Raw genomic sequence first — 71588 nt, 5'->3', positions numbered from 1 at the left:
CGACCGACCGAGGTTCGAAGGCCGACTAGCAAAGGGCTCGAGGCCGCCTCGTGTCAAATAGAGCTAGGGGAGAAAACACAGATGAGCCCCAATAGCCCTTGCTCGATCCGCTCAAAAGCAGACGGGGTCATCTCGACCTTCTCATTCGATCCTGACCTCGAGCCATGCCCACAGAATCTCCATCGAGGGGAGGCCAGCGGGCCACCTGAGTCGGTCTCCGGAATGGCTCAGGCATCTGCCAGGAGGTGGATTAAGGACAGTGGAATGCCACATAAGGGCTATGCCGACCCCGTTATGAATGATGGACCCAGATTCCACTCGAACATACCTGTTATTAAGCTCACCGAGCACATCACTCAAGCCATCGAGGCAAGCGACGTTAGCTCAACCCCTCCGGTTGTGGAAACCGTGGATGGGGTAACGCACGAAACTAGACCGACCCCTCGGCCGTGCCCGACACTTGGGTTGGCGCTCCATCTCGCCTGACCCCTTGGCCGTGCCTAACACTTGGGTTGGCGCCCGACACTTGGGTTGGCGCTCTGTCTCACCTGACCCCTCGGCCGTGCCCGGCACTTGGGTTGGTGCCCGACGCTTGGGGTTGGCGCTATGTCTCGCTCGACCCCTAGGCCGCGCCCGACACTTGGGTTGGCGCTTTGTCTCGCCTGACACCTCGGTCGTGCATGACACTTTAGGTTTGTGCTCCGTCTTGTCCGACGGCGACCCATGATCTTACACCCACCGGGTGCGCTCATGAAATGAGTGTAAACAACCCCTTCATGACTTCACAGAAGTCCCAAAAGGGCTCGGGGGCTCCTATCGGGTTCATAAACCCAGGGTCCCCAATGGACCAGCTTCCCTACAAAAACTCAGCCTAGCAGATGGCATAGCGACAACGCGTGCCTCCCAGGGCAGCCCAGATACATAATGACAGGCTAGGAGAATGATCCGGTCCCTGACTGGAAGGCTTGGCCAAGGTGGGGACATAGTTTGACTCCAAAATCCTTTTCCGACCGGGGATATGCTGGACCTCTGCTCATGGCTCTTCTCCGACCAACACGGTCGGTGCCGACTAGGAACGACTGACCGGGGATGCCCACTCGGTGAGGGCCCGGGGATCAGGCAGAGCAAATAAGGTAAGGTGCTCAAGTCAAACCGCAATACCGAGGACCATACTCTACCATACCCTGTGCACCTATAGGACGGTGCTACCAGGCCAAGCCAGATGGGCACTATGCAACCTTCCAGGTGTGTCAGAACACAAACAGTATTGTAGGCGCCGATGTTTGCCATACCAGGCTAACACGGTAGAGCCTACCACATGCATCTGGACATAAACAATATTGTGGGTGTCGACGACCGTCTCATACCCGACAGCGTGGGCAACAAGACTAGGTAGCACATGTATACATTCTCGCCCTTTCTTTGACTTGTAAGGCCATCCCCTTTGACTATAAAAGGGGATGAGCTCTCTCCTAAAAAGCTCTCTCTGGCTCTCTAGCTCTCCTAAAAAAAGAGAAGCTAGACGATTTGAGCACTCATGGACCTAAGAACTCGAATAGCTCAATAGCTCTAGAACTCTAAAGCTACACAGAGCATACACTCCAATACTTAGCGCATGTTAGAGCCCCGTCACTCTCGGCCCTTCGATTCAGAGTCCGACCGGGCCTTTAACACCCCCCTTCTTATTCCTACTCGTTTGTAACCCCACAGCAAACTTCGAGCATCTGGGCTTAGGAATAAAGTCACCAACCGACTAAAACTGGATGTAGGGCATGTTGCCTAAACCAGTATAAATCCTGTGTTATTGAGTGCTAGGCCACATCCGATCACAACGCACGGCAAAACTACAAATATTTACTTGTTGGTTACTTTTTGCACCGACACCACTGCTCCTTAACTCGCCTCCCGACAGATGCCCATGTCGCTCTGGAGAGCGACTCAGGTGGCCCACTAGCCTCTCCTCGATGGAGACTCTGTGGGCTTGGCTCAACGTTAGGATCAAACGAGAAGGTTGAGATGTCCCTGTCCGCTTCTGAGTGGGGTCGGGCAAGGGCCGCTGGGGCTCATCTACGTTTTTCTCCCTTGGCTCTATTTGACGCGAGGCGGCCTCAAGCCCTTCACGGACCGGCCTTCGAACCTCGGTCAGTCGCCACTCATATCGAATGAGATGACTACCGCTTCATGACGTGATGTGAAGCGTTGTGATGCAGACTTTGCATATGCGATGCTTGGATGTATGGGATGAATGTATGGATGAATCTATGAATGCATTCATTAGAATGGATGAATGAATGCTCGTGCATTGGAAAAGTAAAGTGGCGGTTGGTAAAGTTACCTTGATGGCTCGAGTGATGGGTTCGGGGAGCTCTTACCAGATATGTCTGTGTGGGGTCCGGGTCCGTCGTTCGTAACAGAGTTGGCATAACCTGCATAGGGCATCCTCTTGCTCCTTACCCATCTCTCAGTAGCGGCCTGAGCCATCTGATCGACTTTGGGTGACCTGTTGGCCTCTCCTCGATGGAGATTCCATAGGTGGGCCCCTCCAAACCCTTCCTAGGAAGGTGGAGGCTAAAGCTCAGGGTGCGAACAACAAACTCTGATCACGCTGGTGTGCAAAAGCGCCGTAGCCGCTAGGGCGTAGGTTTCTTGCAGTTCGACCAGTCTTACTTAGAGTTTGTTTCTACACACCTTGCTTCTAGTTTTTTAACATGAGAAGGGGTCAGGCATAGAGAATGTCTACCGAATAGACACCCTTGCCAGCCCCCGAGTGAGGCCCAACCCCTTACCATTGCTGGGTCAGGGGCTCGATAGCGAAGTTAATGAGAGAAAACATGTGTAATTTAAGGGTGACCCGCTGGTGTAGGACTTGCCTCGATGGCACGAGCGACAGGTTCGGGAAGCTCTTACCGGATATGTTCGAGTGGAATTCGGGTCCGTCGTTCGTGATGGAGTCGGAATAACCCGCATGAGGCATCCTACTACTCCTTACCCATCTCTCAGCAGCGGCCAAGCCATCTAATCGACTTGTGTGACCCGCTGACATAGGACCTACCTGTGGAGATAGAGGATGAGATCATCCCCCTAAGAAATTAGTTAGGCAGATAAGCCAGGCGACGAACTTGTAATAAATGGACAAGCTCTTAAATTTTGTTATGGCCAAACAACTTTTTAGCCCTTCTCCCCTTTTTGTATAAAAAGGTTAGTGCGTTCCGACCCCTTCTGTCGTTAAGGCCGTAAAGCCTGGGGTGTGGGTGGACAAACTCTGATCACCCTAGTGAGCAAAGGCGCCATAGCCACTGGGCATAGGTTCCTCATAGTCTGACCAGTTTTACTCAGCGTTCGTTTTTGCAATCCTAGCTTCTAGGTCTCAACGTGAGAGAGGGTCGGGCATGGAGAAAGTTTGCCAGGTGGATATACTCTTAGACGCATACCGACTCTTTCCGTAGCTAAGGCCAAAAAGCCTAGGGTGTGGAAAAAACTCTAATCACGCTAGTGAGCAAAGACGTCATAGCCGCTGGGGTGTAGGTTTCTCGCTGTCCGACCAGTTTTACTCAGCGTTTGTTTTCTGCAAACCTCGCTTCTAGGTCTTAATGTGAGAAAGGGTCAGGCGTAGAGAATGTCTACCGGATAGATATGCTCTTATCAGCCCCTGAGTGAGGCCCGACCCCCTACCATTGCTGGGGTCAGGTGTCACTAAAGATCGGGGAGTTTGATAGCCAAACTGATAAGAGAAAGTGTGCGTATATTAAGGGTAAAAACGACATAGCTGCTCGATGTTCCAAGCATTGACGAAGACTACGCCGTCGATGGTCTTGAACTTGTAGGCGCCTGGTCGGAGCACCTCCATGACGACGTACGGTCCCTCCCATGGTGGAGAGAGCTTGTGGTGGTTCTTGTTGCTCTAGACGAGGTGAAGCACCAGGTCCCCGACGTTGAAGGCCTGACCCCACACTCGACGGCTGTGGTACTAGCGTAACACTTGCTAGTATTTGGCCGAGCAGAGGAGGGCGACGTCGCGTGCTTCGTCTAGCTAGTCCATGGCATCTTTGAGGGACGCCTCGGCTCCCTGTTGGTCATACACCCTGACCCTTGGCGCTCCATAGTCGAGGTCGGTCGGGAGGATAGCCTCGGAACCGTAGACCATGAAGAATGATGTGTAGCTGGTGGCCCAGCTGGGGTCATCCTCAGGCTCCAGAGCACCGTGGGAAGTTCCGTGACCCATCGTCCACCAAACTTGTTCAACCGGTTGAAGATCCTAGGCTTGAGGCCTTGTAGAACCATTTCGGTCATGCGCTCAACCTGCTCGTTAGTGCGGGGGTGCGCCATGGCGGCCCAATCAACATGGATGTGGTATTCATTGCAGAATCAGAGGAACTTCTTTCCAGTGAACTGCATGTCGTTGTCTGTGATATTGGAGTTAGAGACTCCAAAGCGATGGACGATGTCAAGGAAGAATAGCACGGCTTGCTCGGACTTGATCACGGAGATCGGTTGAGCCTCTACCCACTTCGTAAACTTGTCTATGGTGACAAGCAAGTGCGTATAGCCCTTGGGCGCCCTCTTTAGAGGTCCGACCAGATCGAGCCCCTAGACCGTGAACGGCCACGTGATGGGGATCGTCTAGAGTGCTTGGGCCTACAAGTGGGTCTGCCAAGCGTAGTATTGACACCCTTCGTAGGTGCGCATGATCTGTTCGGCATCAGCTACTGCGGTCGGCCAGTAGAAGCCTTATCGAAACGTGTTTCCGACCAGGGTTCTAGGTGTGGCATGGTGACCGTAGACCCCAATGTGGATATCGCACAGCAACCGCTTCCCTTATTCGATGGGGATGCAGCATTGCAGGATCCCGGTGTGGCTTGACCTATAGAGTTCGCCATCGATAACGACAAATGACTTGGCACGACATGCGAGCCACCGAGCCCTTGTTTTGTCTATCGGCAGCGCCTCACGGCCAGAGGGTCGGGCTCTATCGCTGAATCCTCCTCAAGCTCCATGACTTCGGGGTCAGATGGAGCCACCGGCCGGTCAGCCCTTAAGGCCAGGGTGGGCGGCCCAACACCAGCTAGTTCTGGCTCCTCATAGCGGACCGAGGGCTTCTGCTGATCGCTAGCGAAGACACCCGTTGGCACCAGCTCTTGGCCAGACGCCGTCTTTGCCAGTGCGTCGGCTGCCTCATTGAGATGCCTCGGGATGTGATTGAGCTTGAGACCGTTGAACTTGTCCTCCAACTGGCGGACTTCTCGGCAATATGCAGCCATATTGGCGTTCTAGCAGCTCGACTCCTTCATGACTTGGTCGACGACCAGCTGGGAGTCACCCCGAACATCGAGGCGTCAGATACCTAACTCGATGGCGATGCGTAGGCCATTGATGAGCACCTCATACTCAGCCACATTATTAGAGGAGGGGAAATAGAGGTGAACCATGTACCTCATGCGTACCCCGAGGGGCGAAATGAAGACCAGTCTCACGTCGGCACCTTTCTTCATCAGCGATCCATCAAAGTACATCATCTAGTACTCTTGGTCGACGACCGCTGGTGGCATTTGGACCTCGGTCCACTCTGAAATGAAGTCAACCAGCACTTGGGACTTGATGGCCGTCCGGGGGGCATACAAAATGCCTTGACCCATCAGTTCGAGTGCCCACTTCGTGATTCTTCCCATGGCATCCTGATTTTGGACGACCTCACCAAGAGGGAAGGAAGTCACAACCGTCACCGGATGTGACTCGAAGTAGTGACACAACTTCCTCTTAGTGATAAGGATGGCGTACAGGAGCTTTTAGATCTAGGGGTAGCGGGTCTTGGAGTCAGACAAGACCTCGATAATGAAGTACATGGGATGCTGCACTTTGAGGGTGTGTCCCTCTTCTTCTCGCTCTACCACCAGGGCAGCGCTGACCACTTGCGTGGTGGCCACAATATAGAGCAGAAGCGGTTCCCCTGTCGGTCAAGGAGACCAGGATCAGGGCCTTCGTCAAAAGCTGCTTGACCACGTCAAGTGCCTCCTAAGCCTCGGGCGTCCATTCGAAATGGTCGGCCCTCTTTAGGAGCTGATAGAGGGGGAGACCTCGTTCGCCCCTTTATGTTTTGAATCGGGCCCATCCTTGTGATGGCTGAGATCTTCTTTGGGTTGCCTTTGATGCCATGCTCGGATACGATAAAACCCAGCAGCATACCCCTTGGGACCCCAAAAACACACTTCTCGAGGTTGAGCTTAATGTCGTTTGCTCGGAGTTTTGCGAAGGTCTACTCAAGGTTGGCTATGACCTGGTCAGCCCATTTGGACTTGACCACGATGTCATCCACGTAGGCCTCAACGGTTCACCCGATGAGGTCCCTGAAACACTTGAGCATACAACGCCGGTACATAGCCCCTGTGTTTTTCAGACCAAACGACATTGTGACGTAGCAAAACGATCCAAATGGGGTGATGAAAGATGTCGCGAGCTGGTTGGACTCTTTGATCGCGATCTAATGGTACCCAGAGTACGCATCAAGGAAGCAAAGGGTTTCGCACCCTGAGGTCAAGTCGACTACTTGATCTATGCGTGGCAAAGGAAATGGATCCTTTGGACACGCTTTGTTAAGACCCGTGTAGTCAACACACATTCTCCATTTCCCACTCTTCTTTCATACAAGAATGGGATTGGCTAACCACTTGGGGTGGTATACTTCCCTAATGAATCCGGCCACCAAAAGCTTCACAATCTTCTCGCCGATGGCCCTGCGCTTCCCTTCGTCGAAGCGACGCAGGCGCTGCTTCACCAGCTTGGAGCCTTGCCTGATCTTCAAGGCATGCTCGGTGACTTCTCTCAGAATGCTAGGCATGTCTGAGGGTTTCCATGCAAAGATGTCTCTGTTGGCGCGGAGAAAGTCGACGAGCGTGCTTTCCTATTCGGAGGAAAGCGTGGTGCCAATGCGCACCACTTTGCTCTTGGAGCCGCTAGGGTCTATGAGGACCTCCTTGGCACCCTCCACTAGCTCTAAAGACTTGGCTGACCGCTTGGGGTCTGGTGCTTCTTCAGCGACCTCCTTAATGACGGCCGCAAGCTCCTTGGAGGCGACGATTGCCGTGGCATGTTCGCAGCACTCGACCTCACACTCGTAGACGCGCTGGAAGGAGGTGCCAATGGTGATGACCCCACATGGTCCTGGCATCTTCAGCTTTAGATAGGTGTAGATGGGGACGGCCATGAACTTCATGTAGCATGGACATCCCAGGATGGCGTGGTAGGTTCCATGGAATTCGACCACCTCGAAGATAAGGGTCTCCATCCTATAATTGGATGGATCCCTGAAGGTGACGGGTAGATCGATCTGCTCGATTTGCATGGCCTGCTTTCTAGGCACGATGCGTGGAAAGGCACCCCGGTTGGCTGGATGCGCGCTCGGTCGATGCCCATGGCATCGAGCGTTTCCACGTACATGATGTTGAGATCGTTGCCTCCATCCATCACTACCTTGGTGAGTCGCTTCATGCCGATGATCGGGTCGACCACGAGCGGGTATCGTCCCAACTGCGAGATGCATTCCAGGTGGTTGATCTGATCAAAGGTTATGGCAGACTCCGACTATTGAAGGAAGGTAGGCATGGCCGGCTCGGCTGTATAGACCTCACGGCGCGTAAGCTTCTGGCAATGCTTGGAGTCGTAGGTCACTGACCCTCCGAAGATCATGAGGCAGTCATCCAGTGTTGAAAAGTCATAGTCCTTCTCCTCGGCGTCTTTTGTGGTCGGGTTGGGGTCCCACCTGTGCTCCCCCTTGTTGGAGCCTCCATATAAGTGTCGAAAAGCCGTAGTCCTTCTCCCTGGCATCTTTTGTGGCCGGGTTGGGGTCCCCCCTGTGCTTCCCCTTGTTGGAGCCTCCGGATAAGAATCGCTTCATGAGGCCGCAGTCCTTGTATATGTGCTTGATGGGGAAAGCATGGTTCAGGCATGGCCCTTTGAGTAGCTTCTTGAAGTGGTTCGGGGTACCCTCTATAGGCTTCTGACCGCCCTTGCGGTCGGCGATGGCTACGAGCGAGCCCTCGCACCGCTACTTGTTCTTCTTCTAGCCGGGATGGTTGGAGGCGCCTTCGCCGGCATCCTCGTCCCGCTTCGGCTTGCCTTTGAGGCGGTCGAAGATCACTCCGATCGCCTCCTCGCCCGAGGCATGGCTGGTGGCGATGTCGAGGAGCTCCTTGGTGGTTCGTGGGCCCTTACGTCCCAGCTTATGGACCAGGGACTTACAGGTGGTCCTGGACAGGAAAGCTCCTATGATGTCGGCATCGGCGACGTCGGGTAGCTCGTTGCACTGCCGGGAGAAGCGTCGAATGTACCCACAAAGGGTTTCCCTGGCCTTCTATCGGCAGTTTTTGAGATCCCATGGGTTCCCAGGACGCTTGTATGTGCCCTCGAAGTTCCCCACGAAGATCTCTTTTAGGTCCACCCAACTTTGGATTCTATTGGGCGGAAGGTGTTCCAACCATGTTCGTGCCGAATCGGCCAGGAACAATGGAAGATTTGCGGATAATGAAATCATCATTATCCGCTCCACCGGCTTGGCAAGCAAGCCGATAATCCTCAAGCCACAGTCTGGGGTTCATTTCCCCAGAGTATTTCGGGATGTTGGTTGGTGGTTGGTACCATGGTGGGAAGACGGCGTTGAGGATGTGTCGGCTGAAGGCCTGAGGTCCCGGCAAGTCGGGGCTCGAGCTTTGGTCCTCACCGTTGTCGTAGCATCCACCACGACGAGGGTGATAGCCGTGGCAAGCTCCCTCCCTCACATCACCGTGGGTACGCCTGTGGGCATCGAGGGTGTCCCACACATCACGGTGGCAGCCGAGACGCTCATGCACTGGGACCGCGACGCGCGGCCTGCCGCCTTGTGGTGCCTGGTGGACTAACGTGTCCTTGTCGGGTCGCTCTAAGGGCGTGTGCTGGTTAGCGTTGAGCTCGCGTCGTTGGGACAGCGAGCTCTCGGCTTGCTGCACTGCCGCACGCTTGAGTAGCGTGTGAATCTCACGATGGGCCTGATGATCCTTGGGTGTCATGGGCCCCGTGAGCCCCCAGGGCATGGCCGCCGTAGCAGCGATGTTTTGGCTTGCCTAGGCAAAGTATGGGAGTGCTTCATCGTCCATGATGATCCTTCGGTTCAAGTCGCGGGCCATGGCACGCGCACGCCCACCGTCTTCGTGGCGCTCAACCTCTCGCTCGAGCTCCATGCGTTCCTACTCGAGCTGGAGTCGCGCTTCTTCGAGCTCTTAGTGTTGGGCCTTCAGCTGCTCCACCCATAGGTGGGGTGGGGCCCAGCATCCCCCTTGGCCTCGTCATCAAGGTTGTTCGTCGGGGTAGCCTCTTCTTCGTGGATGCTTTCGACGTGTCCCTCGGGGGTACCTGCCATGAAACACTCATGAGAGGGGTGATGGCTCCCCCTGCTGGAGTCAGAGCTGGAGGGTGACTTTGATTCTCCTATGAGGAGGTCGTGGAAAGTCTCCACGACATATTCGGTCTTGTCCACAAACTCGTCGTTCGCAGGGGATGGAGGCGTGTGTTGCGCCATAAGGTGGCCAACGGTCTTCGTGGCATTGCGGAGACCGGACGGGAGCGTTGTCGGGGCATTCTGGATGAGGTATTCTGGGGAGAGCGGCTCTCCTCTGTTGAGCTACGTCATGACATTAGCGAAGAAGAAGGTGAGGTGGCGCAGGTTCTCTCGAGATGGTCGGGGTCCTAGGAAGGCGCCGAGCTGGCGCTCTAACCTCCCGTAGTTGAAGCCAAAGAGCTGGTCGCTCCCGGGGGAGCGGGCCTCTGGTGCGTGCAGCTGCAGTTCCTCAAGCGCCTCGATGATCGCGTTGAGGTCGGTGGAGTGGAGAGGTTGGACGATGACGGGAGTCCGCACCAACTCTCCCTCCGTCGTGACGATGAAGTCTAGGCTCCCAAAGCGCACGTGCGTGTCCGGGACCCAGCTGATGTTGTGACTAGCCATCCGAGGCCTGGTGTGGATGTCGAGATGCGTAAAAGGCCCCTACTTGGCGCACCAACTGTCTGTGTTTCGAGTCACCACCGACGAGTAAATTTCTAATATTGCGCGTCTGGCTCGGATGGTGTGCTTAGAGGACACGAGGTTTATAATGGTTCGGGCAGAATGTCCCTACGTCTAGTTCGTTGCTACTGCTCATGTTACTAGCATGGAAAGTTTGTAGTAAGGGTTACAAACGGACGAGAGAGGGATGGGTCCTAAGTCTCTGGTGAAATGGGTGAACAGGTGCTGAGAGAGCTCGGTTGCTGCTCAGCCGTGTGTTTGGGGTTCGATGGCTTTGTTCGGACCTGGCTTGAATGGATCTGATCGGTTATTAGATGCCCTTCAATGGAGCGCCCTGCTTTCCCTTTTATAGGCCAGGGGAAAGCACGGGTTACAGCGGAGGGAAAGAGGAGAATGAGAGAGAGAGTCGAAGGCCTTCAGGATCGTCGGGTCCTTCTTCTCCTTCTTGTGGGTCCCGCAACACTATAGATGTCAATAGGGACAGCGCCATGTCGCGGTCTTGTCCGTCACTGGCGCCATGCGCAGGCGTCGTCTGCCGGTCATGTCGCTCCACTCCGTCCTGGTGGACGTTGTGGCGAACCGACGTACCAGTCAGTGTTCGTACGAGGGTTAGGCAGAACAGTACCAGTACGCCCGACGCTATTCTTGATGTGAATCCTCAGGCGTGGCCCGTCGTGGCCATGGGTTACATCGGGGCGTGCCGGTCTTTTCCTTGGCGTCAGAGTTTTGACCCAGGCCCATACGTTTGGACCCTAAGTGGTTGGCGGCGGTATGGGACCCCATAGGGCGAAGCGGAGCCTGCCCCCAGAGGTCAGGCGAGGCGTAGCCCGCGGCCTCGGGGTCGGGCGAGACGGAGCCCGCGGCCCCGAGGTCGGGCGAGGCAGAGACCGTGGCCCCGGGGTTGGACGAGGCAGAGCCCGCCTCTAGAGGTCGGGCGAGGCGGAGCCTGCGGCCTGGGGGTCGGGCGAGGCGGAGACCGCGGCCTCGGGGTCGGGTGAGGCGGAGCCGACCTCCAGAGGTCGGGCGAGGTGGAGCCCGTGGCCTCGGGGTCGGGCGAGGCGGAGTTTGCGTGCCTGAGGGTCGGTTGGAGCTGTAGTCGCGCTCTTGATTGCTCGGATGAATCAATGTTGATGGTCATTAGCTCCTCCTCTTCGGGTACCCTAGTATTGGTCTCTGACAAGGAGACGACACGAGATCCTGGTGTGGGAGTCGGGAGAAAGGGGGACCGACGCAGGAGTCGAGAGAAGGGGGCATAGGAATTTTCGACACGGATCGGGACCAGGGGAGACATGGGAGGTGGCTACTGACTAGGGGTAGAGAATTAGGGTTTGAAGAATATATATATTGAAAGCTAGTGGGCCACGTCAGGCTAGCCTCTAACAGGGCCGTGTCGAGCTAGCATGCCCTGCCGAGGGACCGGCCCAAGCACGACCCTTCCATCGAGCTGTCGTGTCCGTGCTGTGCGTGGGCCAGACCAAAATGGAGGGCCATGGGCCATACCCATGGGCTTTGGGCCATGTGGCCATCTATAGGCAACACCGGCGCTGCTAGGCGCTCGATTTCAATGGCCTTGACATCGCCGCACCAGCCTGGTACAGGCAGCTACTGCTACTCAGGACACCAACCAAACGTATCCTAGTCAACTTGCAGGCAAGGTTCAGGACACCAACCAAACTAATTCCAGTCAACTTGCAGGCAAGATTCAGATTAGACAAATTTACTCTAGGGCTTGAACCAAACAAGTCCTTGGGTTCCTTGGCACAATTTTTAGAATCCAAACCTGAAAGGTTTCTGCCACTTCCTGATGCAACTGATCTACAACATTTCAGTGACTACTAGATTGCAGCCTATTGATGTCTGACAAGAGGATTAAATACTACAGCTTTCAATTGTTACTGCTTGTTCAAATTTCTGATGGACAAAGCATGTTCTTATTTATTGTACAGAATTAGGATAGAAGGACAGAACACTATACTCATTTTCTCATCCACACTTTCTTATTTATTGGTGGGCTGCATCAGAGTTTGATAGTGTACATATTTGGATTTTTACTTCTACCAACTTCTTGATTAAAAAACTATCGAAAATATTCTTTACTTGGTGACGATCTATTTGGATGATTCTAGGCAACTCTCTTTAAATAATGTGAAAAATAAGTTTTCTAGATAGACTTCAAATTATATCATGGAGCTCTATTGCAATGGTACGTATCTAAAGACAAACCTCAAGTCTTGGAGACAAGGTCTTGTCACATATGAAGCCTTATATTCTACTATTTTAATTGAATTTTGAGACTCCAGATGGAATCAAACACCTAATGAGGAGCAGCCGTCCATCTATGATTAGATTATGTCTATTGTTGATACTAAACATGGGGGTTTGTTCTTTGTAGATCCACCTAGTGCCACCGGAAAGATTTACAAGGCTCTACTGCAACAATACACAACCAAAACAAGACTGACGTGGCAACAACTATATTTAGTGTTGCTGACTCAATATTGTCTGGTTGCAGCTGTCCACTCAGGCTTCAAGATTCCCCTTATCATTGACGATGTGGATTTTTGTAGCTTCGCAAAACTTCACAAAACAGAGTGGTCCTGCCAAGCTCCTCCAAATTGCATCTCTCACTATTTGGGACGAGACTACCATGACAAAGAGGCAAGCCGTCAAGACACTAGACAATAGCCTTTGCAATATATAATGGACCAACCCGAGCTTCCGTTCGGGGGATGACTATAGTGTTCGGTGGAGATTTCATGCAGGTTCTCACTATTGTTCCAAGGGGGGCCTAGGATTATTAGATAATCAGTGCCTGAGCCTCACTATAGATGTCGTACATTTAGAATTCCGTGCAACAATTAAAGGCCTTGTTTGGGAACGCTTTTATGAGAATCGATTTTAATCTGATAAGATTTTCGGATAAGTTGCGATCTAAAGAATCTGCTGTCTAAACACAATCGGAACTGTTTGCCAATCCTGATTATATAGCAATCGAGGGTATAAAATGACATGTGCCCTTCTTCTTTCTCGAATCACCCTCTGGCACCACTGACTTTCTCAGCCATCCCATGGCCTTACCGGACCGGAGCGGACGCATCTCCGACGAGAGCCGACGCATCCATCCACCAGCGAGATAGCGGACGGATCTCGAGGGCCGACGCATCCATCCATGAGGGGCTTCTCCGACCGAGGGGAGACCGAGGACCGACATGTCCTTCAACGCACTCGACTACGGCAGAGCGGAGTAGAGGAGCAGACAGGAGACCGGACCGGAGGGCAACGAGAGGAAAATCCCCCGTGGTGGAGAAAACGCCAGAGGGAGGTTGCGGTACGCAAAACGCCGCTACTAGTTCATTTGGGATTGTTTTCACCTCCCCGATTGTGAGAGAATCTAAAATAATCGAAGGTATTTGGGTGGAATTCTTCTCGCTTATTTTCACCTCAATTCGATTATAAGCGAAACAAACACGCCCAACATCGGTACGGAACATGAGGGAAAAAGAGGAACCCTTGGTGTAGAATACTTGTTGCGCAATGACGTTGACTGTAAGGAGGCCAATGAAAGGTGTCACGGGTTGATTAGACTTAGGAATAAAAATTTTGATCAAAGTATTTTTCATATCGGTATCATGGACCGAATTTTCTTTCCTCTGTAGCAATGTATGAACAATTTTGCTAGTATATATTACTAGTAGCAAACATATGTGTTGCAAACGGAACGTATATCTTGTTTCACGGCCACCTAAGTGATTTGTGGCTTGGAGATTTTCGTAACGGCTACATTATCTGTTTCAATACGTATTGGAATAGAACTATGTACCGTCGCTGCATAGACACGTTATTCTAACTCTAATGAGCACAGATTAAGAGTCCAGATCAAGTACGGTTAAGGAGAGACGTGAGGGCACTTTGATGAGAAGTAAAAAAGAATAGGTGGAAGAGTCACTTCGCACTTTAATATTAGGTATATAAGTACATACATATATATAGATACAGATAGGTATTGATATCAATAGATAGATGTAAGATATACTCCCTCCGTTCTAAATTATAAAATGTTTTTGACTTTTTTAAATACATTATTTTTGCTATGTATTTAGACATAGTGTATATCTAAATGCATAGCAGAAGCTATATATATATATATATATATATATATATATATATATATATATATATATATATATATATATATATCCCTTTGTCTCTATGGCGACGGACTATTAGGGCAACGAAAATATTTGCTACAGAGGCGGGGTTGCACATATGGATATGGATCACCTCTGGCACCACAATTTTCCGAGCACACAGGTCTGTTTGGATCAAATACCTTTAGCACCACCACACGGTGCGCCTCCGAGTCCATCTCGGCGGCCTCCTGATCCTCCACCCTGGTGCCACGTGCCGCCATCAGCAGCGGCAACCCCACGAGGGTGCCCATGGCGCTGCCGTTGCCGCTCACCGGCACCGCTGCCAGCTCCGCGGTGACGACGCTCATCACGGCAACGGCCACCACCACTGCCGCACTTGGCCACAGCAGGACGTGCGCCTTCGCCATCCCCAGCCGCTGCTTGGCTGTCCACTGTCCTAGCTACCCCTGATCAAACGGCTCTGCATGCATGCATGCCGGCCCTGCCGCCGGTGCCGGTGTGTGTCGACGACGATACCCAGGCAACGTACTTATATACTCCCTCCGTCGTCATAGAAAGAATATAATTATAGGATGTGTGTTGGTTAAGTTAGCTCAAATTTAACTAAATTTATAATAAATAGTATTAATATTTATCTCTAAATAAATTTATTATGAAAATATATTCTATGACTAATCTAATTATATTAATTTTGCATCATGAATGTTAGTATTTTTTTATATAATTTTAATTAAATTTTAAATTGTCTGACAAACGAGAATTACATTTTTTTTTTCAAAAACGGAGGGAATATATCGGTTCTATGTTCGGCTGAGTACGTGGTTGGTGCGTCTCTGTCGCGCGTGGGCGCGGCTCCAGTGGAAGGCATCATTGTCTTACACTCCACTTGCGGCAGCACGATCGACTGACCTCCGCTGGATCGGACGGGGGCCCCTGCTGGCGCTAGCTGCCCTCCATCATCACTTCCATCCTAGCTACTCCGTATACACACCGCCGTGGACTCGAAACTCGAGAGCAGTGTGTTGGTTGGCACGTCTTGATCTGATCACCCTTCTGTTGCGGGCATCGAGCGTACGTGCGCGCCCGCCACTTCACTACTTCAAATTAAGAATAATCAAAGCTATACTGCAGCAAACAGTGGCGAATCTAAAATTTTAGCTCAAAAATTTTCATATATAATTCGATAAATCAATTTTAGCAATTCGATAATAATTGTAAATTTTATAATGTGATTCGATAAATTTAAGGATTAGATTCAGACCATACACTAAATACAATATAAATAGTTCAAATATAGGCATAAAAGAGTACCAGAGACTTACAATGATACTTTTCTCACTGGTTTATTCGACGCTTACGAAGGGACATGAATGTCTTGACTATATCATTTTCATCAACTTTAAAAAAAAATCTCGCTCAACGAAAGTGACTAGACAATCATTCAAAAGGCTAAACAATAATTTTCGATAAAAACCTGAAGAGTAAAGATTAAATTACCGTAAATATTACAGACAAGACGTGCGAGAAATAGATGGCGATCCTCCAATTTAGAGCAGGGTGGAGGGCGGCAGCCGGCAGGCACCAGGGGCCAGGGCGGCACCGACTCGACTCACCCGGTCAGGGTGTCAGGCGCAGGCGATGTGTTCCTCCGTGGCTCCGTACTCAAATTAGAAAACTGAAATGTCGTGTACAGAGTCGGAAACTCAGAGCGCGCATACCGTATGAGTTCACTTGCCGAGTGGGCCGCGTTACATGGGCCTCCCATCCTAAAGCGATTGTGTCTAGGTATGCTTTTTCAATTTTTTTATAAATACAGCGTATACACTATATTATATAGTATATATATACTACTTGTCGTCGGTTTTGCACGAATGCCGGTGTGGCTCCGCCACTGGCGGCAAGGGATAATATGTTATTAATATTGTTAGTAGCAAGGGAGATAGAAGAAGAATGGAGGCCTTAGAAGCTTTAGAAAAGATCTCCCCACCTGTGATGAACCCAAAATCCTGACAAATTACTACAACATGGTACAAGAGCTGATGGTGATGACGGTTCTGGTGGAGTGAGAGCAGGGAAGCTCGAACCCTGCAGGAGGCGAATGGCGGCCGGGGTGGTACCTGCAGTGGCGAGGAAGCTTGACAACGACGGGTGGAGGCCTCATGAGCGAAGGTGGATGCTCGAGCACAATAGGCTCGATGGCAGCACAGGTAGTGAAAGGTTTGGTGGCGTTCTTTACTACTGCATAACACACAATCCCTGTCAGCTCATCACTGCCGGGAGTGCCGAAGCCGGCAATGATCCTACTTCATTGCTGGGTTGTAAGCCTAAGATCTAAACAATAATAATTGGGATCATGTTAACCTGATAATGAAGCTCACTCTCACTGTCGGTCTGAGCCATGGCTTGCTAGGTAAAACAACCTAGGGTAATTTTCAACCACCAACTCTCCAAGTTACATGAAAGTACGATTTTCAACCCAAAACTAGGTCATAGGTGTCCTCCAACCATCGAAACTAGACAACTTTGTTCCTCTAGCAGGTATTAAAGGTGGTTTTCTATTCGATAGTGATATGACGCGAGCGTCTGTTCGTCTGAACGTCACGCACCCGCACTCTGCCTTATCTAGCGCCACTCGTCAGTCCGCTTCTCAAAAAAAAAAGACAGCGCTGCTCCCTTCTCCAACGCAAGGCCGCTCGCCGTGGCCTTCTCCAGCACGGCGACGCTGCATCCGCCCCCATCCCGCGCTGTCGCGCCGCCCACTCCTCTCCCCACTGTGCGCCACTCCGCGCTCGCCTCCCCACTCCGCGTTGCACTGCGTGGCCGCCCGCCCCACTCTGCCATGGTACCGCCGCCATCCCCAGCGGCACCTCCATCCCGCGCCGCGGCCCACTCCGATGCGTCGCCGCCGCCATCTCCCGTGGCGCCCCCCATCTCTGTCTTTTGGTTCTTATTGTTGGAAAAAACCAAAAATATGTATTAAACTTTTTACTTGTAGCGCTAACCAAAAGACGAATTAATCTTTTATTTTGGGTCGTGCTCGTTGGAGACGGTCTTACACTCCACTTGCGGCAGCACGATCGACTGACCGGACGGGGGTCCCTGCTGGTGCTAGCTGCCCTCCATCATCACTTCCATCCTAGCTATACACACCGCCGTGGACTCGAAACTCGAGAGCAGTGTGTTGGTTGGCACGTCTTGATCTGATCACCCTTCTGTTGCGGGATCGAGTGTACGTGCGCGCCCGCCACTTCACTACTTCAAATTAAGAATAATCAAAGCAATGCTGCAGCAAGCGGCGGCGAATCTAGAATTTTAGCTCAAAATTTTTTATTTATAATTCGATAAATTAATTTTAGCAATTCGATAATAATTATAAATTTTATAATGTGATTCGATAACTTCAAGGATTAGATTCAGACTATCCACTAAATACAATATAAATAGTTAAATATAGGCATAAAAGAGTACTAGAGACTTACAGTGTTATTTTTCTCACTGGTTTATTCGACACTTACGAAGGGACATGAATGTCTTGACTATATCATTTTCATCAACTTTAAAAAAAATATCTCGCTCAACGAAAGTGACTAGAAAATCATTCAAAAGGCTAAACAATAATTTTCGATAAAAACCTGAAGAGTAAAGATTAAATTACCGTAAATATTGCAGACAAGACGTGCGAGAAATAGACGGCGATCCTCCAATTTAGAGCAGGGCGGAGGGCGGCAGCCGGCAAGCACCAGGGGCCAGGGCGGCACCGACTCGACTCACCCGATCAGAGCGTCAGGCGCAGGCGGTGTGTTCCTCCGTGGCTCCGTACTCAAATTAGAAAACTGAAACGTCGTGTACAGAGTCAGAGACTCAGAGCGCGCATACCGTATGGGTTCACTTGCCGAGTGGGCCGCGTTACATGGGCCTCCCGTCGTAAAGCGATGGTGTCCAGGTATGCTTTTTCAATTTTTTTATAAATACAGCGTACACACTATATTATATAGTATATATATACTACTTGCCGCCGGTTTTGCAGGGAATGCCGGTGTGGCTCCGCCACCGGTGGCAAGTGATAATATGTTATTAATACCTAACCCTTTTGTTAGTAGCAAGGGAGATAGAAGAAGAATGGAGGCCTTAGAAGCTTTAGAAAAGATCTCCCCACCTGAGATGAACCCAAAATCCTGAGAAATTACTACAACATGGTACAAGAGCTGATGGTGATGACGGTTCTGGTGGAGTGAGGGCAGGGAAGCTCGAACCCTGCAGGAGGCGAATGGCGGCCGGGGTGGTACCTGCAGTGGCGAGGAAGCTTGACAACGACTGCCGGGAGTGCTGAAGCCGGCAATGATCCTACTTCATTGCTGGGTTGTAAGACTAAGATCTAAACAATAATAATTGGGATCATGTTAACCTGATAATGAAGCTCACTCTCACTGTCGGTCTGAGCCATGGCTTGCTAGGTAAAACAACGAAGGGTAATTTTCAACCACCAACTCTCCAAGTTACATGAAAGTACGATTTTCAACCCAAAACTAGGTAATAGGTGTACTCAACCGTTCCTCTAGCAGGTTTTAAAGGTGGTTTTCTATTCGATAGTGATATGACTCGAGCGTCTGTCCGTCTGAACGCCGCGCACCCGCACTCTGCCTTATCTAGCGCCACTCGTCAGTCCGCTTCTCAAAAAAAAAAAGACAGCGCCGCTCCCTTCTCCAACACGAGGCCGCTCGCCGTGGCCTTCTCCAGCGCGGCGACGCTGCATCCGCCCCCATCCCGCGCTGCCGCGCCGCCCACTCCTCTCCCCACTGTGCGCCACTCCGCGCTCGTCTCCCCACTCCGCGCTGCACTGCGTGGCCGCCCGCCCCACTCTGCCGTGGTACCGCCACCATCCCCAGTGGCACCTCCATCCCGCGCCGCGGCCCACTCCTGTGCGTTGCCGCCGCCATCTCCCATGGTGCCCCCGATCTCTGCCTCCGTCCCCTGCCACGCAATGCCGTACTTTGTCCTCCACCGCGCCTAGGCCAGGTGGCCAGGAGAGGGGGCCGTCGCTGGGCGGGCCTATGCCAAGTGCAGGCGAGCTGGCGGCCGCGCCACCATCCTCGGCTATCGGCTGGCTGGAATCGGCCACCTCCCCCCCCCCCTGCCCTGCGCTGCGTTGTACAGAAGAAGGGTGAAAAACGCATATTGCAAGCCTATGTTTCAAGTGTTTCAGATGTTTCATAGGTATGATGCAAATGTTTCATGTGGATGTTGTAAAAAGTAGATCGAGATGTTGCATATGTTGCAAGTGTTTCTGAGGCATGTTGCAAGCATTTGTTTAAAATGTTTCATCTGTTTTTTAGACTTATGTTTACAAGCGTTTTTATTTGGATGTTGCATATGTTTCACACATGTTGAAAGAGTATGTACTAATTATTTCAGTTGTTTCAGTCTTATGTTGCAGTAAGTGTTTTTATGTTATAAGTAGCAAGTGTTTTATCTCGATGTTGTATATGTTTCACCCATATGGTTCAAGTGTATGTTCCAAATGTTTCATCTGCTTTAAACGTATGTTGCATTCAAGTGTTTTCATGTTGCAAGTGTTTCATGTTTTAGAGGTGTGTTCAGAGTCATGGGGGCATGGCCTGAGCGCCAGGGGATGGGGCGCGGCGAGTCGAGTGCCTGCGGATGGGGCGCGCTGGGGCCAGCGATCGAGGCGTGTGGCGTGCCTGGGGTTCTGCGGACGGAGGCGTGCTCGTCCTCATCCTGGCACTTGGGTCCCGCCTATGTGGAGAGAGAGGAGGGGGTGTCCCTAGGAAGGTGCTGCGGGCACAACGACAAGGGGCGGGGGGTGCGCGTGCGGGCGTTGCGAGGCGAACCATGCCCTTTTCTATTTTCTAAAAAATAAAATCTGATTTGATGTCTAAAATTCATAATTGATATATCTTAAATGGGAAAATATAAATTAGTATCAATTTTCTTCTAAACTTGTTATCTATTTGTTGATGTTCTATTTAGAGTTATTTGGAACCGGTTTATTTCTATTCTTGTTGCTGTATTGCTCATAGCCGTGTTCATTATTTATTTCAAAAATAAGGTCCAAGCAACTCTAAATAGAGCACGGACATATAGATATCATTTTAGAAGAAATCTAGTATCAGTTTCATATTTTTTGGTTTAAATTAATAATTTAATTATGAATTTTTAGAGATCATACCAGATTTTTATTATTTTAGAAAATAGAAACCACCTTTAAAACAAGTCATAGGACCAAGTTTGTCAGGTTTTGATAGTTGGAGGGCTATTATTACCCGGTTTTGTACAATAAGGTTGAAAATCAAACGATTATGTAAGTTGAAGGTGGAAAAAATACATTACCCAACAACAACTAGTAGTGAGTGATATGGTGGATATATCACCGCCGGAAACGTCATCCCGGTAGTGATATAACAACCATTATGTCATAATTTATTTTACACTGCAATACTATTTTATGTAATACTGAAACCATGCATGTGTTACCTTTTGTCATGATTTACATTTAAAATACAATTCTACAATGCCTGATTTTGCGTACTTAACACTTTTTATATAAATATATATTCATCTTACGTAACTAGTACTTTTACAAGTTATCAAGTGGTCAAATTCTGAATAGGGTAGTCAATAGTGACAGCTAAACGGAGGTACATAGTAAATTAAATAGCTTGCATGGTGAGGAGAAGACACAAGTTTATATGTCAGAAAAGAAAACAAAGGGAGAAGGCGAGTTGTTGTGCAGAGTAAAGACAGAAGACGAAGATCACCTGAAGAAACAAGGGACCCAACAAGCAGGGTGCGCTCAAAGGCAGCTGTAGAGAGAGAGGGAGAAAGAGAGAGAGAGAGAGCATCATGTAGTCCTGCAGGCTGACGGCCATAAGAAGGGTAACAATAGGAGGTCACAATGGCGGAGAAAGGAGAGGACTCCAGCGGGCTGTGCGATAGGGGTGCTTCTGATTAAGATGGGTTTTTAACCGTCGACTAATAAGGTGGTTTAATCACTGTCACAACTCATAGATATCGACGAAGAAACATCGATGATACCGCAATTCATCGATTGTGTAAACAAGCACAACTAACAATAGGAGGGAGTCGCTATTAGCTAGTTAAATAGAGTATGCGTGATTGTCTGTCTTTACATGGTTTATATTTGTGTGGGTACATGTATATATGACCATATATATTTTGTAGCGGCCGTGTTCTAAAAGAAGTGTATATTACACTAGTTCATCACAAATATCTTAAATAAGACATAATCGAACAAGTAGGTGCATTGTACCGGCCGTGTTCTAAAAAAAAAGTGTATATTACACTAGTTCATTACAAATCACAAATATCTTAAATAAGACATGATCGAACAAGGAGGTGCATGTTTTATAATACTGTAATAATTTAATAGTTTCTTATGGTTTTGTAACGCTCCAGAGTCCAAACGACTCAAATCCATTCTACATGTTGAGTGAACCACACCTATCACCATTCCACTTACGCTTTGGTTCTCGCTTCGCGTAAAAAGATTAACCGAGAGATGATGGGATGGACACTCTAAGTCTTATTACTCCCTCCGTCCCAAAAATGATATAATCCTGTGATTCAAATCTTGTCTAAAAAAGAATATAATTATGTGTTTTGACCAGCTTTTTCAAGAGGGGCTCACCTAATAAAAAAAACAACCAAAAAAACCATCGCATGACTCATGGCATTAGATATTGTAAAAAAATTTGAACCTGTGAAGAATTCTCTAGATACAAAGACTACTTTCTACGAAACTCTCTAGAATATAGTAAGAGTACATACTAAATTTTACATCTCCGCTAATAGTCTCGAAATTTGATATTTTCATTCATGATAGACAGAGGGAGTAGTTGGGACCATAACCCGCGCATACGTCAAACGCGCCACCCCCTCCAGGGCTGACGCATGTCCAGAAGACCGGCACACCACCTCTCCGGCCGCGCCCCAGCGCTCGAACAAGACTGCGCTGATGGTCCAGAGGTCCAGCCCTCCCTTGTACGCTTTCCAAAAAAACAAACATTTTTTAGAAAAAGCTATAACTTTTGAACGGTGTTTTTGTTTTTTAATTTCGTCTGCACCGGTATATTCTATGTGATGGGACGAACAAAATTAGACCCCACTTACTTATGTTTCAATGAATTTTATTTTAGTAGCAATTTATGTGTAAAAATATGCTAGGAGAGTTATAATACAAGTTGCTACCATGTAATACTATACTTGCTACTCTAAAAATAATCAAAAGTTTTTACATGGTATGCACATCGATTATTACCATGAGAATACAATAAATTTGATATATAGTATTTTCATAAAGGTATTAACCCCTAAAGAGAGTAGTGGACCAAAACAAGACAGGCTACAATCTACGGGGACAAATCTTATACTCTTATAAAGCAAAACCCTACTACATATTTCTCTCAACATGCAAGCTGTCCACCTAGACAGTCCACTATCACACACAATTAAAAATCCACTAGGCCATACAATTGTAATGTCCACCTAGGCAATCCACTATCACACACAATTAAAAATCCACTAGGCCATACAATTGTAATGTCCATGTCAGCAAGTCGCCTATTTATCTTAACATGCAAACTGTCTAACTAGGCAATGCACTATCACACACAATTAAAATCCACTAGCCCATACAATTGTAATGTCCACGTCAGCAAGACAGATAAGTATTTTGTTTGTCCACGTTATCGTACCACGCAATCCACTAATCCGTAATTCCCGTAGCAACGCGCGAGATATTCTTCTAGTTATTAAAATAAATATTGCATAAGCTACCAATTAGGGGGCACGTTATTATAAAACACATTAAAAAAAGCCAGAAAACATGACTTGCTATCAACTTGAGGCATTTATTAAAAAATAAAGGTAGCGGCACAAAAACAAGACAAGCTACAACCTGAGGGCAAATTATTAGAACACGTATTGCATAAGCTGCCAACTAGAGGGACAAGTTATTATATAACCCACTATATGAGCCGAAAAACATGATTAGCTGACAAAATGAAGTGACAATTATTAAAAGACAAGAGTAGCGATCCAAAATAAGACAAACTATATTTTGAGGGGCAAATCATTAGAAGAAGCATTGCATAAGGCGCCAACTTAGAGGGTAAATTATTATACAACTAATACGTAAAATTTAGAAATACATTCAAACCTAAAAGGGTGACTGAAAACTGAAACTAAAAAACATTAAAAAAAACTTGACTGAAAACTAAAACTAATAAAATGAAAAAAAAACTAGACCGGACACTGAAATTGACAAAAACATAACAAAACTGAAAACTAAAGCATAAAAAATAAAAATAAAAAGAAACTGAAACTATCGAAAAAGTAAGTGAAAATGACAAATAAAAAATAAAGAAAAAACAATGAAAACAAAAAGAAATAAAAAATGAATAAGGACAAAAAATGAAAAGAAAAACAAAAACTCACATAAAACAAAAACTAAATAAATTAAAAAAAATAAGGAAAAAAGCCGCATGCATATGAGCGCAGGAGGATCGCGTGCGTCGCAAGCCCATCGACGATAACCACGAACGTTCCCTCTCAGCATATGTGACTATACGGGCACATGTGCCATGACTGGTGTTGGCACATGTGTCATGTCGTGCACCTCGCAGGACTTACACGCAGCACACGCGATTGTGCGTCCAGTACCGGCACATGTGCCATGATGACCAGGAACGTTTCCTCTCAGCATACACGACTGTGCGTCCAGTGTCGGCACATGTGCCATGCCGTGCACCTCACAGGACCTACACACAGCACACGTGACTATGCGTCCAGTACCAGCACTATGCCATGATGACCGGGAACGTTTCCTCTTAGCACACACGACTGTGAGTCCAGTGCCGGCACATGTGCCATACCGTGCACACCGTAGGACCTACACGCGTAATGAACCGCACTGTCTGTGCCCCTAACCTGCACGTGCCCGTGGTCGTGAAGGTCAGCTTTGACACCATTTGTAATGCCCCAGAGTCCAAACGGCTCAGATCCGCGCCACACCTACCACAATCCCATTTATGCTTTTGTCCTCGCTTCGCGTAAAATGATTAACTCAGGGATGGTGGGATAAACTATAGAAGCCTTATATGTTGGTCTAACCCACCTAACCCACTCTAAACAACCAAGGTGGGACTAAACCCCCATAATATCTCATTAACATGTACATGGGCCACTCTGGGCCAAACTCCAAACTAGGTCGGATGTGACAGTTTTTCTCCGAGAAAAATTTTGAGAGCGGCTTAGGGGGGGCATTTCTACCCTAGAGTGGTATTCAATTTTGGTACGGAGCATTGAAATTGATGTTGTGTTGTTAGCGGACCAAAAAGGGTTTAATTGGCCACTAAATACCCTGGTTGGTGACAAATTTATTTTTGGCTGAGTATGAGAGAGGAAGATGATGAAATGTTCTTTTTGCCCTCGGGCCCTTTCTCCTTTCTCTCTTGTCTTTCCTCGGCATGCGTGAGCTGCTATGGATCGCTGGTGTGGCGCCCTCCACCCTCGTCAACCGCAGCTGAGCTACACTAGCTGAGGCCTTCTTTGGCTGCATTCTCCGCATTGTTCTGCTCCTCGTCGTTGAGTCCATTAGTTTTTGATGAGGTAGCCACAGGAGGAGAAGGCGAGAGGGATGAAGGATATGAGAGGGGCTAGATGACGAGGGCGCAGACACGATGTGTACGATCAATTGTCATGTTCGCTTGGCTGATAAGCCATGACTGAAAGTACTGTTAGCTGATTTGTTGTGAGAGAAAAATACTATTTGTTGGCTAAAAAAGTATGGCTTATAAGCCAAGCGAACATGACGAATATCGTCAAGGAGTACCAAGAGGTGAGGCAGGAGACAAAGGTCATGTACCGCTAGTTAGAAGATAAGGTAGCCTATAAAGAGTATAGAGTGGGAGGGGGAACATATGAGCCTACGTACAAGCATGAGTACTAAGCCAATGTGCCGAGATATGGTATCAAACCCCTCCTATAAAATCATGTGATGGTATTTAAACATTATTAGATGCTTTATTAAGGGCTGCAATATTGGATTTTATTGTACGTGGTATATATAGTCAACTCATGATGGGTTACGGGGTTATGTACATTTTTTCTATTGTTTGCTGACTCACCACCATGTCAACACCCATGTAATATGCCATGTCAGCAAAACAGACTTCCCGTCTAAGAAATTATTTACTCCCTCCGTCCCTAAAAAAATGATGTTTTGGGCTTTTTTAGACAGATTAGTGGACAAGAGAAATATCCGTAATACCCTGTTTGTTAGACATGATTCCCAGTCGTGCGGTTTAGTTTTCCTAATTAAGCCACATTGCATGCAGGCATGCAGTCAATTCGTATTAACTAATAAGGAAAGGGTCGGATCGATAGATTATTTTGTGGGCTAAAAGCGTGTCTAAAGCTGGTAACATTATTTTTTCTAAGATAAATTTTAAATCACATAACATCACTTATTTTGACACATAGGGAGTAAAAGATTTTCAATATTTAAATTGGCAGGATAACTTCTTTTACAGGTGAAGAGGTGAAATAGATAAACGCCGACACCAGCAACCAAGAGCATGACGGCGCCGGCAGCCGCAGCGAGAGCGGAGATCAGCGGAGCTTTGCTGCCCTTGGAGCCGAGCGGAGGAGGTGCAGCCCCTGAATTGTGAACACAACACGAAAACGATGAGAGTTCCATTCGATCCGTACCGACGACCATGAATCAGCATTAATCCGTACCGACCCTGATGGAGTCGCAGCAGGCTGCGGAGGCGGCGCCGGGCTGCCGATGACGACGATCGGGTCGTTCACCTGGTACCTCAGGTAGCAGCTGAATCCCCAGATGGAGGCGCGCGTGGCGCCGGTGTGGTTCCCCGACGACACCAGGGCGAGGCGGTACATGAGGCAGCTTGTGCACTCGCTGGGCTCCAGGTCCCCGGTGCACTGTGCCAGACCGTACACCACCATCTGAGAGCCGTTCCGCGCGTCCGTGTACTCCAAGCTCCCGTAGGCGAGCCGCTGGGGCTGGTCGTGGCCGGCGGCCCTCTCCGCGAGCTGGCTCAGCAGCCTCCACCGCGTCGTGTTCATGCTGGCCATGTCCGCGACGTCGACGTCGAACCCAGAGCTACTCTGCCACCTGTCGTCGGTGTCGGCGGAGCCCAAGAACGGCGCGTCCGCGTACCGGAGGAGGCACGCGTCGGAGTCTGAGAAGCTCACGTTCCTGCTGTGCGCGGCGTCCGGGCACAGCTCCGTGAGCCCGCCGATAGAGGCGACCTCCCGGAGGCAGTCCTGGCACCGCGTGGCGTTGCAATCGGCGTAGCACATGGCGAGGCCCCACGCTTGGTCGGGCGCTGCGGAGCCGACGCTGCCGCTGTGGAACGAGCCGTTACCAGCGGCCGCCGCGCTGGACAGCTTGGCGAGGAGCTCGGCGAGGTTCTTCTCGTACTGGCTACCGTCGGTGTAGGTGCCCGAGGACGCACAGTTGGATATTTCGCCGGCTGACATGACGCCAAGCGAAGCGGCGACGGCGAGGAGCGTGAGGAGGAGGCGGGCAGACATGGCGGACAACAACGGTGCAGGTGCAGTGCAGGCTGCAGGACTCGAAATCTTTCCGGTCGAAATTGTTTGCGGAGACTGCCAGGTACGGACCGACAAGGGAGATCCAGGCCTGCACTTGTTTGCGGCGCAGCAACAATTGTTATGCGATTGTTATTATTGTATATATGTATTTCGATGGATAGTCTCGAGGATTTTAGAATACGAAATGCTAAGGAACCAGGCTGGGACTCTGGGAGGGACCTGAGGCAAGCGGCTGGCCTGGCCGCTTCTCACGCACGCCACGCACGCCACGCACGCACGACCGGTGTTACAGAGCGCAGATGTAGACTCTGACATTGACAAGCGATGCCTTTGCTTGTGACGTGGGGTGATTATAAAACTAATCGTATAAGTCGTTACTAATTCCTAAGATGAATTTGTCGAGCCTAATTAATCTATGGTTAGCATATGGTCACTGTAGCATCACCTTCGCTAATCATAGACTAATTAGGCACGGCTTATGCAATTAGTTTTGTAATTAGTTTATATTTGAAACTCCTAATTAATATTAAACATCTAATGTGACAGGGACTAAAGCTTAGTCACGTGTATCCAAACGTCCCCTGAACTCCAGCGGCCAAGAGTGTGACGACGCCGGTCCAGGCGGCGATCAGCGGCGTTTTGCTGCCCTCGGAGCCGGGCGATGGTGCAGGCATGCAGCCCCTGCCCCCGAAGCCAGAGGCGATAGCGATGGTACAGCAGGGGCCGTTGGTGTCACCAGGCCGGCCAAGCACAAAGTTCGATGGACGATGGTGTAAATGAGCCGAACAACGGTCGGTTTGTTCGCTGGTTGGTTTTTGAGCTGGTTTAGATTGGCTGGTGCTGATTTATTGTGAGAGAAAAAATACTATTGGCTAGCTGGTTTAAGCTGGCTGAAACCAAGTAGCGAACAGGATGAGTGTTATATGCCTGGTATCTATCTCAAGTGCTAACATCGCAAAGATCTGACCACAGAAGAAGGCGTTCATGTATATCTATGGGTTGTTTGGTTCTCTTACCTAACCAGCCTAGCTCGCATCTTGGATGCAGACACCTGCTGGCCACGCTCAGATGATGCAAAGTCTCTTTCACCATGTTCATTGGTTGGTGCTGGTGCTGGTTTGAGCTGGCTGATGCTGGTTTTTTTTAGAGAAAAACACTATTGGCTGGTTGAATAAGTCTGGCTGAAACCAACAAGCGAGCATGGTGTTTGTTTGGTTGCTTGTATTGCTCTGGTCAGGTTGCATCGGTCTGTTCTCTGTTATTTGGTTACATGAACTTCTAACTTTCTAGAGATAGCGCATACGCCAAAAGTAGCTAAGATGCATCACGCCATCCAAACCCGCGAGAAATGAATTTCAATCTCGTTTATATGGAGCCAGGCTAATAGAGGATTCCGCATAAGCTCCAGTCACCATACAGACAACCAAACAGTCTCATTTACTGTTTCTCGCGAACCAGGCTGACTCATATATGCCTAACTAAACAGGCCCATCTAATATTAGAGTATAATTTGGTTTTAGAATACTAGAGTGAGATGGTTCTATCTCTAGTTTTTTTTTTTGAATGGGATGATCCCACTAGCTTTTTTTTGGGGGTTTTAGAGATAGGATCATCCTTATTTCCTGCTTGATTGAGGGAGCAGAGAGACATGAACAAGAAGGTGTCAACCACCATTTGACACCAACAATGTGGGGCCCATGTGTTAGTGGAGCATAGCATCGCCATGGTCATCCTACATCTCTATGTGTGCTGCCACAACGGCTCGAAAACATCTCCATGGCGCACCCCCGCTCGACTCCTCCCTCTCTGGTCGCCCAACTAGGCTCCATCGTGCCCCCTTTCACAGAACTATCTCCATAGACTTCTTTGTATAGCTCGGCGGCCATGGTTGCAGCATATCGGTGACATTGCTTGGCTCCTCCCTCGACGGTCGCCCCCGCTTGGCTCCTCTCGGATCGGCGCGCCTTCTCAATTCCGGCTACCTCAGCACTATTGTTCCTACGCCGGGCACGATACGAACTGCGCAAGACGCGGTGGGGCACGCAGTTGCTGCATGCAGTGGCACGGTGCCGCATACGGCTAGGAGGCGACATGAGGAAGAAGAAAAGCGAACAGAGCAATAAGAATGTCGGGAAGTGACGAGATGTTTCCAAGAATTTTGAGGGACACTTGGAGACAGTATCTTGGAAGAATATACCATCTTAGGCCTTGTTTGGATGTAGTCGGATTCACGTAAATCTACATACGTTGGGATGGATTGGAGTAAAATTTGAACTAAATTCCACCCAAATCCACCCTAACACATGTGGATTAAAGGCTTGTTTGGATGTAGATTGGGATGGAACTTAAACTATTTTTCACCTCCAATCCACTCCAACACACATGGATTGAGGTGGATAGGAATGCATCCAAACAAGGCATAAGGTGAATCCGACAACATCCAAACAAGGCTTTAGGGATTGTTCCATTCCACCGTTCTTTTTTAAAGTAACCATTCCACCTGTTGAAAGGTCCTAATGGCTAGAGGGGGGTGAATAGCCTATTAAAAATTTCTACAACAACACTAAGACAAATGATTAGTCAATAAGATGGCGAAGCGAATTTTGCACTAGCACTATACTTGGGGTTGCAAGTCACCTACCCAATTCTATTTTCTATGATCTCTAGTATATCACAACAAAGCTATGTCACTAATATACACCTAGGTGATCAACCTAGTGAGAGTAATACAATTAAATGATACACTATCTAGTCTTAACTACCACTAGCTTTATCCAAGTGAATGTATAATGAAATACAAGAGAGTGGTAGAGAGGTATACCACCGTGGCAAGTGACCAATGAGTGAATACCAAGGAGACAATCAAGACACAACGATTTTTTTCTCCGAGGTTCACTTGCTTGCCGGCAAGCTAGTCCCCGTTGTGGCGATTCACTCACTTTGAGGTTCACGCGCTAATTGGCATCACAGGCCAAACCCTCAATAGGGTGTCACACAACCAACACAAGATGAGGATCACATAAGCCACGAGCAATTTACTAGACTACCTTTTGGCTTTTCGCTGAAAAAAGGTCAAGAACCCCTTACAATCACCACGATCGGAGCCGGAGACAATCACCAACCTCCGCTCGACGATCCTCGCTACTCCAAGCCATCTAGATGGCGGCAACCACTAAGAGTAACAAGCCAAACCTACAGCGAAACACAAATACCAAGTGCCTCTAGATGCAAACACTCAAGCAATGCACTTGGATTCTCTCCCAATCTCACACAGATGATGAATCAATGATGGAGATGAGTGGGAGGGCTTTGGCTAAGCTCACAAGGTTGCTATGTCAATGCAAATGAACAAGAGGGTGAGTTTGAGCCGGCCAAACGATATTTATAGACACCCCCAAACAATAGTCATTGGCTCAATTATTTGGCTGACTGCGGGACGACCGGACGTGCAGGTTGTGTGCACTGGACGCGTCCGGTGTGGTGACCGGATGCGTTCAGTTGCTGCATCTGGTCGTAGCCTGATCGCCATGTGTCCCTTTCAAATTGTTTAGCTATTCGCGCCCACCGGCTATTTTTGCATATAGTAATACTACGTGATCGGACGCACTGTTAGAAAACGACCGGACGTGGGAGACGCAGCGTCCGGTCGAGTCCAGAGAGCTCCCAGAGCCGCTCTGGGCCGACCGGACGCGTTCGATCACACCGGACCGGACGCACCCAGTGTCCGATCAATTATTGCGCGGAAAACCCAAGACTTTGCTGGTTCACACTAGACGCGTCCGATGTGGCGACCGGACGCGTCCGGTCGCTCTCTGCAATCCGGCATCGGGCTATATTACTTTGACCTGACGATGAACAGTAACTCATCAGCGGACGGTCACTCCATTGAGCCAGAGTCTGGTCACCTTGGCAACTTCTGCCCGCGCCTGGCCAGAATACCGAACGCGTCTGATATCGATATCGGACGCATACGGTCATGTCAGGAACACTGCCTCCTGAGGCAGTACCGGACGCGTCCGGTATGCATGTCGGACGTGTCCAGTCTCCTCGTGACCAGCGCATTCAACTCCTTTTCAACTCTATCTTCTTTACCCTTGCTCAAATGTGCCAACTACCAAGTGTATCACCTTGTGCGCATATGTTAGCATATTTTAACAAATGTTTTTAAGGGTGTTAGCACTCCACGAGATCCTAAATGCATATGCAATGAGTTAGAACATCTAGTGGCACTTTGATAACCGCATTTTGATACGAGTTTCACCCCTCTTAATAGTATGGCTATCGATCCTAAATATGATCACACTCACTAAGTGTCTCGATTACTAAACCAAAAAGCTCCTATCAATTTCACCTTTGCCTTGAGCTTTTTGTTTTTTCTCTTTCTCCTTTTTAAAGTCTAAGCACTTGATCATCACCATGGCATCACCATCATCAAGTCATGATCTTCATTTGCTTCACCACTTGGAATGTGCCACCTTCTCATAATCACTTTGATAAACTAGGTTAGCACATAGGGTTTTATCAATTCACCAAAACCAAACTAGAGCTTTCAATCTCCCCCTTTTTGGTAATTGATGACAACCCTTTCATAAAGATATGAATTGAAATTCATTTATATCCATGTTGCTTGCCTAAACATATTTACTATGTGTAAAAGGATATGGACAAGATTCATGAATCCCATATGGTAGCAATTGCTCCCCCTACATATGCGCTAAGAGTTTGGATTGTAGCTTACACATATGCTTAGATAGGAAATATAGGAGACAATGTCTACCAAATTATGCTAAGGTATAAAAGATGGACCTTTGAAGCGTGATACCAATGGAGTGCACCAATATACCATCCTTAGCACCATGAGTAACTAGACATTCACAAAAAGACTAGAATACCCCGTGATATCAACATTAGAAGTAAGGGTCTAGTTTTTATAATGTGAGCATGAGTCTAGTTACTTAACCTATGCATGCTAGTTTTTCATTTCATCATTCAAACCTACAACTAGCATACACCACACAAGCATGGATATTGAAATTTAAAACTTGTGCCATGCAAGCAAATATACGAAATGTACATTCAAATGCACCATACAAGTTTATGAGCTTGCTCCCCCTACTTGTGTGCTTAAAATTTTAATTGATCTATATCTCTCCCCCTATGTCAATTTCTCTCCCTTTGTTATCTTCTCACTATCTTTGTACACTATTTTCCCCCTTTGTCATCAATGACCACAAAGGTTTAATTGTAAATAGGTTGAGATTATCAATGTCAATCAATGGGGTGAGGATCATTTTTCTAAATTTGGTCCAATCTAGATCATTTGCCAAAGATATTTAACTCGGTTTGATCCAAGGACAAGCTTCTTCACACCTCCAAATAAGGGTTATATTATACCATGTTGAGTTAAACACTTATAGCTTATTTTCTAGATCAAACACTAGGTTTACAAGCCCACAAACATGTCATATGCTACCACTAGACCAAATTAAGCATAGAAGCAATAGTGGTACCATATAAACATCAAAATAATTTGATTTTCATGAATGGACCTATTAAATGTGAAAGAAGACTAGATGCACTAAACATGTCCTTAGCAAGGATGTATGCCATGCCAATCAACTTTTACCTTGGATTGCTCGAAGGAGAGGCATGTCATATAAGTGGGGGGTGCATCAACACATATTTGAGAAATCCAATATGTTCAACTCATTCCTTAGCTTGCAAAACCTTTTCTCATCCAATGGCTTAGTGAATATATCGGCAAGTTGATTTTCGGTGCCCACACTCTCAATGCAAATGTCCTCTTTTTGTTGGTGATCTCTTATGAAATGGTGGCGAACATCAATGTGCTTTGTTCTTGCATGTTGAACAGGATTGTCGGTTAACTTGATTGCACTCTCATTATCATATAGCAATGGCACTTTCTTGAACTTAATTCCAAAGTCACTCAAAGTGGCCTTCATCCAAAGTATTTGTGCACAACAACTACCGGCAGATATGTATTCGGCTTTGGTGGTTGATAATGCAACACTATTTTGCTTCTTTGATGACTATGAAACAAGTGATCTTCCCAACAATTGACATGTGCCCGAGGTGCTCTTCCTTTTAACCTTGCATCCCGCATAATCCGAGTCAGAGTAACCAACTAGCTCAAACTTTGCTCCTTTGGGATATCACAAACCAACATTTTGTGTATGCTTCAAGTACCTCAATGTTCTCTTTATAGCCTTCAAATGACTTTCTCTTGGTGAGGCTTGAAATCTTGCACACATGCATACACTAAACATAACATCCGACCTTGATGCAGTCACATAGAGTAGGCTTCCAATCATAGACCGATACAATTTTTGATCCACCATATTGCCACTTGCATCACTATCCAAGTTGTCATTTGTTCCCATTGGTGTACTAATGGCTTTGATATCACTCATGCCAAACTTCTTGAGCATATCTTTGATGTACTTGCCTTGACTCACAAATGTACCATTCTTCAATTGCTTGATTTGAAGACCAAGGAAGTAACTTAACTCTCCAATCATGGACATTTCAAACTCATTAGCAATCATCTTTCTAAACTCTTCACAAAAGTCTTGATTGGTTGATCCAAATATGATGTCATTAACATAGATTTGCAATACAAATAAGTCTTTGCCAATCTTCTTGGTAAAAAAAGTGGTGTCAACCTTGCCCATCATGAACCCTTTAGAGAGTAGGAAGTCCCTCAATCTCTCATACCATGCTCTAGGTGCTTGCTTCAAGCCATACAATACCTTCTTCAACTTGTACACATGATTGGGCTTCTCATCATCTTCAAAACCAGGAGGTTGCTCAACATATACTTCTTCATTGATGTAACCATTGAGAAATGCACTCTTAACATCCATTTGATAGAGCTTGATGTTGTGGGCACAAGCATAGTCTAATAAGATTCTAATTGCTTCCAATCTAGCAACCGGGGCATATGTTTCTCCAAAGTCAAGACCTTCAATTTGTGTATATCCTTTTGCTACCAATCATGCTTTGTTCCTTACTACTATCCCATCTTGATCTTGCTTGTTTCTAAAAACCCATTTGGTTCCAATCACATTATATCCCTTTGGTCTCTCTACCAATTCCCATACATGATTTCTTGTGAAGTTATTCAATTCTTTATGCATAGCATTCACCCAATCAACATCCTTCAATGTTTCATCTATCTTCTTTGGTTCAATGGATGACAGAAATGAGAAATGCTCACAAAATAAAGCTAATCTTGATCTAGTTTGCACACCTCTTGAAATATCACCAATGATAGTATCTAATGGATGATCCCTTGCAATATTGGTTGGTTGGAGGATTGGAACTTGATTACTTGCACTTGTGTGATCATTGGGTTGAGATGATGCACTAGCCACTTGATTTTGTTCATTGTCATGAGAGCCATTTGTACTAGCTTGATTTGTATCATCTTGTAAATTTATGTTAGAGAGCACTTGCACTTGATCATCTTCATCATCATTCACTTGCCTAGGCCTCAATTCACCAACATCTATGTTTTTATGGCATTTAAATGTTGAATACCTCTAACATCTTCCAAGTTCTCATTCTCTTCTTGTGAACCTTTGGTTTCATCAAATTCAACATCATAAACTTCCTCAAGAGTACCACTATTCAAATTCCAAACTCTATATGCTTTGCTATTCGTTGAGTATCCAAGTAGGAATCATTTATCATATTTCTTGTTAAACTTGCTCAATCTAGTGCCTTTCTTTAAGATATAGCATTTGAAATCAAAGACCTAAAAATATGCAATGTTGGGCTTTCTACCATTCAAGAGCTCATATGGTGTCTTCTCTTTTAATGGGTGACAATAGAGGCGGTTGCTACAATAGCAAGCCGTGTTGATAGCTTCGGTCCAAAAAGATTGACTCACATTATACTCACTAAGCATAGACCTTGCCATATCAATGAGTGTTCTATTCTTACTCTCAACAAGCCCATTTGATTGTGGAGTGTACTTGGCCGAAAATTGATGTCTAATTTCAAATTCATCACACAACTCATCAATTCTAGTGTTCTTGAACTCACTACCATTGTCACTTCTAACTCTCTTTATGGTTGTTTCAAACTCATTGTGAATACCCTTGACAAATGATTTGAATATTGCAAACACATCACTTTTGTCCACTAGAAAGAATACCCAAGTGTATCTAGTATACTCATCCACTATCATAAAGCCATATTTGTTTCCACCAATACTAATGTATTGAGTTGGCCCAAACAAATCCATGTGCAATAACTCAAATGCTTTACTAGTGCTCATCATGCTTTTCTTAGGATGGGTGTTTCCAATTTATTTGCCGGCTTGACAAGAGCTACAAAGCTTATCCTTATCAAACACAATATCTTTTAAGCCTCTAACCAAGTCATGCTTAACCAATATATTCAATTGTTTCATTCTAACATGACCAAGCCTTCTATGCCATAACCAACCCATGCTAGACTTAGCGAACAAACATGTAGATAATTGAGCTTCACTAGTATTAAAATCAACCAAGTATAGATTCTCATATCTAAAGCTTTTGAAGATCAAGTTAGAGCCATCTACACTTATGATCTCTACATCATCTACCCTAAATATGCATTTGAATACATGATCACATAATTGAGCCACGGATAGCAAATTAAAGTTTAAGCTCTCTACTAGCAACACATTGGAAATACTCATGTCATTGGATATTGCAATCTTACCAAGCCCTTTGACCTTGCCTTTGCCATTATCACCAAATGTGATACTATCACAACTATCATTGCCATTGGTATTGATTGAGTTGAACATTCTTGCATTACCAGTCATGTGTTGAGTGCATCCACTATCAAGAACCCAATGCCTTGCTCCGGCTTTGTAATTGACCTACAAAAGAAGATCAATTCCTTTTAGGTACCCAAACTTACTTGGGTCCTTGAAGGTTAGTGACCAAGCTCTTTGGCACCCAAATGACTTTCTTCCTTGAGGCCATTTATGGTGTACCAATGGACTTAGCTTTCACACCATTTATACCCTTGGTAAGCACATAGAAAGAATTAATCTTAATTGAGGATACATTAGCATGTCGAAGAGAGAAGGCTTCTTATTGATAGCAATGCTTGCAAGTGCCTTCTTCTTGATGGTCTTGTCATCATCACTATCATCATCATCACTTGAGGAAGCATCACTATCCCAAGTGACCACATATGAACGACCCTTCTTCTTCTTCTTGAAGGTCATCTTGTCCTTCTTCTTGTTCTTCTTGTTGTCATCACTATTGTCGCTATTGTATGGGCATTGAGCAACAAGATCATCCTTGCTTCCATAATTGAAGCACCTTCTTAACTCTTCCTTGTTTTTGGATGAAGATTTCTTCCTTCTAGCATGGTAGCCTTTCTTCACCATGAACTTGTCAAATCTCTTGACAAAGAGAGCCATCTTCTCATCATCATCATCATCCCATGAACCATCATCTTCACTTGATGTATTTTGCTTTGCCTTGCCCTTAGATGATGTGACCTTGAATGCCACACTCTTCTTCTTGTCATCCTTCTTCTCATCTTTCTTCTCCTTCTTTTCTTCCTTCTCATCATCATCTCTATATGTGTCATCGGTCATTATATCTCCCAACACTTGGTTTGGTGTTATGGTGTCCAAACCACTCCTCACTAGAATAGTGACCAATGTGCCAAATCTTGAGGGTAAGCATCTCAAGAACTTATGGGAGAAGTCCTTGTCCTTCACCTCTTCTCCAAGTGCTTTGAGATCATTGACAAGTACTTGAAGCCTATGGAACATCTTCGGCACACTCTCATCCTCCTTCATTTTGAAGCTTGCAAACTTCTTCTTAAGAATGTAGGCCTCTGCACCCTTCACAGTTTGAGTGCCCTCAAATGATTCCTCCAACTTCTTCCATGCCTCATGAGCTCTCTCAATGTTCTTGATTTGCTCAAATATTCTCTCATCCAAACCATCATGGATGGCACTAAGAGCAATGTCATTATTTTAGAGTAGCATCTCTTCGGCGGCGGTGGGAGCCTCTTCATCATCAATCTCAATCTTGGTCTCCACCACTTTCCAAACCTTCCTATTGATTGACTTGATATATATTGTCATCTTAGCCTTTCAATAGGGATAGTTAGAGCCATCAAATTAGGGTGGCTTCTTGGTGTTGTTGATTTGAGTCATTTTGATACCGAAGGTTGTTAAGCCTCAAATCACGGTGACCACGACTCTGATACCACTTGAAAGATCCTAATGGCTAAAGGGGGGTGAATATCCTATTAAAAATTTCTACAATAACACTAAGACAAATGATTAGTCAATAAGATGGTGAAGCGAATTTTGCGCTAGCACTATACTTGGGGTTGCAAGCCACCTACCCAATTCTATTTTCTATGATCTCTAGTATATAACAACAAAGCTATGTCACTAATATACACCTAGGTGATCAACCTAGTGAAAGGTCCTTGTGTGGTTTTGGTAATTGAGTGACAACCTAGGCGGACTAATTATGTTTATGTGAGATACACAAGTGATTAGTCCACAGGTACATGTGTGTGTGAGCAACATATGCCATGAAGGTGAAAATGGCTTGGAGATGTTGCAAAGCTCACACATGTGATGATGAAGGAGCTCATTGCATATGAGACATGACATTGAGTCATGTGATCAAGGTGGAGAAGATCAAGACAAGACTTGGCTTGATGGACCGGTTGCAAGCGTGAAAGACAAGACATTGAGTCATGTGAGTGCACGGTCTTAGTCTTCGACCGGATGATGGCGCTAAAAGTGACCGGACGCTGGCAGGGTGCGTCCGATCAGGCTGACGTACGATAATGTAGGCGACGCAGAGAAGCTGGAGAAGGACCAGACGCTGGTGCTGCGTCCGATCGTGACCGACCGGATGCGTCCGGTCACGAGTGGAACCTTACTGGAAGTGACCGGACGCTGGGGTCCTGCATCTGGTCATACACAGTGCTGCGTTTGGTCGCAACTTAACCGTTGAGATCGGGCGCTCAGTATTTGAAGCCAGAGATGATGTGGCAGTCATCCGTTGATCGGACACTGGCAGGCTACGTCCGATCGATACGACCGGAGCGTCCGGTCATCCCGAGTTCTGCCCAGTGAAGCGGTAACGGCTCTATTTGTACGTGGGTTATAAATAGGAGCCTTGGTCGGCCTTTGGTCGGCAGCTTGGTAAAGATAAGCACACTAGAGCCTTGGTGGCTTATGTGGTGGTGCTTGGGAGCCCTCTAACTCACTCTAGCTTGATAGTGTTCATCCGATTGAGTGAGTGAGCGATTCTAGTGCGATTGCATCGTGAGGTTGCATCGAGTGGCACTAGGTGATCGAGTTGCAAGCCGGTGGTGCTTGTTACTCTTGGAGGTTGCCACCTCCTAGATGGCTTGGTGGTGGTCTCCGTCAAAGCCCGCAAGAAGCTTGTGCGGTGCTCTGGAGAAGAGCTTTGTGAGGGGCATTGTGCTCGCCCCGCGGGAGCCACGAAGAGCAACTCTAGTTGAGCGTGTCATTGAGCTACCCTCACTTTTGGGGTAGGTTCTTGCGGTGCCCGACATGCGGGCTTGGTGGGTGATGCCAATTAGCCGCTGAACCACTAAGTGAGCAGTCGACACAATGGGGACTAGCGTGTTGGCAAGCATGTGAACCTCGGGAGAAAAATCGCCGTGTCAACCTTGTTCTTCCCGTTGGTTTGCATCCTTGTTACACAAGCTTGTAATTACTTTCATATACATTGTGCTTGTGTAGTTGCTCTTGTAATTAGTTAGCTTGTGTAGCTCACTAGTTACCTTCTTGCTTGTGTAGCATAGAAGTAGCTCCCTTGCGTGGCTAGTTTAGTTTGTGTAACCTTGTTAGTCACATTGCTTAGTTTGTGTAGCTAAGTATTTGCGCTCTCTAATTTGGCATTGGTTGCCTTGTTGTTGAGCATTACTAGTGAGGTTAGGTGGCTTTGTGCTTTTGCTTACTAGCATGTGTAGGAGCTCCCTAGTTGGTTGAAGTACTAGTGGCATAGTTTGTGTGACCTTGCTTCTAGAATTGGTTAGGTGAGCTCTAGCTAGTCCGGCACCTTTGTTGCTTAATTAGTATCTTTGGAAGGTGTTAGAGAACATAGATAGAGGGGTGTAGTCTTGGCTAGACCAATTGTTTTAATTCCGCACTTATTTCGGTTAACCGACGCGATTAATTTTAAAAAAGACTATTCACCCCCCCCTCTAGTCCGCCATCTCAACCTTACACCTAGTGAGAGTAATACAATTATACACTATCTAGTCTTAACTATCACTAGCTCTATCCAAGTGAATATATAATGAAATACAAGAGAGTGGTAGAGAGGTATACCACCGTGGCAAGTGACCAATGAGTGAATACCAATGAATACCAAGGAGACAATCAAGACACAATGATTTTTCCTCTGAAGTTCACTTGCTTACCGGCAAGCTAGTCCCTGTTGTGGCGATTCACTCACTTGGAGGTTCACGCGCTAATTGGCATCACACGCTAAACCCTCAATAGGGTGCGGCACAACCAACACAAGATGAGGATCACACAAGCCACAAGTAATTTACTAGAGTACCTTTTGGCTCTCCGCCGGGGAAATGTCAAGAACCCCTCACAATCACCACGATCGGAGCCGGAGACAATCACCAACCTACGCTCGACGATCCTCGCTGCTCTAAGTCATCTAGGTGGCGGCAACCACCAAGAGTAACAAGCCAAACCTGCAGCGAAACATGAATACCAAGTGCCCCTAGATGCAAACACTCAAGCAATGCACTTGGATTATCTCCCAATCTCACAAAGATGATGAATCAATGATGGAGATGAGTGGGAGGGCTTTGGCTAAGCTCACAAGGTTGCTATGTCAATGCACATGGCCAAGAGGGTGAGCTTGAGCTGGCCAAACGATATTTATAGACACCCTAAAATAATAGAGTAGTTGGCTCAATTATTTGGCTGACTGTGGGACGACTGGACGCGTAGGTCGTGTGCACCGGACGCGTCCGGTGTGGTGACCGGACGCGTCCGGTCGCAGCCTGACCGCCACGTGTCCCTTTCAAATTGTTTAGCCATTCGCGCCCAACGGCTATCTCTGCGCACAGTAATACTACATGATCGAACGCGCTGTTAGAAAACGACCGGACGCGGGAGACGCAGCGTCCGGTCGAGTCCAGAGAGCTCCCAGAGCCGCTCTGAGCCGACCGGACGCGTCCGATCACACCGGACCGAACGTTCCCAGTGTTCGATCAATTATTACGCTGAAAACACAAGACTTTGTCCGGTCGCTCTCTGCAATCCGGTATCGGGCTATATTATTTTGACCTGACGCTAAACAGTAACTCGTCAGCGTCCTGTCACTCCACTGAGCTAGAGTTCGGTCACCTTGGCAACTCTGCCCGCGCCTGGCCAGAATACCGGACGCGTCCGGTATCGATATCGGACGCATCCGGTCACGTCAGGAACACTGCCGCCTGAGGCAGTACCGGACGCGTCCGGTACGCATGTCGGACGCGTCCGGTCTCCCCGTGACCAGCGCATTCAACTCCTTTTCAACTCTATCTTCTTTATCCTTGCTCAAATATGCCAACCAACAAGTATATCATCTTGTGCAAATATGTTAGCATATTTTCACAAATGTTTTCAAGCGTGGTAGCACTCCATTAGATCCTAAATGCATATGCAATGAGTTAGAATATCTAGTGGCACTTTAATAACCGTATTTCGATACGAGTTTCACCCCTTTTAATAGTACGGCTATCGATCCTAAATGTAATCACACTCGCTAAGTGTCTCGATCACTAAACCAAAAAGCTTCTATCAATTTCACATTTACCTTGAGCTTTTTATTTTTTTCTCTTTCTCCTTTTCAAAGTCCAAGCACTTGATCATCACCATAGCATCACCATCTTTCAAGTCATGATCTTCATTTGCTTCACCACTTGGAATGTGCCACCTATCTCATAATCACTTTGATAAACTAGGTTAATACATAGAGTTTCATCAATTCATCAAAACCAAACTAGAGCTTTCGCCTGTTCTCAAACCAAACAATAAGTCTATCCCACTCTCTGATCAAACACAACCTTAAAAGAGCGAAGGAATTCTTTCATCCTGTTTTTTTTTTTTACTTTTCAAACTGCCATCACACCCTTTGTCTCACATGTGACTTAAACTTACAATATGTACTTATACGAGTCAAAACAACTTGCGTCTAGGTTCCTCATATGTATTAAATATTTTATTTAGTACAAGTAAAAAGACGACATTTGCTATCGCACTGGATGCTATACTGTAGACTGAGTACTACAAAGCCGAGAATGAAGTTTCAAACACTACCCTCAACTGAAGAAAAATACAACGAAGAATTCACGCTACCCTCAGGTCATGATAATAGTTGTTCTCTGCAGAGCACTGAATTCAACGTCACAACTAAAAACTTCAGCTCAGACAATAGGCTTATTTCAAAGCTACATCTGATGGGGAGGGAATGTTGAAACACTGCCCATATCTATTCGGATGACTGCAAAATCATCTCGAAGATCAGCGATGGATCGATCAAAACCGGAAGCTGTAAAGAGGGAACTTGGACATCACTCCAGGGCTCAGTACGACTTCGAAGCATCCCTCTGAATCAACCTTTCATAGAGGGCACATGCTAATCTTTTGGGCTTGTTTCCGCCGATGACGAGTCGGAGGAGTCCGTGTTGTACCCAGGAGCACGCGGCGGCAGCTCTGCCACTTCTAGCTCAGTAGCTGAACAAGAAATCAACAGACAAAGTCAGAACTGGGAGTTACTCCTATGAGAACGAGCTCGTTCCAACTTACAAAAATAGGATGGTGGAATCCGGGCTTAAGTGTACCAAAGATACTCCAATCCAAGTTGTCTATTAGAGTGTTATAAGAATCTATCCATGTATTGTAAAAGAATGTACGAACATAGCTTTTGGATCTAATGCCTGTTAGTAACCTAGCCTTTAAGGGCTTGCTTGTAGCACAGATGTAATAAATGATAGGTTCACTATGAAAGCAAATGATGGGTTTACTATGAAAGCTAGATGCCCAGATATTTATGTATGCATCATAGTAGAATGACTAACGACAGATTCTTAGCCCCCCAACCAAGGAAGCCTTTTCATTTTTAGAAATCAGAGTCCCCACAGGAAGTCCTATGTGTTTGTGCATATAATGTGGACATCGAATCAGCCAATCAATACTAATTCATATCTCACCTGTAACTTTGTGAACCTTAGACTTGTTTAACTTCTTTGTGTGCCGCCGTATAAGCTTCTTCGTTTTTGTTATAGTCAATTGCCGAGCAAATGGGGAGAACTCAATTTCATTCTCACTCCGTTCACCATGGAAATCATGATCAGCGTCTCCTTTCATTGTCTTCAAAACAAATGCCATCGCTTTCTTTTTCTGTGTACTGAATAAGCCCTTAACGGAGGTTGCGAATCCATCACCAGCTCCATCACTAGGCTTTTTTAGAAACGCTGGAAGTTGATCAGAACTGCCAGCTTCGTCACCATCACTGTCACTTAAATTAAAATCAGTGGCACTGATTAAAGCTGTAGATGGTTCTTTTTGGCTGCTAGATTTAGCTTTAAACTTTTTACCCTGTAAAAGAGAAATAAGTAACATTCAAGTCAAATTAGTGAAATGTTAATGTTTCTTACAAGTTGAATATTTGCATCTAGATTCCTTCTGGAAGTCATAAAAATAGCAATAACAAGATAACATTGAACTATAAACACACATTTACATCTAGCTTTGCATTATATGCTATTTTATTTTTTATCAGCTAAGCATTTGGAATTTGAAATGCTGTTTCAACTTCGAAAGTTTGTGAGTAAATCAAAATTACTTGCCTGCATGCCTGTAACAGACTTCAATACACCCCATACAATATGTTTCTTTACTCGTGAAAACAGTCTTGGCCATGTTCCAGTAAAATCCTCACGATGGAAGGTATCCATAAGTAGCCTTACATCACTAACAGCAAATGGCAATCCTTCATATGTGAGCTGCAGTTCAACCTTGCATACCAAGAATTGTTGTCATCAGACCAAATAGTGAGCACATTACATGAAAAGGATTGTTTAAGGAAACTGGCTATTGTTTTATCATGTCATGTATTACAAGTACCAGATTATATAAAAAAAAAGGTATCTGCATACAGTAAATGCCAACCTGGCTTATTTTTATATTGCGGAAGTCCATCATTTTTTGAGGTCTAGATTGTTTCACCTCATTGGGCTCTACAATTTTCTTATCCTCACGAGTAGAGCGAACAGGACGTAGTAACTTGGAATCCTTAGCAGCATCTTGAGGTTCATATTGGGTATTTGATTGACCCTCCATTTGTGAAACAAGTTCGTTAGCTACAGATTCAGCAACTGTTTCCTCCCATGTCCTGTCAAATGAAGATGTCCTTCGAAGTTCAGGCTTCTGTGAAAATGTAGTTTCTTTTGATGACTGGTTATTGGGACTGTTTGTCTCTGCAACAAAAGTGTTTTTCTTTCGTCTTGTTCCTGCTGTAGTGGAGACCTTGAAAAGCTCCTATATACAGTGAAAAGTAACATAAGGAACAAAGATGAAAGCATAATAACATTTGAAACATCAAAGAACACCAAACGATCTAACCTGTCGCTTTTGTGGTTGCTGTTCATCTCCAGGGAAGAAATATCCCCACATCATTCTGTACATTGCTTCAGTCAAATAAATTTTTAGTGGATAGATGTCTACCTGCAGTTACAAGAGTAAAAAGGAACCACTTTTATTATTTATTGACATCCATATAAGTGCGCGTGCCAAAAAAAAAACAAGGCAGTATAGAGTTGCACTATACTAATGCTTATTTGTGCATCATGATCTGCATTTCTTTTATCTAACTATGGTAGTGAAAAAACTAGCAATCATAGGAAACATATGATTCTAAACTTAAAATACTATCAGTTCAATGAAACGATTTCAATTGAACTTACTAAGAAACTCTCGATAACTGAATTCCCACCAGTTAGAGCTCCCTGCCGGGCATTGACACGAAGCATTGCATTCCTGCATTTGAAATCAGTCGTGAAGCATGATTGGAGGGCAGAGAACTGATACAGCCGCAGGTCACAATTAGGTGATGTTTTGGACATCAAATTGACATGGCTACTTTTTCTGCCCATAGTTATGACCGGAGGGAGTATATAATAAACTAAAACAGGTCCAATGAACGTATGAAGGGTAATAACAAATATAAAGAAAAAATGACAAAAAAAATCAAATTACAGAACGTAGGAGATCTCACATAAGGCCTGTTTGGAAAGGAGCAAATGGATCTGTCAAGGGCCTCAAACCCCTGACTGGCCGGACCTCGGCTGCGCAGTTCGTAGCCGCCGTCCGTCACGCCGGCGAGGTTATGCCCCTCAGCCGTCGGCTTCTAGAGAGATAGGGAGGTTAGGGATAACTTTTCTGCTTAATCCAAGATGGTTCTCACGTACAGCATATATGGCCCTTGGCCTAAACAAATGGAGAAAGTTCTCCTTAATTCTAGGATCAGCCTAACAAGGAAACAACCACCAGCCACACAAGGCAACAGCCACCTAGCTTTCCTCCTAGCCACTCGCCTGCCCCTCCTGGCTCATGGCCGCGCGCGCCTGTCCCTCCTGGCTCATGGCCGCGCGCTCAGCGTCCCTACGGACGTCGCGGGCTCTTCTGCGCCGGCTGTATGTGCGCCCGCACATGACATCTCTCCCGCCGTCGAAGACCAGCTCGTCCTCGAGCTGAAAATCAGGAAACCGAAGACGGAAATCGTCGAAGTCCTCCCAGCTTGCGGACGCCGCTGGTTCATCCTTCCATTGGACCAGCACCTGACGCACACCGCGCGCGAGCCGAGCAGCAGCTATCTTGTCGGGCACCGGCAGCACAGCGCCGTTGTGGGTGGCCGGCAGCGCCGGGGGCGAAGAGGGCGGCGTGCCGACGAACTTCTTGAGCACCCCGACGTGAAACACATCATGGAGACGTGCCCCCGGAGGCAGCTCGAGCCGAACAGCCGCGGCGTTGATGATCTCCACCACGCGGTACGGCCCGACGAACCGGGGCTTGAGCTTGCCGGAGGTGGTACGTGGCAGGGATGCCGCTTGACGCTGCCTAAGCCGAAGGAGAGCCCAATCATCGACTTGGTACTCCACCTGCCGGTGATGCTGGTCGTAAACACGCTTTTGGACCGCCTGGGCCTGCTCGAGACGGTAACGGACGTCGTCCAGGAAGGCTGCACGTTCCTCCATCTCCTGGGCCACCGCAGCCACGCGCGTCTCGCCGGGCTCATACGAGCGGATGGTCGGCGGTTCGCGGCCGTAGACCACGCGGAACGGCGTCTCCCGCAGCGACGACTGGAAGGCCGTGTTGTAGATGTACTCCGCCCACGGGAGCCAACGGAGCCACTGGCGAGGACGGTCACCGGCAAAGCAGCGGAGGTACATGACGATCACCCTGTTGGCGGCCTCCGTCTGCCCGTCCGTCTGCGGGTGGAACGCGGACGACATGAAGAGCTTGGTCCCGGTGAGCCGCATGAGCTCAGTCCAGAACGCCGATGTGAACACCGGGTCGCGGTCCGAGACGATGGACTGCGGTACGCCATGAAGGCGGACGATGTCGCCGAAGAAGGCTTGGGCGACGGACTCGGCGGTGTACGGGTGGGCTAGCGGTAGAAAGTGGCAGTATTTGCTGAAGCGGTCGACGACGGAGAGGATGACCGTCTTGCCCTGCACCTTGGGCAGCGCCTCAATGAAATCAATGCCGACATCCGCCCACACGCTGGAAGGAATGGGCAGCGGCTGGAGCAGACCGGCCGGGCGCAGATGGTCTGACTTGTACTTCTGGCAGGTGGCACATGCCTTCACAAACTCCTGCACCAAACGTTTCATGTTGGGAAAATGGAAATCACGTCGGAGGCGGTGCAGGGTGCGGTGGATGCCCTCGTGGCCGTCCTCGTGGACCGCGGCCAGGATCTCCTGTAGAAGCGGCGACGCCGGGGGGATGTAGAGGCGGCCCGCGAGGGCAACCAAGCCGTCGGTGATGGCCCACGGCGCCGCGCGGGTGCCTGCTCGGAGCTCGTCGTGGATAGCGACCAGCGCGGGGTCCGTCGCTTGGGCGTGGCGAAGTCGCTCGATGAAGTCGAAACGGGGCGCGGAGATGGCCAGCAGCTCGCCATCCTGGACGTCACGGCGGGAGAGAGCGTCGGCGACCGTGTTCGTGGCGCCGGAGCGGTACTCCACTGCGAAGTCGAAGCCCAAGATCTTGCCGACCCAGTGGTGCTGCGGAATCGTAGCGAGGCGCTGGTCGAGGAGATACTTCAAACTGTAGTGATCCGTCTTGACGAGGAAGCGGCGCCCCCAGAGGTAGGGCCTCCAATGCCGGACGGCTTGAACCAGCCCAATAAGCTCGCGTTCATACGCTGCTAGGGCGCGGTGGCGAGGCGCCACTGGCCGGCTGAAGTAGGCCAGCGGGTGGCCCTCCTGGACCAGAACGGCGCCGAAGCCCGCCGTCGACGCGTCGCACTCGACGATGAACATCTTGGCGAAGTCGGGCATGGCGAGGACGGGTGCCGACGTGACCGCTGCCTTGAGCGCTGAGAACGCCTTTGCCGTGGCTTCATCCCAAGTGAAGCCATCCTTCTTGAGGAGCGCCGTGAGGGGCGCGGCCACCGTGCCGTAGTTATGCACGAACTTGCGGTAGTATCCCGCTAGTCCGAGGAACCCGCGAACAGCACGGGCGGAGCGCGGGGTCGGCCAGTCGTGGATGGCCTGCACCTTGGCCGGATCCATGGCAACCCCCGCTGCGGAGATGACGTGGCCGAGGTACGCGACGGTGGTGGCACCAAAGGAGCATTTGGTGCGCTTGACGAAGAGCTGGTGGCGGCGAAGCTCGTCGAGGACCGCGCGCAGGTGCCGCAGGTGATCAGCCCACGTACTGCTGTAAACCAAAATATCATCAAAAAATACCAGGACGAAACGGCGGAGAAACGGCCGGAGGGTGTCATTCATCAGAGCTTGGAAGGTGGCCGGCGCGTTGCACAAGCCGAACGCCATGACCAGGAACTCGTACAAGCCTTCATGCGTACGGAAGGCCGTCTTGTGGATGTCTTCGGGCCGCATGCGGACCTGGTGGTAACCCGACCTCAAGTCGAGCTTGGTGAAGAACTTGGCGCCGTTGAGCTCATCCAACAGCTCGTCGACCACCGGGATCGGGAAGGCGTCCTTGACGGTCATGGCGTTCAGGGCGCGGTAGTCGACGCAGAAACGCCATGAGCCGTCGGGCTTCTTCACAAGGAGGACGGGCGACGAGAACGGCGAGTCGCTGCGGCGGACGATCCCCTGCTCCATCATGGCCGCACACTGCCGCTCCAGCTCGTCCTTATGGGCAGCCGGGTACCGATATGGACGTACGGCCACCGGCTGCGCGTCGGGCTTCAGCAAGATGCGGTGGTCGTGGGCGCGCTTGGGCGGAAGGCCGGCTGGAGTGGCGAACACGTCTGCGAACGAGCCGAGGAGGGCCTCCAGTAGCGTCTCGCCGGCCACCAGGGCGCGTACAGCCGAGCCGGCCGCCCCAGCCACGCCCGTCCAGGAGACGGTGCAGCCCCCGCGCTGGAAGGACATGCGCCGGTTGGCCAGGTCCCATACGATTGGTCCCAAGGCTCCCAGCCACTTGGTGCCCAGGACGATGTCGTACCCGGCCAAGGGCATGACGAAGAGCTCCGCCGGGAAACTGGCGCCGGCGATGAGCAGGGGCGCGTCGCGGATGACGCCCGCACAGGTGATCTTCTCGCCGTTGGCCACCATGGCCGTGAGACGGGGATGGTGGCGGAGAGGCAGACCCGAGCGCCGCGCGGCCTCCTCGGAGATGAAGCTGTGGGTGCTGCCCGAGTCCAGGAGCGCGACGAGCGATGCGGCCCCCAGCTGCACGGCCAGCTGCATGGTGTCTGCCACGGGCACGCCCGCCACAGCCTGCAGTGAGAAACAGGGCGCCTCCGTGTCCCCCGGTGCAGCAGGGTCGGCGGCGTCCTCGATTTCGACACCGTCGACGAAGAAGATTCGTTTGCAAAACCTGTTATGACCACGGGAATATTTCTCGTCACAGTTAAAACATAAGCCAAGGCGACGACGTTCCGCCTGCTCCGCCGTGGAGAGACGCCGCTGGTTGCCCTCGCGATGACCCGGATCGGCAGCCGCCGGGGGGGCGGGCAGGGCGAGCTGCTGTGGCGGCACAGGCAAGACCGGACGAGGCGGTGGCGGCGGCAACAGACCACGGGCGCCTGGCCGGGCCGGGGCCGGAGGAGCCCTGTCGAGCTCCATGAGCTCCACCTGACGCGCCAGACTCATCGCGGCGGAGAGCGTGTCGGGGTTATGGATGCGCACCGCATGACTCAGGGGTGGCCGAAGACCACCGGTGAAGAGCTGGACCCGTTGGGCCTCAGCCAGCCGCCCGGCGCGTGGCAGGAGGGCTTGGAAGCGATTGGCGTACTCCTCGACGGTCCCGGTGCGGCGGCACTCGGAGAGCTCGAACATCGGGGCGGACCGGAGGGGCGGCCCGAAACGTTCGTTGAGGAGGTCCTTGAACCGACCCCAAGATGGTGCGCCGTCCTCCTCCTCGAGCTGGTTGTACCACAGCTGGGCGACGTCGTCCAGATGGTACGAGGCCGTCCGAACGCGTTCCTCCCCCATGGTGCGATGGTGGCGGAAATACGACTCGCATTTGTTGAGGAAGAGCATTGGATCTACCGTGCCATCAAAGCGGGGAAAATCCCACTTTTTGTGCTTGAAGAACGGATCTTGATCTCGCAAATCGTTCGGGCGACGGCCGCCGTCGTTGTCCGAGGTCGACGCGGACTTGTCCTTCATGGCCGCCATGTCGGACTTCAGGGAGGTCACCTCGGTGCGGAGGGACTTTAGTTCAGCGAGCAAGTCGGCGAGGGTGGGTTCGGCCATGGCTGTGGTGGAGCTTTGCGATGGCGGCGTGGGGGAGGCTGTGGTGGGCGAGGGATCGGCGCGCGTGGGTGAGGATCGACGAGACCGTGATACCAGGTTGTCAAGGGCCTCAAACCCCTGACTGGCCGGACCTCGGCTGCGCAGTTCGTAGCCGCCGTCCGTCACGCCGGCGAGGTTATGCCCCTCAGCCGTCGGCTTGTAGAGAGATAGGGAGGTTAGGGATAACTTTTCTGCTTAATCCAAGATGGTTCTCACGTACAGCATATATGGCCCTTGGCCTAAACAAATGGAGAAAGTTCTCCTTAATTCTAGGATCAGCCTAACAAGGAAACAACCACCAGCCACACAAGGCAACAGCCACCTAGCTTTCCTCCTAGCCACTCGCCTGCCCCTCCTGGCTCATGGCCGCGCGCGCCTGTCCCTCCTGGCTCATGGCCGCGCGCTCAGCGTCCCTACGGACGTCGCGGGCTCTTCTGCGCCGGCTGTATGTGCGCCCGCACATGACAGGATCCAAATCCTTACAAAAGTTTCCAAAATTCCCAGGGCAATCCCATCTACCAAACAGGCCCTTAGTGATTTATGGTTACTGTGTTCTCTGCTCTTTCCTGTTTAATTAAACAGCAGTTTACAAACATTTCAAAGTTAATCCTTTAGGAAAATATTATGAAGAGGATGTATAGAATTGCAACCTATAGTCCATGAACTTCAGCATCATTGTGATGTTATAACTTATAAAATACTAGATGTTTAGGCTTGCCCTAGCGCATCATTGTGATACTATACATACTATATGATAGACATCCCTGAAAACATTGTCCTAAGAAAAGAAATAGAAAAGACTGCACAAAGGTACATGTGAGCATCTAAATAGTCATGTACACAACAGTATCAAGAGGAAAGATGCTTACTTGCCCCATTCAGAAGGTGGATTCCAGGGTGATACAACAGTATCTGATTTTGCATTAGCAAGTCCATTTTTTAGGACAAACAGCTTGGTTGTCAACTGGGCGATGCCAATATCTTTGTAGTCTCGGTCGAAATCAAAAATCTACAGATCAACAAAAATCAGTGCAAAAATCTATGTTTGGATCAAAAGTTAGTTTTCAACAGGAACTATCATCATTCTTGAGCACAATTTGAACGAAGTACTTCCATGTGCTATCAGAAATGACAATCAAGAATACATTTGACTGGAAAGAAATCAAGTTTACCATATCGTTTATCTCGGCCTCAGAAAAGGATTTTCCATCTGCTAACATGCTCCACACAATCTTTTTTATCCTCACCGAAATTCTCATGGCAAATGAAGGGCTTTTGTTCTTTTCCTTTTCCATCAACCTCAACTGTGCAGCTTTCTGCATGGCAGTTCTTAGCATAGAATATGCTTCTTTCCTACCATTGCGGACATTCACGAGTCGTTTCTTCAGTTGTTTGACCTGGCAGTGGTTAAGTTAGCAAGACATAATAAGGATATAATCGTAACTATATGCTAATGTGCACTAAAGCAAGTACTCCCTCCGTCCCAAAATATAAGAGTTTCTGGCTTCATCTTAAGTCAAACTATTCTAAGTTTGGCCAAGTTTATAGAAAGGAGTATGAGCTTCTACAATATCAAACAAGTAAATTATGAAAATATATTTCATAACGTATCCAATGATGTTCATTTGATATCATAAACATTATTAACTTAGGATAATTTGACTGATGAAAAAACCAGAAACGCTTATATTTTTTTGGATGGAGGAAGTATTAATTAAGGTATGAACTACTAAATGAAGATAACTGAAGAATACAATCATATAAACAAAGTATTTTTTTATAAGTAATATGAACTCAAAATAGATATAACCATGGTACTTCTGAACATACCAGCATTAACCTTGAACCAGTAACAATCCATGCAGCGTCATCAGCCTTTGGTGACTGACTCTGATCATGAGATGATTCACCACAGGTAGATAAGGCTCGGATATCATCAAGCAGTAGCTTCCGAGCTCTTTCTTTTACTTCAACACCAATCTTAGCTAATTCTACCTCCTCAACTCCATCAGGTACAACTGCATCGGATGCTTCTTCAATGTTGTCGTCATCATTGTCCAGGGGATAGCTTAGATTACTCTTCGGTTTTCTGACAAATTGACAAGTCCGATTAGTGCAAAGCAATATTATTAAGATAAGAATGATCTGATCATTATAGACTAAAACATCTTTTTAGATACAGACTTTTATTCAAGAACGTGATTGCACGTGTTTCATTAAGAGGAGTTAGACCAATCTTACAAAGTGCTACAGAAAGCAAACAAACAAGGAGTACAGACAAGCAGTAACAGGGTAGAGGAAACTCACACTACAAACTACAGCGACCAGCCGGATGGTTGCCAATAGAAACCGCCTGGCGCCAACGGTTACACAAAAGGGGTAACCGGAAGGTAGAGGAGGTCAACCATCAAAATAGTGGGTTAAGCTAACGTGTTTCATTTGGTAACAAGAAGCCTACTAATGACCGCCTCCTCGCCCCTGCTTTAATCTCGTCCACGAGCTGTATCGGCTGATGCAAGATTCCCGGAAAGACCCATGCGTTCCGCTCATTCCAAATTCTCCAACATGTCAGCAGAACTACTGAATCGAAGCAGCAAAGATGGGATTTGGTGATGTTTTTGAGGTTGGATATGCCACCAGTCGACCATCGAGAATGAATCCAGCGGTATCCGACCATGTAAGCCAAATGCACGCAGCGACCGGAACCGGATTTCTGTGCTAAAAGGGCAGTTCATTAGGAACCATCAAAATAGTGGGTTAAGCTAACGTGTTTCATTTGGTAACAAGAAGCCTACTAATGACCGCCTCCTCGCCCCTGCTTTAATCTCGTCCACGAGCTGTATCGGCTGATGCAAGATTCCCGGAAAGACCCATGCGTTCCGCTCATTCCAAATTCTCCAACATGTCAGCAGCACTACTGAATTGAAGCAGCAAAGATGGGATTTGGTGATGTTTTTGAGGTTGGATATGCCACCAGTCGACCATCGAGGATGAATCCAGCGGTATCCGACCATGGAAGCCAAATGCACGCAGCGACCGGAACCGGATTTCTGTGCTAAAAGGGCAGTTCATTAGGAGATAGGTGAGAGTCTCTTGCTCCTGATCGCAAAGTGTGCAGTTACCGTGGTTTTAGATACAGAAAGAGCTTGTTTTACAGTACTGCTTGGTAAGGAAGTGACAAATCATGAAATACCACAAGAAAGGACAAAAACATCGATGTCACAGGTATAGATTCAGTGGGAGTAATAACTCTTTCCTGCCAATGCCATAGGCCCAATTCAAAATGCCTACCTTTAGTTAGTGCATGAACTAAGTGAAGTATAATCTAATACTAAAGCATTTATCTGTGCCAGACAGGAAACATATCTACTAGCTTGTTAACTTGAATCACTAAGCAAAGGACAACAAGCAAACTGGATATACAGTAGTCCATGAACTTATTTATTAAAGTTTGTCCAAGGTCTGGCTCATGACACAACAAGCTTCTTACCACTGGGGCCTGCACATGTGGAACAATTGCGTCCTTCAAATATTGTATGTAGGTGCTATGTGCCCATGTTACTGGGACCAAATGTTAAATGCTTCATTGAGTGCGGGCACACAAAGACACAACACATACACACAGGAACACAAGTGCACAAAACCCTAAAAGATCAAAACTGTGATGCACGGTAAAGGTATCGGCAAACTATTAAAATGTTGAAACACTGCAAACTATGGCTAGCAAGTGACTTAAAGTGTTCAAATAACTTATGCGCCGCTTTCTCTAGCCAATGTTTTCCACCAAATATCTCCATTAATAGCTAATAGATACAAATAAACACAGACTAAGCACGTGACCATCTCACTTGTTTATGTCGACCTTGTATGTTTACAAGATAATGGTATGTACAACTTACAGTTTCCATCTTATTGAAGGAAAGTTATTGCAATATATGTTTTGCACTGGAAGAAACGTGCCTAATTAATACCTGAGTTCAGTGTGATCTACAGTTCTACACCCATATTCAGACAAATGTAACTAAGAATAACAACTGTGAGATTAGATAGATTTCATAGTTCAACTAATCTACCAAGCTTATACTGTGTGTGAAGCATTTAAATTTGCTAGGATGTAAATAGGAATACTTTAGCAGTTCGTCCATCAGCAGCACATTAACTGGCTGCGCTATGAAGATAATGCTTCATGGGAACACCATCAAATGGGCTGCTGATCTTTTCAGGAAAACGTGAACCATGCAGATGTCTTTGTCCAAAAGCTTCCAGGTACCGAGTGTACGCTTGTATATATAGCAGAATTGTTGCTTCCTTGCATCGTGCGAGCAGTTTTAATGATATTTCCTTGTTCCTTGGTAATATGTACTTTTTTACTGTCTTTCTTCCATCTATTTTTGTTTCCCAATTTTATTAGTAGACTAATATTTTACTTAGTAACAAGGAGTTATATTGTTCTCACATCCCAAAGTTTTTTTTCGGGTTAAAAGAAGTTGCTTTACCACAAAACATTTTTTAAAAGGAAAAAAATGGCTGAATAACATCTTTCATTTTCATTACAATCGGGAAAACATTGGCAGGAATCAGGATGAACATTTTGGGAAGAAGGGAAAAAAGAGAATCTGTTAAACTTTAGGACCAACAAGCAGGAGCCACAAAACTGGCTCTAGATGTAATTGCTGAAATGCTAAAATGGAAGGACTACAAGATAGGCGATGTTCTCCTTAAAAAAATAAAGAAAGAAGATAGATGATTTACTTGGGAGTTCTTGCAAAGAGAAGGTTAGTCAATACGTCCATCATAACTTGAAATTGGCGTGATGTCATACCAGCAGTTATGTCTGGTGAGTTAAATGTCAGCTCTTTCAGTGGTTTAACCTGCATACCAGAAACAGTTGATGAATAAACTAGTTCCCTCCACTAATAGTTGCAAAATAATGCTCAGGAAAAGGCTTTAGCAAAATGAAATCATTGACAAGAGAATAGACCTTTAGTTCAGGGGTTCCTCCCTTATGCCTCGTGTAGCGGAAATACATTTGGCATGGCATAAATACCCTTTCAAGTAAAGCACCTGTTCTCTTAACTTCAGATGATCTCCGGTGTATTTTTGGCAACCACTGAATACCAGCACCTGGATCAACATCTGTGGGAGCAACATGAGCTTGAACATGCTCCAACATGACAGAGACCTCCACACGTGACCAGGTCATTTCTGGCCCAGTCCCACCAGTAGCACCATTACTGGAACCAGTTGCTTTCTCAAACATCTCTTGACCAACTTGCACAATTGAATGAAATGAACGAACCATGACCCGCCCACTACCAGCAGCTAGCAGAAACCTACCCTGATATGTGCGGATATCTAATAAGTAGTTGGAGCAGCGCTCCTAAGATTTTAATGCAATTAATGGAGGATGAAGAACACTCATAAATTTCAACACCATGTTGCCAACAAATAATTGAAAAAAATAGGCCTTGAAACTAAATTCATTAGCTACATAATGGCCACTTGCCATCTTAACATTTCTGTAATCCATTATTAGCCATCCAAGAAATGTGAATTGAATTCGTTTAAAATAAATGCTTCCTTTATAAAAGAAAAGTTCAATCAAATGATAATATTTAGTTATTTCGTAGTACTTTGTGTAATATGCAGGGTAAACACCTCTGCCTTTGTGGTGCTCTGGTACACCACAGCAGCCATTACCTTGGTAGTCCAGGAGTGTTAATCCTAGCTCCTGTGGAGGTCGTCGACAAAAATAATGTCTGCAGCGTGAATGTAAGAAGCATCCTGTGTTTGTGTGTATTGGGTTTCTTTTTTTTTTTTTGGGGGGGGGGGGGGGGGGGGGGGGGGGGGGGGGGTTGGGGGTCAAATATACGTAACTTAAAATTTCTAAGCCAAATATGTAGCCGTTTTTTTAGCAGTGAAAAACTGAGTGAACCATTTTCAATTCAATGTTGCACCACAATTTGCTTTAGCAAACGAGCCGGTTTTGGTTTCCAGTCCCCAGCAGGCCAGAAAGGTTTTGAAGTGGGATGATGACAGGCTTATGAAATACAAAATCACACGGAAGTTTTTCATTTAACAAACGTAGCAAAGAAATGCAGTGGCAATTTACTCACATTTGCTTCTTCTGAATGCAAATTGAACTGAGGTTGGACAACATTAACCATGAAATGCCTGGTACCTTCCTCTTCTGAATCACTATTATTTGAAGGCTTAAGTGCTACATCACACAGTAAAAAAAAAATAGAGTGAAAAATTTGAATGTAATTTCAATATTTTTTTGTGTTTAACGCATTGCTGAAAACCAAATATGACAAGAATGTGCTAATTGATAATAAATAAATAACATCTTAGTCATCGATTGAACACAATTGTGTCAAGAAATAGGAAACAGAGGATTGTGTTATTGATCATACCATTTTCACTACTTGATGTCAGATCTGGCTTGCCAGATCCATTGGAAGGTGGTGACTCTGAACTCTTGATTTGTTGAGGTTCAGAAGGCTGTGATGTTGAGGACACAGAGCTGAGAGCCCCATCCTTGGACATCTCAGCTTCTTTAATTAACTGTTTCTTCTCGAGAATCTTTCTTTGGGTGTATTGGCGAGAAGGAGATGGCTTTGGAGGCTGAAATGCCTGGGTTAAACCACCAACCCAAGAGAGGACAGCAGCCCGGTTTTCTAAATTCCACAGAATCTTTAATCCATAGACAAAAACTCTCTGGCAACTATCAGCAACCACCACGTTGAATCCCTCATCATCACTACCTGATTGATCATGATCACTTTCATCCCCCCCATCAAACTCAGACTTGATCAATGGCATTTCAGTTTTTTTTCTGCCATCTTCCTGCCATGCTGATAATCTAGCAGCATCAGCCTTGGGAGTTTGTTTTCGTATTGTGAAATAATCAGAATACAGAAAGAATCCATCATCTCGGCTTTTCTCGGTTGGACTAGTTTTCTTTTTGCCCTTTTCACAACCAAGACTATCTTTATCTTTTGTCAGCAGACTCTTATTTTCTATCTTAGAATCCTTAGAAGATGATGATTCAGGAATTCTGTTAATAAATACCTTCAACAAGTGCAGATCTATGCCCTGGTAGACAAGATCAAGAGGTCCACGCTTGCAATCGAAGGTGAATATCTGCTTCCCACGGCTGAAAGCTATTTCGTACCTAAACTTTGTGAAGTGTAGTGTCAAACCTTTTGCAGGATCATCTGCCTGTAGAGGCATGTTGTTAATCTGTAATTGCATGGCATCAAAACGAATGCACTGTTCTGTCATAACTCTGTCAAGTGGGAGGTTTCCAGATCGTATAAATCTGGGAACTCCAAAACGTGGAAACCTCGAAAACAGTCTTAGTTTATGGGGAGGAAGAAAAAGCAAGTTCCACCACTTCATTAGCCAGACCAAATCATGCACCCCCACGTTCACAGTTGAAGAATCAGTTGTATACGAATTACTCTTCTGTTGGTGTTCTATGGGTTCAGTAGTAGAAGGCTTAAGTGAAAAACTCCACTTCAGTGACAGAGAAGTTGAGCGGAATGCATCAAAGACTTTATCCCGTGGTTTTCCCTCTGCAGGAAGAGCAAATATAAAATGATCCATAGGATTACCGGAATCACAACCCCACTGTATTGAAATATCCATGAAAAAGGAGGGGGTTTCAAGGAAAGGTATGGCTGGATGGTGTGGAATTTCTAAACTGGACTTCTTTGCTAGACTCTCTAAGCTAGTTAGGTACACCCTTAGATACTTCGAAGACAGACTGACATAACCATCCACATAATGTATTTCCATGAAGTCAGTTTTGATTAGCATGTCATCAAGCTTCTCATAAGGGCTTGTCGAAGCAGGGAGATGCCACTTTGTCTCATTAAAACACAATTTAAATTTTCCATGAATATAGTTCCTCATATCATCCCACCAGGGTAAGCTGCGCTCTCTTCTAGGGGGCTCAGGTCGCTCAAAAAACCACCTCTTAGCTAAATTTGCCCTCCTGAGTGCACAAGTAAAAGCATAGCTTACATCAGCAAAAACTGGCTCATAACCAACTCCAAATGATACTTCCCCCTTTTTAAAATACAGTGGTATGTCAGCATATGTTTTCATTGGTGGGGTATAACCAGTTGCTGAGCGTAGCAGATTTACTCTCCACCATTTGCCAACATAAACATCCTGTCGTACTTGGGGCTGAAAACAGGTTGCCTGCCACCGGGGGGAAAATCAGTACAACTTAAATGATGCTTGATCACCATACAGAATTATACAAAAGTTCTGGAGAATATCATTTTGTTGAAATACTGAATGATATGCTCAAACAAAGTAAGGAAGAAACTACAAAGAAATGCAGTTAGATGAAGCCATTATTTTTTCTACCATTACAAGGTCAGTTAACCATTATAGTGGTATTTCACAGAAATAGTTAGCAATTCTAACACTACTTCATCAGTGAACGGCAAGGAATGCTAACCTGCTGACCCAGCACAAGACGTCCATCACATTTGCCATTGGTTCCAGAAAAGAGTGGAAATGTGTAATCTCTCAAGTACACAGATAAGGATCTAGTTTTCAAACTAAAATTGCTACCATACAATCTGGAAAACGGGATATCATCTTTGGCACAAACTGGATCTAGAGATTTAATAAAACTAATCATTCCTTCATCACCGCCATCGATCTTTGATAAGCTCACATCAACATCTTTTGCACATACTGACATAACTGATGCTCTACGAGTACTCATCTTGAATCCTGACTGGAAGCCACTTGAACAAGCACCTGACCCTTCTGATACTGGCAATTTCTGGCATGCTTGGTAATATGACTGAAATGCTTGTCTATAGATCTCTTCCCTGAGTTTTTCAATGGAGCGTGTGCCAGGAACATCTGCATCAACATCAGGACAACCACTGTTCTTTTCAGAAGAAGTATCCAGTTTTGCCTTGGGGGGATCCTTATTTTTACCTGAAGAAAGCTCATCAAGTAGATTCAACCTAACTGTGGACTCATAAAATATATTCTTCATTAAAGTTATATGCTCATCAAGCCATCCTTGCATGGGCTCTTCCTCAATTTCTGCTATCAGGTCACGTACAATGACCCGCACATACCGAAATGCCATTTTTGGTTTGCTCTTTTTGCTGCTGGTGGTGCTAGATTTCTTCTCAGGAAACAACACAGATGTTTTTGCTGCAGAAATAAGTTTAAAGGCCCTCAATGTGTCTTCTACAGCATCATCAATAGCTCTCAGTTGCAACCTAAAAGGCAAGCAAATATTAACATCACGGCATTGAATAACCCAATCACATGCAGCTGCAGATTGTAACTTCTTATCAGAATTGCTATCAGAAACAGAAATCGGGATACGAGATAACTGCATACGACTGCTTTTTAATATCCACGCACCACAAAAGCTGACTGATATTCCCTCAACCAAAACACCTATCTTTGCATTCTCAGAAAATATGTAGCCAACAGTAATCATTGCCTCAACCCCATCAGCAAGTTCACCTGAAATTTTCAGTGATTCCAAATCAATGGCAATTACTAATTCTCGCTTCTTTTGTGCCTTCTCTTGCTGACCATGGTCTGTGGGTGATTCTTTTTTGGACAGAATATCCACGTTCAATGTTTCATCTTTTACCTCGGTAACAGCATACTGTAGTTTCATTCTATGCAGAACAGATTTAAGTCGTGTAGCTACTTCAAGCAATTCCAGATAGGGATCAGGTTCCCACCTTACTGCAATGTCAGTCACATTGATGAGAGAGCAGGCTGCAATATCATTTAACCCACCAGAACGCTGGACAAACTTCGCTTTACGCACATCAAAAAGCTTGGTTTCCTCTACAGGTTTATTATCAAGCTGGTCCTCTTTATGTGTCAATCTAAAGTTCTCAAGTTCAACCTGCATGGAGTGCTTTGCCTTATTCAAAGATACACCAAACTGATAGATCTCAAGAGAAGTGGAGAAGTGCACATTCTTATGATCCGGAAGGCTGGTAGAATTTACATAAGCCATCCTTGGGGAACCATTAGCTTCGTTGATGATTACAACACGACCACCCTGAGAACCAAAATTTACACGCTTTGGATCAGCAATACTCATATCTTCCAGCCTCATGTCACCATCATACACAATAGAGCACTGTGCAACATTGATTTTGAGAAGCTGTGCTCCTTTAGATTTCTTGGTAGATTTTTGAGAAGCATGCTCCTGGACAGATCGCTTCTTAGGAGGCAAAATGCTTTTCAGGAACACTTTGTATGACATTGCAGTTGCACAAAGTGACTCAAGATAGTAAAAACAAAAGTGCATTCTGATTCCAGATATATTAACAGAGATAGAAGATTTAGCATGGTCCTCATCATTATCTTTGCCTGGGTCCTTTTGTTCCAAATCAAGAGTTGACTGGCTAATGTGCAGTAAGGTGCCCGAAGCACTTTCTTTCATTGACTGCTGGTGTTTACCAGAAACAAGAAATTTTAAGTCACCAAGTTTGGCATGCAATTGAGTTCCTTGGTCTATCATCTTACTTGCAGAAACATGAGCTGATTGAAAAAGACACTGCATTATCCAGTACAGGCAGAGCGAGATTAGTATATTAATACAAGATTGCAATGTCATAATTCGTGATATCATTAGTCATTTGAACACATAAAAAAGCCTCAAACCATTTAAACATCTTACCTTTTGTTTTCAAGGAAATACAGTAGGGAGGCCCCTACTAATGTATTTAAACAGCACTGCCAAGGTTCCTGCCCTGGCCAGCTTTTGGTGGGCCCCTCTTAGAGCTAAATCAAATGGGATGTCCGTCCACCCTGGTCTAGTTTTTTTTATGGTATTTAAATATGATAGATAGAAATCCCTTGGTACCAAACTTCCCATGCTACAAAGCTTACATAAATCTCATCAAGGAGAGTGGTGGGCAATCCTGGTAGTCTAAAAGAGTTGGAAATGTACCCATTGTTGTCACCAGCAATTTCTAATTTAACAAATTCATCATCTACCAACATCGTATCATAAATTCCAAATTTAGTATCATGACATTTGAATGCAGTAGTAATGTAACAAGGGCACAACAGTATACACACAGAGTTAGCCACAAGCCCACGTGGCCACGTCACGAGGACACAGTCGGTCTCGTGGCCATTTTCATGAACAGTCAACCTAGACCATCAGGGGGTTCACCAGCAGGATGTAGCCACAGCTGCCAGAACCGGCATCCTAGCAGCTGCAGGAAATTAGCTATCAAGTAATGTTGTATCTGAGAGAAGGAGAGCTTTCATTGGAACAGGCAAGAGCAAGTAAATGGTGGCAATTGCCTGGTAGCTTGAACAAATCTTTGCTTGCCAATTGATCGTTGTGGCATTGGCACTCATGACCTCTCGGGCTATGTTTTCTATGGCTACCATGACCCTTGTTGGGAATGGAATAGACACCAAATTTTGGCCAGACAGTAGGCTGCATGGTCAAACACTCTAAATTGGCTCCTAACCTTGTTGCTTTATTTCCTAAGATGGTGTTCAAGCGAAGGATAGTTGCAGAAGGGCTTGATAATCATCGGTGGGTGGCTGACATTAAAGGAGCCTTGACAGTATAGCCATTGAGGAATATCTACTGGTTTGGGATCAGTGTTTTCAAGTCATCTGACTAATCACGAATTCACGATTAGGCACTACAACCCGATTAGACCGATTAGAAATCTTCGTCCAATTAGTCACGATTTAATCGTCCAATTAGGTTGTGGATGACTAGTCTGGAAGGGGGTGAAATGCAAGTTGGGCTTGGCAGCTGTGCACTTGGCACATGGACCGAGTATTTTTGGCTCAGTAGGGTTTCAATATATACATCTCCCAGTGGCCAGTCATCCATCCCCTCCATCCACTGCCTGTACGAGCTTTCGCTGTCGAGCAGGAGAACGGATAAACTCTCGCTGCCTCTAATGCTAGTGTTCTCTTCCACCTCCTCCACTACCATCCTGCCTTGCTATACTACTGCTGCAGCTACTCTAGTTGTCTGGGATGGATTATGGAGTTCTGGACTAGGACCAAGACCAACTTTTTTTTTTAGATAAAGGAACAGTGTTCCGGCCTCTGCACTTTACCAATAAGTGTATGCAGCCAAACAATTGCAGATCACAACAACACTTAGGTTGCGACACAACATAAAAAGGAAAGGTACAAAAATAGCAGCACAAAGAAATTGGGCTATTCTAAGAATCGATCCGATTGCTAGAGCAAGACCAACTATATAGTTTATACATCCTATGTAGCAGGGAATTTAGGCAGGATGACCATACTGCCGACTAGAACCGACTATGATCGACTAATCAAGCTGGTCGACAACTAATCGCGATTAGTCAGCTGATCAGTGCCATGGCAACTAGGGTCGACTAGTCAATTTGAAAACATTGTTTTGGATTTGGTTGAGGATGTGATTTTGCAATATAATGTGAAGGATCGACACATTTCGAAGTTCTCTGGCTCAGGGTATACTCTTGCAAGCATCCTATAAGGCTTTCTTTGTGGTCACCATCAGATTTGCATAATGGAAAAAAAAATATGGAAATCCTGAGTTCCACTATGTTGCAAGTTTTTCATATGGCTGGCTGTTCTTAAGCAATGTTGGACAGACGATAGTTTGGCAAAGATAGGTCTCCCTGATCCTCCTCGCTGCCCTCTTTGTGATCAAGCCTGATAGACCATGCAACACATTCTTATCTCTTGCGTTTTCTCTTGGCAAGTTTTGTGTCCATTGTTCTCCAACGGGCTAGGCTTGAGAGGATTTCGTCTTCTACTAATGCTGTGAATTTTTCTAGCTGGTGGAGTCACTCTGTCAAGTAGGGATGCAAGCAGGCTTGTCCAGGAACCCGCAAACAGGCTTAATTTTTGTGGGTTCGTAGACAAGCCTGCTTGCATCCCTACTGTCAAGCAAGTGGACAAACAGCAAAGGAAAGGACTTAATCCGCTAGTTATCATTGTTGTTTGGCAGCTATGGAAACATAACAACAATGTGGTTTCAACGCTGCTGCTCCAAATGCGAACAAAGTCATGTGGGCTATCAAGGAGGAAGGTGATAGAGGAATGCCAACAGGCTTAGATTCACTTAATGATGAGATTACAAGAGGGTTACATATAAATAGAGGATATAGGGTAGCCCAAAGGGCCAGGCCAGCCTGGAGGAGGCGGCATGTACAGGTAGGAAATAAATACTCTAACACCCCCCCCCCCCCCCCCCCCCCGCAGTCGAACATCGTTAGAACGAACGTTCAGACTGGAGCGAAAATCCATAAAAACAGAAGAAGGAAGGCCCTTTGTGAAGACATTGGCGAACTGCGACGTGGTGGGAACGTGAAGCACACGAACAGCCCCAAGGGCGACCCGTTCTCGGACGAAGTGAAGGTCGATTTCCACGTGCTTGGTGCGCTGATGCTGAACGGGGTTGGTGGAGAGGTAGACGGCGCTGACGTTGTCGCAGTAGACGAGGCAGGCAGAATCCAGAGGGTGATGCAGCTCCTGCAGAAGTTGCCGTAGCCAGGAGGCTTCAGCGACGCCGTTGGCAACTGCACGGTATTCGGCCTCGGCGCTCGACCGTGAAACAGTGGGCTGGCGCTTGGACGACCAGGAGATGAGACTGACACCGAGGAAGACAGCATAGCCAGAGGTGGCACGGCGGGTGTCAGGGCAGCCAGCCCAGTCAGCGTCGGTGTAGATGATGAGCTGAGTCGGGGCAGAGCTGGGAATGACAAGACCAAAACCGATAGTGCCCTGAAGGTAGCGAAGAATCCGCTTGGCAGCAACAAGATGAACTTCCCGGGGATCATGCATGTGCAGGCAGACTTGTTGAACGGTGTACGCGATGTCGGGCCGGGTGAAAGTTAGGTACCGGAGAGCACCCACAAGGCTGCGATATGCTGTAGGATCATCAGAAGGGCCGGCATCAGCAGAGACTTTGGCACAAGTGTCAACAAGGGTGGAACAAGGCTTGCAGTCGCTCATGCCATGGCGAGCAAGAATGTCCAGAGTGTACTGACGCTGTGAGAGAAACAGAGTGTCCTTCTGTCGCTGAACTGCCACGCCAAGAAAATGGTGCAGGGAACCAAGATCCTTCATGGCAAATTCCTTCTTCAGTGCATCAATCACCTGGTATAAGAGCGGCTGAGAGGAGGCTGTAACAACAATATCATCCACATATAGGAGCAAGTAGACTGTCTCGGTGCCGCGGTGATAGATGAAAAGGGAGGTGTCGGACTTGGCTTCAGTGAAACCCAGAGAGAGCAGATAGGAAGCAAACCGGCTGTACCATGCTCGCGGTGCCTGCTTCAAACCGTAGAGGGACTTGTTGAGCCTGCAGACGTGTTCGGGAAGAGCAGGATCGGCAAAACCAGTGGGCTGAGAGCAGTACACCGTTTCTGACAATGTCCTGTGGAGGAAAGCGTTCTTCACATCAAGTTGATGGATCGGCCAGTCCCGAGAGTGAGCCAGAGTGAGGACGGTGCGAACAGTAGCTGGCTTGACGACAGGGCTGAAGGTTTCATCGTAATCAAACACCGGGGCGCTGTGTAAACCCACGAAGCACCCATCGAGCCTTGTATCTGTCCAGAGAGCCATCAGCATGAAACTTGTGTTTGAAAACCCATTTGCCGGTGACCACATTCGCCTTGGCAGGGCGAGGGACGAGATCCCAAGTGTGGTTGTCCAAGAGAGCAGCATATTCTTCTTCCATAGCCCGACGCCAATGGTGATTGGTAAGAGCGTCACGACAGGACCGCGGTAGCGGGGACAGGGCCTCGGTGTGCAGAGCAAGACGAGGCTGCTGGTACCCAGATTTCCCATGGGTCGCCATGCCGTGAGAATTGGCGACGGGCTGGATGGGAACAGCACCTGCCGGAAGCGGAGGACCACTCTTGACATAGCACGGTGGAGAGGGAATGATGCCGGAGCGTCGAGGAGTCCCAGCGAGGGGCTCAGGCGGCGAGCTGGGTGCCGGGGTACGCCGGGTGTAGACATGGACGACGGGCGGTTTGTCTAAGTAGGATGCCGAGGGCGCCTGCTCAGGGGACGTCGTGGACGCCGGTGCAGGGCGGACGCCGAGGGCGCCTGCAGGGGGGGTGCCGGCCGAAGCGTGGTGAAGCCGGGTGGGGGAGACCGGGACGCCGGTGTGCCTGGGGCAGGCACCGAGGCGACCGACGGCCGGGGCACGGTGAAACCCGGTGGAGGTGGCCTGGACGCCTGCGTGCCCAGTCCCGGCACCGGAGTGACCGATGGCACAGGCTGGGAGGGGCGCGCAGAGGCGCAGGCGCTGGCAGGGAGCCTGCGCCCCCAGTTATACTGGCAGGCAGAAAAGAGACTGACGGGGGGTCATCATCAGTTAGAAAATCAAGCTCGTGTGTAGGTGGTGAGGGCCGACGAAGGGAGAAAGGAAATGTTTCGTCAAAAACAACGTGGCGAGAGATGATGACACGGTTGGTGGCGAGGTCGAGGCACCTGTAGCCCTTGTGATCGGGAGAATAGCCAATGAAAACGCACAGAGAAGAACGCGGGGCGAGTTTGTGAGGAGTGGTGGCGGTGAGGTTGGGGTAACAAGTGCACCCAAAGGTCCGGAGGTCATGATAGGAAAGATGAGTGCCATAGAGCGCGAAGAAAGGGGTGCTCATGTTTAGAGTCTTGGTGGGGAGGCGATTGATGATGTGGGTGGCAGTGGCAAGGGCATCAGCCCAATAGGAGGGGGGCATGGAAGCTTGGAAGAGCAAGGTGCGGGTGACATTGTTGGTGGTACGAAGCATGCGCTCGGCTTTGCCATTTTGCTGCGAGGTATAGGGGCAAGACATGCGGAGAGAAACACCTTTAGCAAGAAAGAAAGCACGAGACGCAGAGTTGTCAAACTCACGGCCGTTGTCACATTGCACGGATTTGATGGTGCAACCAAACTGAGTGAGCACATAGGCGAAAAAATTAGAGAGGACAGAAAAAGTGTCAGACTTTAAGCGAAGAGGAAAAGTCCAAAGAAAATGAGAGCAATCATCAATAATAACTAGTTAATATTTAAATCCGGATACACTGATAATTGGGGATGTCCACAGATAACAATGGATCAAATCGAAATTATGAGGTGCTCTCGACAGGGAACTAGTAAAGGGTAGGTGGACATGGCGCCCAAGCTGACAAGCATGGCAGAGGGAGTAATCATCAGGCTTGCTGCAGATAATTGAAGAAGACTGGGCGAGGCTCTGAAGAGTTGCCTTGCCGGGGTGGCCGAGGCGACGATGCCAAGTAGCCGGGGAGGGAGTGGCCACAAGAGCGCAGGAACCGGAGGGCGACGACGGGAGCTACAGGGTGTAGAGGGGCCCTGAGCTGTTACACCGAAGGAGGACGTTCCTGGTACGGAGATCCTTCACAGAAACACCAAGAGGGTCAAACTCAACAGAAACGAGATTATCAGAGGTGAACTGTCTAACAGAAAGAAGGTTTTTAATGATGTCAAGGGCTATAAGAACGTTGTTGAGATGAAAGGGACCAGGAAGAGTAGAGTAGCCGATGACAACGACCGGTAAGGTGGCACCATTGCCCACTACAATGGAGGAAGGAAAGGAGGAGGATGGCGACATGGTGACCATACCAGGGTTGGAAGCAATGTGAGAAGTGGCGCCCGAGTCGACAACCCAGTCCGAGGAACTTGGTGGCGGGGTAAGGGTGACGGTGCTGAAGGCGTTGGCGAGGGACTGGGGATCCCATGGTGACCATGCAAAAGGGGACGTCTGGGTGGGCGTCTGGTAGTACGCTGCAGGAGCCGGAGGACAGTATGCTCCAGGAAGAGGCATGCCCGTCATCAGAGCTTGCTACAGAGACGAAGGCGGGCCGACGCGAGGCGGTGGACCGCGAGGACCACTGGGGGCGGACCCGGGCCACATATGGATGGACCCGGTCCATGGGTTGAGGAGGGAGGGCCACTGCGATCCGCCTGGCGAGCCACTGTGCGAACCGCCTTGGCCACGGCCACCGCGGCGACGCCGGCCACGGCTGCTGCCAGATGACACCCTCCCGGCGACCTGTGGAGGGTGCGGGGATGCAGGCCCAGGCGGCTTGCTGGACGAAGAGGCGATGAGAGCCGAGGGAAGCGCCGAGGGAGGCGCCATGTTGAGCTCGGCCAGGCGTAGGTCGGCGCGGACGTCAGCAAACGAAGGGAACGGCCACTGACGGGTGACGAGCTGCGACATGAACTGGAAGCGCTCGTTGAGGCCACGCAGAATATTCAGCACAAGAGTACGGTTGTTGATGGGATCGCCAAGATCGGCAAGTGCATCAGCCATACTCTTCATCTTGCGGCAGTAATCGTTGATGGAGAGGGTGCCCTGGGAGAGGGTGCGAAACTCAGCGTCGAGAAGCATGGCGCGGGACTCACGATTGTTCAGGAACTGTTGTTCGAGCCCGAGCCAGGCCGCCCGAGCAGTGATGCCGTCACGCTCGTGGATGACGTCCAGGAGGTCGGAGGAGATGGTGTTGAAGAGCCAGGAGACGACCACACAGTCCATGCGCGACCATGTCGGGTCGGCGAAGCAGGAATCGTCACTCAGAGCGAATCGTCAGAGGATGAGAAGGACGTAGTCGCGCCACTTGGAGTAGTTGGAAGACTGCAGATCAAGAACGATGGGGATCAAGTTCTTGATGTTCTGGACAGCGGCGGCCTGGCTGTGCAGATGAGCAATGGCCGTAGCTTCGGAGCGGTCGTCGTCGCCGTCCACGGTGTCGTCGTCCCGGAGGGATTCCGTGCGAAGACGCTCACGGAGGGCAGCGGCCTGCTGTTCCAGGACGTTAGCCTGCGCGCGCTCTTGGTTCAGAGCAGCGGCGGCGGCACGGACGCGTTCCTGGGCAGCGGCGGCTGACTTGAGAAGGTCAGCCTCCTCCTGGAGTTGCTGACTGCGCTCGGAGTTGGTGATGCGCAAGGAGGCGGCCTCCTCTTCCAGCGTCTTGGCGGCGGCGAGGGCTTCGTCGCGAAGCTGAGTCGCGGTGGAAGCAGCCGAGGCGCCGGAGGTTGAGCCGCCGGAGTGGGGCGCGGCAGCCGAAGGGGCCACGGGGGCCATCGGCGCTGCAGCCGTCAAGGCGAGGCGCGGCGGCCGAGGGGACGGGGGGGGGGGGGGGGGGGGGGGCGGAAGCGGAGGGGTGGGCGGGAGGTGAAAGGCCCAAGACGTGATTAGTCTGATACCATGATAGAGGAATGCCAACAGACTTAGATTCACTTAATGATGAGATTACAAGAGGGTTACATATAAATAGAGGATATAGGGTAGCCCAAAGGGCCAGGCTAGCCTGGAGGAGGCGGCATGTACAGGTAGGAAATAAATACTCTAATAGAAGGAACTTTGTGGTTTACAGCAAGGGATTGCTTTTACTCAATATAGGGAAAGGGGATTGTTTTTAATCAATCTGGTGGAGGTGCTTCCTCACCTACATACCACTCTCTCCATAAGTGCCACTTTTCCCTTCACATCAATGCCATCAATCTCTCTATAGTTTTATGGATGCTAAATGGCATGATTGTTTTAGCAATATGAAGGTGAGTTATAGATAGAACATGCAATTATTAGAATCTAATATATGAGTGGATTTTCTTAATCTGAGCCTTGTGAATAATGCAATGCAAGCAACAAAACCAACTGAGAACAGAAAAGTACAGCACAGCAGCCATAAGGTACTTAATACTTACATGGTAAAGTGGTACGTCATCAAGACTATGAAGCACAAGAGTCAACTCCGGAGCTGACAGTGTACATGCCAAAGACAATGCTAATTTTTCTTTGGGTGCCTTCTTTTGCTGAGGATTGTCATGAAGAACAAGAGGCTTCTTTTTATCTGAGTTTATTCTAATCAGTGGCTTAATTCTGCTTACAATGAGGTTACATTGGAATCCACTAATCCTGATATCTACTTCAGCTTGAACTGGCAATGCTGTCTGAGAGGAAAAAAATGCATAACCACATTAGCTACAAAAGGAAATTATAAACCAAAAAAACTAAAAGAACATCTTATCTGTGTATTCAAAGGGAAGCCTTATCTGTGTGTAAGGGAAGTATTCTCCAAAGAATTATTATAAAAGAAGGTAGATGGAGGCCCCTCAAAATTCTCCAAGGGAAATCAAAGGATCCAAAATAGTAGAGTTTGAATTAATAAAGAAATAAGATCAAACTGACCTGAGACGGAATGTTAGCTGAAACAACTGTTGAAACTTTTATAACCTCTAATACAGAGGTGGCACCATCCATTAGGAGCTGGAAAAACAATCAGTCATTGAAAAAACTTTAGATCCGGTTTTTCTATAGAAAATAATCGTGTTGAAATGACCAAAACTGAAAAAAAAAACTTATATTTCCTATAGATAACATAAAAACATACATGAATCTCCGTTATATCAGTTTCCAACCGAAGATGTGTTGTGACCTCTCCGAAGTCTTGTTGTGGTTGTAACCTTGTACATCTCAAAGATATGCTACCAATTTCATTGTTGATTGAGAGGCCATGATCTTTAGGCAAAAACTTCAGATCAAGTTTGGACATATTGAAGCTAACCTTCCAAACAAAACTACATTTTAGTGAACAGTAATCCAACAGTTAACTTGTTTTTTAAAAAAATCACAGTATAACAATTTAAAATGGCAAATATAGACAGTAGGAGATAACTTGAAAGTTTTGAATTGTACCCTAGGTAAAGTCAAACTCCCTAATACCTGGGTTACATGTGCTAGCAAAGAACAGTTTGAGTTACATTTTATATGATATTCAACATCACCTCTAACTATTTGTTTCTGATATTTCTTCAGTCCTATAATATTTGCACACTCAACAATGATAACTTGTATTTAATGAGCAATATCAGCACCAGTGAAGAACGATTATTCGATGGTTCTATACTTAAAGAATTACGCATCCTGTACATACTGTATATACATCCGGAATAGATTTAGCTTTGCTAAGCAATATCACTCCAATGCAGCCTCCCTCCAAGTCAATATAAATAACAAAAAGCATATGTCCACATATTTTATAGGGAAAATGAACCAATACGACTATTGTCAAAAGTATAAGCAAGCATAAACAAGCTAAAAAAATAAAAGATGAACTATGCATGCAGTAGAGCAAAATACTTGTGGATAGATAAATATAGAAACATCAGTTGTACTCTAGGGAGTTCATACAACCTTTTCGGGAAACATACTGATCTTCTTATTTAGTGATGCAAGTTTGCCCCCTTCAGATCTGGCTGCTGATTTATTATCCACAGAAGGTTCATCCTTTTGCTCAGCAACAGTAGAGGCAGATGGTTTCTTTTTTGCGAGTAATTTCTCTTCCAAATTCACAACAATTGGACCAAGCATCAAGTCCAAATTTTTTACTCTAATTGCTTTATCCCTAAAATACATAGTCAAGAATAGTTCCTATTGTTAATTATTTCATTATTTATAAATCTGATGAAGTTTGCAAAGCATTGACTTAACGTGTTACCTCTGATGAAGGTCACATGAGAGTGATATATCCTCAAGCAGGAAAGAGCTACAGTCTGAAGTGTCCATGGCTGAACAATATTGTCCACTAACCCACCAATCCAATTTACTAAACACCGATGTGTTGTTTTCAATGCTGTCTGACTCCAGTGCTTGCACAAATAAAGGTATGATATTAACTTGAACATTAAGAACTGGATCCAGTCCTCCAGTTTTAGATATATCAATCTTAAGGTTCTTGATACCAAGAGCAGCTTTTGGAGCCTGCAGTATGTAGAGACAAGTTATTGCAAAGTTATCAACGCGCACACATGAGAGAGAGAGAGAGGCAAAACAGAGAACACACGTTAGAGCCACTGTGACTCATATGTACCTCTTGTTAAGAAAATGCCATAGATTACAAACAAAACAAGAAAGATAAGCATATCCATATAAATTGTTATCGAACAAATCTAAAGATGGCTTCACCTGCATTATAAAGCTCCTAACAACAAAAGAAAAAAATGATGATGGCTTACCTATTCGGATATGGATCTATCATATAGAATGTACCTTTCTTTCAAAAAAAATCATATAGAATGTACCAAAGACTGAACCAGAACCAGAGCACACATCTGCTAGCACGAGAACTTAGCACAAAAGTCTATCAAGCGACTAAACCTTTGAGATTATGTGACTATACAGCTAGTAGTCTATTATATTACAACTTATGGGCCTCTTCATTTCCAGCATCTGCTAATAATGACAGAGAAAAAATGTTTATGGGGTTACTGGGAGAGAGATATGTCATTCACAAAATTGTTAGTGTTCACAATAATACAACTATGATTGATGGAGTTTAAGTATCTGAATAGTAGGCAGTACCTTAAGCCTCAGCTCCACTATGGATAATGACAACAGACTGGCCATGCTTGTTATCAGCCTCCATTTTGCTTGTCCTTTGGATTTTCCTTTTGCTTTGGCTGCTGTGGTCGAGGTCGGTTTGCGAGGGGAAGGTTTCTTCTTGTTAGCGGATTTCACAGGTTGCCTGAGGACAACATCCAAATCAGAGATTTGCAGTTGCAGGATTGGTCCATGGGTTAGTATTGTAAATCCCAGCTGGGTGATTGGTTTACGCAGGCCAAGTCTAATTTCACCAATGCAGATGGACTCAACAGCGCCCTGAAATGCAATGCAAACGCGGATGGATCATATGTCAGGATTGGCATTGCCATTGGCGTGGAGGGATGAGAAGCCACAAAAGCAGGTAGACGGGAAGAGGTACCTTCGGTGATGAAACGGTGATGTCCCTCAGGTAATTGAAGCCGTAGGAGCGGCAACCGATGGAGAGCTTGGCCGCGCGTTGGAGCACCCAGGCTACCGCCCTGGCGAATAAGCTGCGATTGGAGTTCGCAATACACAGATCCTTGAGAGCCACTCACCCCATCTCATTCCGAGAATTGAGAAACATAACGTATAGCACGGTGACAATTTCGTCCGGTGAGGCTTCGTGGGGAAAAAGGGAGGAAGAGGGGGCGGGGGCGAAACGTACATGACGGCGACGCATCCGGCCGCAGCGGCAAGGGCGGCGAGGATGGCGAGCTTGAAGACGGAGAGGAGGAGGCCGTGGCGGAGGACGAGCTCGACGGCTTCCCAGGCGACGACGAACCCCACCAGCAGCTGCACTAGGCCAAGCATCATCTTCGCTTCTCCTCCTCGGACCTCTAGCACTCCGTCATGGCATCAAACCCTTCTTCCTTCCGGAAGAATGCGAGGTCGCCACGACGGCGAGCAATCGCGGCGCGCGCTCCGTGCGGGATCCGGTTGGTCGTGGTTGTGGATGGAAGGTTGGGGGGGGAAGCGCGGGGCTGAGCGGAGATGGTGCGGAATCGCGGACTGGTGTAATGGAGAGGAGAGGACGGACGGGAGCGGAGTGGGGAAGAGGTGGCGCGCCATTTCCGGGGGAAGCGAAGGGGGGCGACCGGCCCGCGTGGGGAGGAAAAGGGTGCGGGCGGAGTGGCGCGGCGGTTACCCACGTCCGAGTACAAATTCCATAAAAAAAAATTGCACGCCCGCTAGGGGCGAGTTTCGTTTGGCTCCCGAAGTACAAAATCACACTCTCTGACTCTTAACGTATTTAATTGATACTATCTAGGTCCAAAATAGATATGAGGAAGGTTAGAAGCTAACGTGGTTGTCCACGTGGTCAGCCACGTACCCGCAGGATCAAGGCCTGCTCGTCTAGCCGGACATGGCCACCGCCGGCACTGACAACCT

The 71588-nt window shown here is 47.4% G+C and overlaps 3 protein-coding genes across 6 annotated transcripts; all 3 read right to left on the bottom strand.

Annotated features, from left to right (window-relative positions):
- Positions 1–4931: 4931 nt before the first annotated feature.
- On the bottom strand, positions 4932–5258 carry LOC136464855 (uncharacterized). The gene has a single exon (XM_066463804.1). It carries the CDS (start codon positions 5256–5258, stop codon positions 4932–4934), a length of 327 nt encoding a protein of 108 aa, XP_066319901.1.
- Positions 5259–25736: 20478 nt separating this feature from the next.
- Positions 25737–26903, bottom strand: LOC136497180 (cysteine-rich receptor-like protein kinase 10). The gene is made up of 2 exons (XM_066492969.1): positions 25954–26903; positions 25737–25872 (listed from the first exon to the last, which is right to left on the bottom strand). Exons 1-2 carry the CDS (start codon positions 26770–26772, stop codon positions 25825–25827), a joined length of 867 nt encoding a protein of 288 aa, XP_066349066.1. The 5' UTR covers positions 26773–26903; the 3' UTR covers positions 25737–25824.
- A 14032-nt stretch (positions 26904–40935) lies between these two features.
- Positions 40936–71285, bottom strand: LOC136543289 (protein ABERRANT POLLEN TRANSMISSION 1-like). Of its 4 annotated transcripts, XM_066535776.1 has the most exons (22): positions 70864–71285; positions 70597–70708; positions 70197–70493; positions 69334–69596; positions 69030–69240; positions 68227–68400; positions 68025–68102; positions 67541–67786; positions 57305–59401; positions 55245–57039; positions 54945–55048; positions 53810–54166; positions 53581–53699; positions 50659–50917; positions 50001–50225; positions 49698–49837; positions 43801–43873; positions 43460–43561; positions 43007–43375; positions 42685–42852; positions 42046–42433; positions 40936–41569 (listed from the first exon to the last, which is right to left on the bottom strand). In XM_066535776.1, the coding sequence occupies exons 1-22, from the start codon at positions 71010–71012 to the stop codon at positions 41472–41474; spliced, it is 7824 nt and encodes a 2607-aa protein (XP_066391873.1). In that variant the 5' UTR covers positions 71013–71285; the 3' UTR covers positions 40936–41471. The 4 variants fall into 4 exon arrangements, 3 of the variants coding, with proteins under 3 accessions (XP_066391873.1, XP_066391878.1, XP_066391882.1); XM_066535781.1 differs by lacking the exons at positions 69334–69596; positions 70197–70493; positions 70597–70708; positions 70864–71285 and having other exon boundaries at positions 40937–41569; positions 68227–68395; positions 69030–69169; XR_010780793.1 differs by lacking the exons at positions 40936–41569; positions 42046–42433; positions 42685–42852; positions 43801–43873 and having other exon boundaries at positions 43342–43375.
- Between the last annotated feature and the right edge of the window lie 303 nt (positions 71286–71588).

This window comes from Miscanthus floridulus, chromosome 1 (assembly GCF_019320115.1).
Source record: "Miscanthus floridulus cultivar M001 chromosome 1, ASM1932011v1, whole genome shotgun sequence".
Taxonomy (NCBI): Eukaryota; Viridiplantae; Streptophyta; class Magnoliopsida; order Poales; family Poaceae; genus Miscanthus; species Miscanthus floridulus.
The sequence above is the reverse complement of the archived record's forward strand: the minus strand, read 5'-3'. Positions and strand labels throughout refer to the sequence as shown.

Bases quoted from the DNA above. Each gene is read 5' to 3' on its own strand.
- LOC136543289 (XM_066535776.1), bottom strand. From the start codon at position 71,012: ATGATGCTTGGCCTAGTGCAGCTGCTGGTGGGGTTCGTCGTCGCCTGG. The intron at 43,874-49,697 runs GTAAGCATCTTT...TTTCAAATGCAG, and splicing joins CCACCTTCTGAATGGGGCAA to GAATGCAATGCTTCGTGTCA. The intron at 43,562-43,800 runs GTAAGTTCAATT...TTGTAACTGCAG, and splicing joins CAGTTATCGAGAGTTTCTTA to GTAGACATCTATCCACTAAA.
- LOC136464855 (XM_066463804.1), bottom strand. From the start codon at position 5,258: ATGGCTGCATATTGCCGAGAAGTCCGCCAGTTGGAGGACAAGTTCAAC.
- LOC136497180 (XM_066492969.1), bottom strand. From the start codon at position 26,772: ATGTCTGCCCGCCTCCTCCTCACGCTCCTCGCCGTCGCCGCTTCGCTT. The intron at 25,873-25,953 runs GTACGGATTAAT...TTCACAATTCAG, and splicing joins CTGCGACTCCATCAGGGTCG to GGGCTGCACCTCCTCCGCTC.